Source organism: Gymnoscopelus braueri (genome assembly GCF_963280865.1).
Source record: "Gymnoscopelus braueri genome assembly, chromosome: 19".
Lineage (NCBI taxonomy): Eukaryota > Metazoa > Chordata > Actinopteri > Myctophiformes > Myctophidae > Gymnoscopelus > Gymnoscopelus braueri.
In genome coordinates, this window is record NC_137621.1 from 23,295,785 (window position 1) to 23,367,873 (window position 72,089).

Consider the following 72,089-nt stretch of genomic DNA (forward strand, 5'->3'; position numbering starts at 1 on the left):
ACAGATTGCATAAGGAAGCCATGCTGTTATTAGACCCTGTCTTAATTCTCTTTGATAACCAAAACCAAAACCAGTCCAAGATGGACCCACGGAGATTCCAACTCTAATATCTCAATACAGCAAATATATATTTTTTCCTATCAATGGATAGACTTAAAGCAATAACATATTTCAAATGTGTTTCAGATTGGGAAAGGGCATCTCTACTCTCAATAGTTGTAGAGTTTGCATTTGCGCTTGAGGGTGACAAAAAAAAAAAGAGGATAGGCCATGGACCATGACATAAACTTCCAATTTAGCAGATAAAACCATTTGACATTTTTCCCAAATTGGCCTCACGGTTGTGTCACGGAGTTAAACTGGCTATGACGGGAAGTTATCCAGTTAGCATTGGAGCCTGACGAGAGGGAGAGAGAGAGGGGGAGAGAGAACAAAGAACAAATGTATATCCTGACATTTCCAAATGTATATCCTGACATTTCCTGTCAATTACTTAAAGTTTCACCGGGTTCATGGCCTGAACACACACATTTCTACAATTGCAGCTGAGCAATTTCAGCAGATCCCACTAATGTGCCTGCCTTAATTAAGATGGCACATTAGTGGTTAACATGTGCTCATCTCTCGTGGAAGGAATGAAGAGAAAGCAGGGATGCGATTGGAGGAAGGATGGAGGGAGGAGGAGGGAAAGAGAAAATTGAGAAACCTTAATTTTGTCTATTTAACATGAGCTTGTTTCTCAGGGGGAGTATGGCTGTGTCAGAGGAATGTAAGGAGGAGAGTGCTGTTTAATTTGGAGAGGTGGCAGATTTGCTTGTAGCCTACAGGCAGTTATGGAACAGAATACTGAAGATTGTGAGACAAATGGAAATTAAATCAGAGAATATTGTGACGTCCGGCAATGTTTTTTGTCTATATTTGTGTTACTCGCTTTTGGTTTGCGTGTCGTAACGTCGACAGCCTACTACACGAGAGCCTTGCGCCCGTGTCTGTCGAGTTAAAACCGTGCCTGTGCCTCTGCCTGTCTGCAACGGAGCAGCGACGCAGCCACAGGGTTGCCAGGTTTCCAGGTATCGCGCGACTAACAAGCAATGCACACACACAATTCGTTTGGCTACTAGAGCCCCGTGCGCGGCTAGGGGGCTGGGCGCCCGTAGGGCGCCCGGACCTCTAGTAGTATACAATAAGGTTGGGTGGTCCTCACTTGCAGAGAAATGTGAGTTGCACTGGCATCTGTTTTTATGTGAAACAATAAGTAGAGATTGTCCAAATTACATCTGTCCATTATTGGAATGGACCTCTGGGCCATATCACACTTGATCTAATACTTATCTTTATCTCACACTTAAAGTGCTTACAGTTTGATTGAACTTGGTAGATCTGCCTTTGTCTTTTGTGTCCCTACCTCATGGAATACCCTGCCGTGAAATTAGACACTCTAGTCTCTAACAGGTCACCACAATATATCATTGTTTTTAGATTTTTGTGCTTAAATGGTTTTAATTGTACTGTATATCTAAGGATTTAATTATAATATTTTTGCTTTTTGTTATCAGCAGATTGATGTTATTGAATGCGTTGTATTTACTTGATGACACTGTAAATGAATTTAAAGGTATACAGGTAAATGAAACTGTTTGGTTAAAACAAAACGGTTTTTTTTAAAGGTTAAAGCACTATTCAGTTGAGAGTTTATGGCATATTAAGTATGTATGTGTAATTAATGTGCTAATTAACAAGCTCTTTAAGTAATATAAATGTAAATGAGGAAAGGAAGCTCATCACAGCTCGCACGCACGCACACACGCACGCACGCACGCACGCACGCACGCACATACATACACATACACATACACATACACATACACATACACACACATCACACACACCTTACACAGTATGCTGGAATGTGTCTCGTTTAAAGTGGAAATAAAACCCCTCCAGTGCCTAAAGGTTGGAGTGGATGCTTTCATCTCCCCCTCCATGGAACAGGGAGAACGTGAGGGAACTAGCGACGAGCCACAGCCTATAGCGTCACTCATGGTCCAGTGCTTTGGAACTGTTCACACTGAATGTACTTAACAAACAACAGTAGAGGTGGAGGCGGGAGGGTGCTGTGTGTTTTGGCTGGGGTTTGATGGCTGCAATGTGGTGTTTTTACACCACGTCTAATGTGTTGCATTGATTGACCTTTACCCATATTCCCAAAGGGTAGATAAGAAACGGTGTCGAGTTCATTTCATCAAGGGCATACTGTCTTAATCACGATGCCTACTTCAAGTGTGTGTGTGTGTGTGTGTGTGTGTGTGTGTGTGTGTGTGTGCGCGTGCGTGCGTGCGTGCGTGCGTGCGTGCGTGCGTGCGTGCGTGCGTGCGTGCGTGCGTGCGTGTGCGTGTGCGTGCGTGCGCGTTCGTTCATGCCAAATCATTTAATTGGCGGATTCAGATAATGCATTCTGCACACTAGAGTATGCATGTGTGTGTTTGCGAGAGTGTCTGTCTGTGAGTGTGTGAAATTTTCTATGTGAATGTAATTGACTTTGACATACACCAGGATGATAGACAAGTAGAGAACTGGATATGTGAGCAGTTACATCGTGAATGTCTGCATGCTGTATGTGTGTGTCTGTGTTCGCATGTGCAGGTTGCATGTGTGTGCCCTTGCAAGTGTGGGTGTTCTGAATGCAGATACCGTAGATAGACCTTTATTGATCACACAAGGGTACAGCTATGAATAAATATAGTGGTATATAATGGTAAGAGTAAACAGGTAGTAACGTACAGGGATTAGAAATAAGGTACCAAAAACCAAAAGGAGATATAGGGTCCTTGCTTGGCCCTCTTGGACAGCCCGGGATTTGTATGTTGTGTGAGCTACTAACAGGTATAAATAGAAATATAAGTGTACATAAAGGTATATAAGTTATAAATGTACGTGTATACTGTACTATGTATACGTATGTATGTGCTGGTATGTGCATCAATACAAACAGGATATCTTTAGTCCTATTGCTGTTATGGTCTGCCAACTCTGCCCCTCCCAATCCCAATTCCCCTAACTAGCTAATAGCCTTGGAAGAGCTGTCTGTAGGTTCATATTATGAACAACGAACTAAGTTAGTTGTCATCAATCGGTTTAGCATACTGTAATCTCTCAAGAACAGATTCTGCACTGCGTGAGAATCTGTCGTGAAGGCTCGTCGTAACATGTACACACTGGGCTACAAGTGGGCGTGCCTTCAGATCAGGAAGCAGGCCGCGCTTTACCCAATCAAATGTAGTGGGCGGGATTCACATGTCCGTCGATCTTTCCCCCTCGAAACAAACCGAAACTAATTTAACAATAGCGTCCGCGGAGCAGACAAAACCACGGAAATATATTCACATTTTAACTTACTCTTTCATCATAGAAACAAGTGGGCTTATAACCAAAACGATCCATGTTCTCTGGGAGAAGTGGTGTTAGTGTTCCGTGTAGAAATATTGTTAGTGGGAATGAAAACACAAGCGCACCAACCGGAAGTGACGCGGCATAGGCATACACAAACACCGGTCTCCTTGCGCTCTGGCTCTACGTTTTCTTCCCCCCAGAGCCAACAGACATAGAACAAACAGCAGAGGGCGCTGTTTTTCATTTTCAGTTGGCGATGGGTTCCCAGATTGAGCATACTGTAACTATAACTATGGAAGGGGTCTCGATGAGAGAAGTTTGCCACATCATTTACTCTTGTATGTTTTTTTTTCTGACTTCCTAATAACTACACGAAATTATAGCTAGCTAGCTACGCTATCAGCCTTTGGCCATACCATCTAGAACAGGGTTTACCTGTATGTATTGTATATATAGTATCTGTGTAATTATATCTCTTCAAAAGTAGGTTCTGCTACACGACAAGTGTTAAAATTGGGTTGTAATTGAAAATCTATATATCATAAGTTATTTTCAGAGCCTCATTGAACATTGTTCATGTGAAGCACTTCTGTAGTCGCCATATCAATTTGGTCAAATGAGGCGCAGACTGTCACCACACTAAGGCATTCACACAAGCCTGTATAGCTCAGCTTCACCACTGAACACTGCAGTGGGATTTGTGAGGCTTCATTCACAAACAACACATTGCTATAGATACTTCAAGAGTGGACAGGGAGGTCACGCCATTGCTATATGCGACTCTATGTCTTGTTGGTATGTGGAAAACTGTAATTATACCATAGTAACCAATATATTTTTCCCATCATGCATCATTCTTGTAACTTATAATACAGGTATGATTAAATGCAGGGATATCCGTCATGCATCTTTAATGCGTCTATTTCTCTACAATCTGGGAACCCGTTGTAAAAAAAAAAGGAAAAACAGCGCCCTCTGCTGTTTTTTTACCTTTGCTTTGACTCTGGGGGGGGGGGGGTGATTAAGTAGACCTATGCTGACTGGAAACTGGGGTTTTGGTCTGCCCTCAGCCCTCCACTTCCGGTGGTGCGCCTATGTTTTCATTCCCACTAACAATATTTCTCCACGGAACACTAACACCATTTCTCCCAAAGAACATGGATCGTATTGGTTATAATCCCACTTGTTTCTATGATGAAAGAGCAAGTTAAAATGTTACTAACTTTCCGTGGTTTTGTCGGCTCCGAGGACGCTATTGTTAAATGAGTTTCGGTTTGTTTCCAGTGGGAAGCGAGCGCACAGATGTAAATCCCGCCCACTACATTTGATTGGGTAAAGAGCGGCCTGCTTCCTGATCTGAAGGCACGCCCACTTGTAGGCTAACGCGCACACGTTCTGAACGGGGCTCCCAGATTCAGTAGCGCAGCTCTGAATCTGTTCTTGAGAGATTAATGTCTCTATGACTGTAGTTATAGTTATTGAGCCATGCACAGAGCTCACCTGTCCAGTACTACTCCGCACCATGGACAGCTTACAGTTCACATGGTTCAGAACCATGGACATAGCTCTCCTGTCCACTGTACTACTCATTAGCCATAGACAGCTCACAGTTCATGTGGTTCAGATTCAGAACCATGGACAGACCTCATCTGTCCACTGAACTACTCAATACCATGGACAGCTCACAGTTCATGTGGTTCAGAACCATGGACACGGCTCACCTGTCCAAGGCCGTTGGACGTTCTACTGGCCAGTCAGGTGCCATTGACGCCCGTCGCCCATGGGAGACAAAACTGGATCCGGAAGTTCGGTGAACATTGGAGTCAATGAGAGCTGGCTGGACCAGCTTGTGAACAAACTCTATGTCTGAACGATTTGGGACCTTTGTCAGTTAATCGTTGCAGGAATATAAAAGAAGACATATGACAGGTTGTTTTCTAATACCTTGTTTTTTGTTGTGCACACTGTATAATTGTATCGAGGCATCTAAACAGCTTCATATATCGTTTCTGGCTCTGCGGTATCGCATTATTGACTTGTCAGGCTTGTTGTATTGGTTGTCAGGCTGTCAATAATGGACATGGAAACTTACTTTGTGCTCTTTCGATACCTCAATAAACGTATACAGTGTACACATCGAAAAGCAACATAGCAGAAAACTATATGTGTATGTCTTCTTTTATTTTCCTGGGCAGAGTATTTAACAAAGGTCTCAGTCGTTCAGAAATAGTGTTTGTTCATAAGCTGGTCCACCTGGCTATTCCACGGCTGCAGTTTGCGTCCCAGGGCGACAAATCTGCCGGCTGTAATTGCTGGATAGCGAAAATGATGTAGATGACTATACCTTTTTATTTACCTTGCACCTGTCCAGCACTACTCGGTACCATGGACAGCTCACAGTTCATGTGGTTCAGAACCATGGACAGAGCTCATCTGTCCACTGTACTACTCAGTACCATGGACAGCTCACAGTTCATGTGGTTTAGGAAGCATGACTTTTTTTAATGGCACAGATAGCTCTGAGATTACTAATATATCAGAGGACATCTTCAATATTTATTTTCAGCAATTCGTTCAGCCCTTATTCTTCTGTTTTTCCCAAAGATGTTTGATGTTTTTCCCAAAGATCAGTTAGTATTCTGAGAGGCAGCTCATACTGTAATTGTGCTAGCGGTAAACAATGATAACAAGGCATTTTGTGCACTCTAATAAAGTACAGAAATTAACTTGGTGAGGGGAAAGAACATACTACTGTAATGTCAAGGAATCCCTTTCATATTTTTTAAATGATTTAGGAGTTGCCAGGGGAAAGGCATTCAGGTGGAAAATAAGGTATTGTACAATACATTAACAAATACATTATGTTCATACAGGATTTATTGTTTTGACAGGATGCATTTTTAATGTTTTTTTTCTTGTCTGATTTGTCCCTACACTAAAAGAAGTGTTCACATTTGTATCATAACTGATGGATATGGTGGCAACAATTAGGGAAATATGGCCCAGATTACAACCTTTTTAACCTAAATCCTAACCCTGAAACTTCCCATTGGGAAGTGAGAACCAGCTAAATTATATTAGTTGTGATTCTTAGTGATAGAGGAAGTGTCTTTCTACCCCACATATTCTTTCACTCAAATACATATGCACATGAGGCTTCCTACACTCAACCCAATTGTTGAGAGAGTGAGTGTTGATGGGTTTGAACCGGTACCACATCCTGTCACCCTGGGGAAGAGAAGCGGGCTTGTGGACCACCACCGTAGGAGGAAGGGGCTCTGCTCTCGAGAGAGGAGGAGGATCATGCGCCTATCGATATGAATATTGTGCCATAGCTGTTTCACTGCTGTTAAGCGCCCACTCTATCCTGTCATAGCATAAGGCAGGATGTGAACTTTGTACACGTTTAGAGATTTAGATATAGGCTGAACTTTCCAGTTTTATGTCATGTGATTTGTTGCTATGCAACATCTAAGTTTCTATATAGGTTGACTGTCATACCTTTTGGAGTGACATTTTCAAGTGTATAAATACTGCATGACTTCCCTTCAGCGAGTGGGTATTTGAGGAGAAGCCCGTTCCCGAGGTATTAAGCGTCCCCACACACAGCTGGCTGCGTTAGTTTTAGTTTTTTTGTGGTTGAAGCTTAGAGCAAGAGGTTTTAATGCTCCTTGGAATAAACGGCCAGGTTGTGAGCACATATTGATAGGTAAGATGTTTATTGTCACTGTAAGGAACATACAACATTTTGTTTAGTGCATCCACTTGAAACAAATGCTGAGCTCTGTTTGCTTATCTGGTTGGCATTAAAGGTTAATGGAAAGTAATGTGTATTTTGCTGTATTTGACGAAAAGCTATTATTATGGCTGAAATAAATAGGAAATTCTGCTTCTAATTTTACAGTTGCCCCAGATTACATTAACCTTATGAGACCATGTGAGGTATAGTGGCAGATGGTTCTTGATGGATTCTGTAAAGAATTCCGGCATTCATCCGTCCCTCTGCTGATGTGTGTTTTGCATGTCCTTGCGTAGAACAAATGGAGGCGAATGGAGGTGAACCAAGTCCATTTTTATCAGATTTGTGCCTTTTTCGCCTGGCTAACCTCCTACAGAGCCACACTGTATAAATGCACCTGGGGGTGCAAACCATGCTCACGCCAACATCTCTTTGATCACCACGTCTGGATTGTGACCTTGAATTTTGACCTTTTCTACCAAAAAATATAATCATCTCTTCGGCCATTCTGTTTATCATTCCTACCACAAATCAACCCATCCATTTTCCAAACCCATTGTTGCGGGCAAGCTAATACACACAATCAAACATGCAAGCACGTGCACGTGCACATTCACATTTGAAATATTTATTTATGTCCACAATAAACAGAAGTACAAGAAACACACACACACACACACACACACACACACACACACACACACACACACACACACACACACACACACACACACACACACACACACACACACACACACACACTTTCTCTCTCATGGATGCACATACAGAATACTGTACATCTCTTATTTAGTCTCAGATGTGCATGAACTCTCAAAAATGACACACAAACATGATGGATTGATGTTCACTAAAGAAGTAAAACAGGATTAAAAATACATCAAAGTTAAATACTTTCAACTTTCTTTGAACTAAGAATGTGTGTGATAATGAGTGAAATTCAGTGGGCAGGTAATCCAGAAACCGTTTCAGCATGACTTTTCAGAAAGCTGTGAAGCACTCAGCCTGTTTGCCTCCTCAGGGTCAGTAAATATGACAGAACCACTAGTGATGACATGCAAATTACAGTAGTATGCTGCAGAAATATTGAAAGGAAATTTCACTGTAGTACAGATTAAAGCTGCTCAAGTTTAATACATTCAATTAATGTGACTTCGAATAGAGTGAATATGACACTGCTCACAGCAGTAGTTTTTTTCTTTTTTTTTTAGATAGGACAACATTTTCTAAAGGTTTTCCAGCATATTTCTTTCTTATTTATTTTTAGATATTTTTATAGAAAGTTTTCAAAGACAAGGTCAAGACAACACGTCAGACAACAATTTACACATGAGATGAAAATAAAACAATAGAAATAAAATAAATATGTAAATGAGAATAAAACACGGGGTGGGGAGGGGGGGCTGGGGTGGTACAAGGAGACCTACTTCTGCTTTTTAGGTACGAATTCTTGTAAGTAAAAGAGAAATTATCGCATTAGTATTTAAGTTTTTCTTGCTTTAAATATGTCATAACACTCTCTACCCATTGGGTGCATGGCTTGTTGGATAACAATGTAGCAGTATTAACTTTTGTGCTAGTAATGAGGAGAAAGCTAGTGCATCAGCCTGAGCACCTGACAATGGGATTTCTGCAGGTTTGATTGATTGATTGATTGATTGAAATTTTTATTAGGCAAAAGAATGTAAAACAACACAGTTACATTTATAATGCTTTTGTCTAAAAGGTCCGGCCAAAAAAGTCCTTGCGGACTTGTTTCCGTTGGGGTCCTTGAGTTAATTTCATAGACATATATAGTAGCAACCAAACAGTTAAAAAATCAACATGAAAATACAGATAATACATAAACAAAATACCACTATGTGCTACCCCAAATATTGCAATTACTAGGTCTGGTTCAATTTCCCTATAAGTTAACCTCAGCTATCACAGCAAAATCATGTGTTAATGTATCCCATAAGGACCCATTTCCATTGATGTATTACTTTAAAAAATCTGCAGTTTCAAGATTTGTATTACCCCTTTCTCGCTCTCAATTGCAACCCTGAGTATGATATGATATTCATGTTTGATACAGTACATGGCTGTATAGACATGAAATATTAAAAACAAATAAAATGCTGGACAACACTTTACATTTAATAATAATAATGATACACTTTATTTGTATAGCACCTTTCATGACAGCTCAAAGAGCAAGAATACAATTACAGAAAAAAGTACAAATAATTTAACAATAAAACAAAAAAAGAAAAGCAAAAGCATAAGCATAAAACCACATTAAAATAATAGCAAAAAGGGCAGTGAATCGGGCAAAACGGTGAGGACATGAATAACAACACAGAGATTTAAAAATCAACTAAAAGCAAGAGTGAAGAAATAGGTCTTGACCTGTGCTTTAAAGCTACCCACAGAGGCTGCCTGTCTTAGGTGTAATGGGAGTTTATTCCACGCCGTCGGCCCTTAGAAGCAGAATGCTGCTTCACTGTGTTTTTAATGTCATTGTAGGCACTTCGAGCAGGTCAGCACTAGAAGACCTGAGGGGGCGGTTTGGAACATATCTAGGCAGGCAGTCATAGAGGTAGGAAGTGCCAGACCATTGAGAGCTTTATAAACAAGTAAAATACTTTTAAAAAATCAATCCTAAAAACAACCGGGAGCCAATGTAGTGAAGCTAAAACTTTTACTAAAAGCTGAAGAGTCTACAAAATAACTTCACAGATGGAGGATTTTAACAAAATACAATGCAATCTACTTGAACCATAGCATCCCTATTCTGGGGGCGCACATTCAGCAGAAATAGCAGATCTACAGCTTAGATTGGCTATTTTTGGCAAGGACCATGTTAGCTTCTACACCAGTAGAAGCTAAAACAAGGATAATTATCTTCTATTGACCTGAATAAAATAATATCTTACCTGTAATATGTCAGCCATTAATTATGAAATAGAGGCCTTATCACAAGGCAATACGCCAATTTTACAAATCGTAAAGTATTCTCTATGTTCTTTATGACCTCCCCTACTGTATAGCCTTATACCCTGTTATTTATAGTAATGATAGTAAGTATAACATTATGCAGTATCACCTTGCAAATGGGGTTAATTCACTAAAACTCACGTTGAAGTACCACAGAACTAGATTCTGTTCAAATGTTGGTATTATGCAGTAACTGGACTGTTCTGAGAGATATGGCTGTTTTGAGTTTTGAAAATGTTTTACGAAGTGAGCAGGTTGAGAGTGGGTGGATGAAATGTATACATTTTCAGTCCAACAAGAAATTATTGTTATAATGTCTCATCACAGTAGGTGTCTGTTTCTCTCTCTCAATTTGTAAGGTTACAGTTCATCTTCCCATAGTTTGTCTGACTAAAGCCAGGAGCTGAATTTTTCAATGCTTGTACAACTTGAGCATTTCAAACTGCCTTTTTTCCCCTCGCCTACACACTCACACTTACACTTACACACACAGCATTAGCAACTTTCCTACCTTTTTATTCGTCCTATTTGAAATACCTGTGAGACCATCCCAAGATGAAGAACTCTCCAGCATGAATAGTTAGTTTGACCGCAGAGCCATGGATAGTCAAGTTATAAGTTATAGTTACTCATTTTATTTTATTTTCCCACGCTATTGAACAACTTCTACACACAATATCTTCCGCTGCGGTCTGAAAACTCCCTTCAGACTCAAACTCACCCACAGCACTCCTTATTTATTTGTATCAGTACCTAGGATATTACTATTAGTTATGTCGTCCACATGTATGCTGTTTGCTTGTCCACAGATGCCAAGTTTGTTATATAGAGTGTTATTTAGACAGACGCTGGCACATCCTGCTATTCAGTTACTTTGTAGCACTGTTCTCTTGGCTTCTATTTACTTGACCGCTTACCCTGTTGTTGGTTGAGGGGGGTCATGCCTCCTACTCCAATAAGTTTCTCTGGATGAGCTTTGCTTATGCCTAATTGCTTGTAAGTGGCCCTTTGAAATACTATATATATATATACGGTCTTGTTATGTTCATAATAGTTTATTTGAAGCTGGCAGACATTTTTGTATAATGTTCCTAGGGAAGGCTTTAGGCTTCTCTTCATACTTTATGATTATGAGTACTGAAGCTTGACACATGACTGGCACATATTGTCAAAGGCAATAGAACATACTGTAGCAGCATTGCAGCACCGCAAAAAAAAGCTAAGTTAGTAACTTTGCCTTTTTCTAACTTTGCCTTTTTTTGTGTTTTTTAAATATTTTTTGACACAGAATTAAACGTTTTTACTGCAGCAGTGTGACAGCAGGTATACCCCCTTTCCTAAATTTTACAGATGTGAGGAACACACAGACATATACACCTGAGTGATTTCCTTCCCTTTTATTTTATGCATGGTTTTAATCCTATTGGGAATTTTGTCCTGGCCCCCTCCATCTGCCCCAGGGTAATTTTCCTTCCACTTGACTCACCTGTCCAATGCGATTGAGTCAGCATATCCACTCAGTCTCTCTCTCTCTCTCTCTCTCTCTCTCTCTCTCTCTCTCACACTCACACTCACACTCACACTCACACTCACACTCATACTCATACTCATACTCATACTCATACTCATACTCATACTCATACTCACAAGACTTGCATACCCATGGACATGCACACGGTCAAATGCAAACACATGGTTGATGGAGAGCAAATTGCGCCCTCCTCTTCTGTGTTTTGTGGTGTAAGTGATGGAATCGGAATCACATCACGTAATCCCAATGCCACAGCTGAAACCAAGAGCTCTACAAACTTGGCTCATCACGCAATCCTGGCAAGGGGACCTACTCTCATACACTGGCTAGGCTGGGGGATTTGAGAGTCCTTGTTAAGTTGAGCTTGAGCCAACGAGCCAGAGGGTTTCTCGATTGTGCCAACGCTGCAGATGTTAAGACAAGTTGTGTCTGACTCTGAGAGCAAACCAGTGGCGGACAGTAACAAAGTATATTTACTTGAGTACTGTAATTAAGTCCTTTTTTATCTTGAATATTTTAATATTCAAGATAATACAATTAATATTGTATTTCTGAAAACTTGACTTTTACGCCACTGCATTTCAAAGACAAATATTGTACTTTTGACTCCGCTGCATTTCTAGGAAGGGAAAAAGTAAGATGAATTAACCACTTAAGCCCTATGCCAAGTATAGTTTAGTGAAATTAGCAGATCTATAAGCTCACAACGATTCGCATTGTGATGCGTTGTGAGCTTGTAGATCTGCTATTTTCGCTATTATTAATATTTTTTGAAGAATTCTGGAAAATCTTAGAATGGGGGGGGGGGTTTACATTTTAACACAACAATGCATTGATATTAAAAAATAAAATGTACTTTTGAATACTTCATTACTATTCACTCATTCACTGCCACTGACGTAAAAATCGTAATTTTTTCCAATTACCAATTCTGCCACTGACGTAAAAAACGTGGTAATTGTTTTTATTTTATTTAATAAAAGATCTCACTGGTCTTCATCACTCGCAGTGACATATATCATTATAACACAGCCGGATACGGAAATAACGTCAATCCAAGATTTCCGTTTCCGTCTGCTCTCTGTTTAACTCTCCTTCTGAAACAGCCTTTTCTCTGCTTTTTTTTCTTCTCGCCGTGCTCATTCTGACGCACTGTTTACAAACTGCTACAACTGGAGAATGGAATGTCGCGGATTTAATATTTGTTCTCTGGGCCACTCACACACCTACCCTGTGTGTCTACAAGCAGTTGGACACTCAATCATAAGGGAAGTACATTTTCTGTGGCGAGCTGAAAAAGTAAGTGAACCGTCCAATTTTGACGATAAATGACGTGTTTACACTGGGCTGCATGAGAAGGACTCCGAGCCGATCGGAATGTTTGTTGTCTGGGCGACGTGCACTGATAGCCTTTGTGTTTACAAACGATTGGACTTGCGATCATAATGAATATCATTTTTGTGTGACCTGTTGAAAGTTGAAAATATGAAAATTGCTGGCAGTGGGCAAACACAGCCAGAAATAAATCTGACAGTGAATGAGTTAAAAGCAATTGCTCCAACTCAAGTACAAATTTGACAGAGTAACTTTCACTTGTAGTTGAGTAATATTGATTGATTGATTGATTGATTGATTGATTGATTGATTGATTGATTGATTGAATACTTTATTTGTCAGAAATGTAAACAGGACGTGGTACAGTCAGACATTAAGGCTAAAAGGATAACACAAAAAAGTCCTGGGGACAATTGTTTCCATTTTGGTCTATGTATTCAATTCATCAACAAAGCATAAAGAATTTACGTCATCAACAAATACAAAACACTATACGTACAGGGGGGGCCATAGCTGAGTGGTTAGTGAGCCCGCCTAGGGAACCAGCTGGCCCTGGTTGCCCCAGGTTCGATTCCAGGCTATCCCAGCATATGTGCCGATGATATGAAATTTGTCCCTGAGCAAGACTCTTAACCCAAATTGCTCACAGGTTCTCATTGGAAACAAGACCGCAAGGACTTTCATGAACGACCTGTTAAAAGGAATTATCCTTATCCTTTACAAAGTAGAAAAAGTTAAAACTGCGGCACCGCCTCTCAATGGGCTTTTACATTTACCTCCCCTGGTGGTCTCCTGATATATTTGACTCACAAATTGGGGTTGGTACTTTGTCCAACACCGGAGCTTGGAAGCTGTGAGGAGGATATTCTCAAGAGATCAAAATGATATATGAAACATTACACCTTCATTAAATGAAGACAAGTACAGCAAAATCATTTCGATTAATCTGAGATGGCTAATTGAAAATCCAGTTTACAATCAGTCAGGACGGATATCAATCATGCAACCAAATGGTTGTAATTTTGACTAGTTTGTGCGCTGGAGCTCCTAAAAATGGTGTAATAGAGTGTTGTTCACCTCATCACTGCATACTTAATTGCATTGAGGTGATGTTGTTGTGACTGTATTACTGTATTACTGTCTTAGACCATTCAAGCATAATGGGAAACTCTCATAGTTATATTGACCCTTCACCTCATCCTGTGTGTGTGTGTGTGTGTGTGTGTGTGTGTGTGTGTGTGTGCGTGTGCGTGTGCGTGTGTGTGTGTGTGTGTGTGTGTGTGTGTGTGTGTGTGTGTGTGTGTGTGTGTTTCCCATTCAAGCATAATGGGAAACTCTCAAGAGTTATTATTTTGAGTTATGGATGACTAGGCACCCTAATGGGCCTCCTTTTATTGACCCTTCACCTCATCCTGTGTGTGTGTGTGCGCGTGCGTATGATTGTGTCTGTGTGCGTGCACGCTCATGTGCGTGTGAGTTGTGGTTAACAGATGTTTGGGGTCCCTCATCCCACGTGCTCCCCAGCATAATCCACTGCTGCCGGTGCTTTGTGCCTCTCCAAACACAGAAATTAACTTGGAGATGTGATTATTCTGGATGCATTTTAATCGCTTTCAGCCGAGCCCATTTGGATGTCATGAGTTGCAATGGTGTGTCACAGTAAATGAGCCATATGACTTGTGTTTTGCAAATGAGACATGTTTGTAATGAGCTTGGTGCATATACTGGAAAACCCTACCTGCTAAACATTCAGGATCCTGCACCTGCTGGCACTCTAGGCAGGCAAAGTAAACGATGAACACGTTCTAAATAGGTCAGTTCCCAAGTTTGACGTGCTGCAGAAAATCAGCCACACACTAAATTTTCATTTTGTTATAGGAAATATGTATTATGCAGGTCTTAGCATAAACCTTTTGTCCAGAATTCACAATCAATCCCATCCCTTTATCAAAATGTAAAATGTAGCATATGAAGTTACAGTATAAGTGACATGATATACTGTAGTGCTTTTTAAATGGAATTTACATGGTATTATGAAAGGTAGTAACATAATGAAAAACGACATAGGCCTAAAGTTTAGGCCTATGTTGTTTTTAGGCCCTAAACAGTAATATAATGGTACTTCTCATAGAACTGCAAGGGTAATGAAAAATAAAAGTAATTGTCTTTACAGTACTTATTATTTTCACGAGGGTTGGCAGAGACACATATGGATAGAAAGGTAAGTAGACAGACAGACAGACAGATAGATAGACAGACGTACATACAGTACCTACGTACATATACAGTTTTCACACTTTTCTACCTGCCAAACTAAAACCTGCCTGTTCCTTGGCCCCTATAGGGAGAGCTTTTAGGAGCTGACAATTTTTGTCGCAAAGCTACTCCCTCTGATAGCCTGAATGCCTCGCTGTACTGTGTTGTTGCATCTATATACAGTATATACACCAGGTCCCTTGGCTCTGTCTACTCTGCTCACAAGCTCTCCAATAATTGTGTTCTCCTTCCTGCCCTCTGCCATACAGGTTGAAAAACGTGTTGCTGCGTGCCTGGCTGACATCTCACAGTGGATGTCATCCCAAACCTCAGGCTCAACACAGACAGGACTGAGCTCCTCTTCTTCCATGGAAAGTTTTGCCTCTGCCATGCAGGATCTTTCCATGTCCATCGACAACATGCACCCTGTCCGTGGTGGATCAACTTCCAAAACTGATAAAAACCTGGGAGTGGTCCTAGACAGCCAGTTGTCCTTTAAGCCACTCGATCCTGTATCACGTTCCGTCTCACTCTGTCTCTGTCTTTCTGTCTCTTTGTTTCACTGCCTCTGTCTCTCTGGCCATTCATTTCCTCATCAACCTATCCTGTATATTGATGGGTTTCTTGTTTGCAAATATTACTGGTTGTGTGTGCATTCAAAGGGAAAAAACGCTCTGACTGAAATACGCACATGATTAGACTCTAATCAGCTGTGTGTGATTAGAGTCAGCTAGAGCAGTGAGCTTCAGTGTGGGATCACGTGACCTCAAGTACAAGTCTGTCTCAAACTAGAAAGATGTGTTCCAGATATGCTGCATTCTGCCCTCTTAGTTGTGCAGAAACCCCTCTATTTGTCAGTTACGTTAGTCTTTGTGTGTATATATTCTGTTTTCCTAGTTCCTTCGCCAGATCCTAAAATGTCCAATACTTGTGTTTTGTTTTGGCTCCTTAGCCTTCTAATATATATTTCCTGTGCTTTCCTTCTGCTTTTTAGCTTTTTACCTATCACTGGACCTTTGATTTTCACCTTGCTCCTCTGGAATTGTTGCATGTGTGGACTGCTTTCCCAATTATTATTAAAACATGTTTTACCTCTGCCTGTCTCACGTGCTTGCATCCCTTTGGTTTGGTTGCCAATAAATTAATTGTATTTGAATCTGCCTGCTGATTACCTGTGATTGTAGATATTGTGTCACACTTCGTTGTTTTTCTTTGGCATCTATTTATTTGACCATTTACCTTGTCGTGGGTTCAGGCCATTTACTCTGATCTGATTTACTCTTTGTAAATCACTCTGGATAAGAGTGTCTGGTAAATGTAAATCACTCTGGATAAGAGTGTCTGGTAAACTGTCTGTCTGTCTGTCTGTCTGTACACAAACATAGTTTTCTACTTGAAACCTACCAAAATAACACCTGCTTGTTCCTTGGCCTTTAGGGGGACCTTTTAGGAGCAGTGGAGTACTAATCTCTCAAGAACAGATTCTGCTCTGTGTTGGAATCTGTCGTGAAGGTTCGTCATAACGTGTACACACTGGGCTACAAGTGGGCGTGCCTTCAGATCAGGAAGCAGGCCGCGCTTTACCCAATCAAATGTAGTGGGCGGGATTTAAGTGTCCGCCGATCCTTCCCCACTCGAAACCAACCAAAACTAATTTAACTTATAGCGTCCGCGGAGCAGACAAAACCACAAAAAGATATTCACATTTTAACTTGCTCTTTTATCATAGAAACAAGTGGGCTTATAACCAAAACGATCCATGTTCTCTGGGAGAAGTGGTGTTAGTGTTCCGTGTAGAAATATTGTTAGTGGGAATGAAAACATAGTCGCACCACCGGAAGTGAAACGCTGAAGGCAGACCAAAACCCCGGTTTCCTTGCGCACGGGTGCTCCGTCGTCATTGTCCCAGAGCCAAGTGAGATAGTACAAACAGCAGAGGGCGCTGTTTTTCCTTCTCATTTGGCTATGGGTTCCCAGATTGGTGGAGCACAGACACACAATTTTCACTCTCGCAAAGCTACTTCCTCTGATAACCTGAACCCCTTGCTCAAAGCAAGCCCCCTGCAGTGGAGGAAAAAGCTTAGCCGTTTAATTTAGAGTGCCAGCAGGACACAGCTCGAGAACAGTACAGTTATATAATTGTTGTTCCCCAGCACCATTAAAAAGGATCCTTCCCTCTGCATGTTTTCGAAGTTTTAATAAAAGTTGAAGGAATTACTATGGCTATGGCTATCACTTAGGAGATTTTCTAAATTATTTAAAAGTTTACTTTTTGAAGATTCAAGGATCTTATCTAACAGCTACAGAATAGTTGTAAGCTCTAACTTGAAAAGTACATCTCTGCTCTGGGACGGTTGCTAAGTAACTGATGGCCAACAGATGTTAAGATCTCTTTGCTTGTTTTGTTCAATGCTGGATTATGCCCCTCGATCAAGTATACAGTTAGTTTATCTACAAGTTGTCGACAATGCTTTCAGGAATACAATGCAGATATGGAACTCTGGAAACAACAGTTGATAGGCAAATCTGTGAAAAAGATAACCTATATACAGTATATACTTATTTCATGTTAGCCCTGCCCTGCTAGAGTTGAGCCAAAGGTTCATGTCATGCCATTCTTAAAGCTGATGTTCGAAAAAAAAAGAAATGTAGGCTACATTTTATATTCACATACTGTAGGCTCACCTATGGATCATGTGATATCATATGCCTTTGAACTGAAAGAATTCACTGATCCCATTAGTGGTCTGGACACCCCCCATGGCTTGTGGGTGCTACTAGGCACTTGTTTTGCTTGCTTATTCCGCATGACTTGCCCCTGTTACACATTATTCTTTTGGTCCCTCTGTGTTTAAGGTCCCCACGGTTATTAATGATATTATAAAATATATATAAGTGAAATCAATTCCCCAACCTAATTAACGTTGGCCAAATATTAAATACAAGATATGGTTGATATTAACCATCCACTCATGAATAAAAACGACGAATAAATAGAGCACACTCTTCAAAATCTCATAATCAATGGGGATTCCAAGCTAATATAAACGACAGCCTTTCTCTTCCTGGAAGGTTGCCATGTTCTTATAGCAGCCATCATTCTTAGGTTAATAAAAGTCTAATTGTTTGAAATTACCAACCTGCCTACCAATTATGTCACTGGTAGGCACTAGGCAGGTTTCTGAACTGTCCACAGCTCCCCCCACAGACTGAGTGGACAGAAATAAATGGTGGCATATTATATTGAGCATCGGGGACCAATTACAGTATATGAAGATAGGTTGAAAATGGATGGAGGAAGTGGTCCTTTAATTTACAGCCTAGAAACTTTTGAAACATCACTTTAATGTTTCAGTCACTATAGGCCTATACAGCCCCTTCTTTTCATGAGTTTAAACCTCCAAAAACACTTTAGCACTTTGAACCAATGACTCTCATTCATGCTTTTAAATCTTTATACAGCTTAAATAAGTAGTTCACCCAAAAAATTACTTATTTTCTATCAATTACACACCCCATGAAGCATTTAATTCATGGAGATTTTTTTGTTTTTTGTCGCATTCCTGGGCTAATAATTTGATTACCGGTGGAAAGATGCTAATGTATCCGGTAGAAGACTCAAAGGAGTCTCTTTGAGTCTCCTAATGGAAATACACCCGGTCATCAAATTATTGGAATGCGTCAAAAACAAACAAGACATGACTCAGTCATGTATACCAGCATGCGGGACGCTACGCAGCGCTCAAGTACTTTACTTTGAATACCGCCGAGTTGGCCTGGGGCGACTGTGTTTTGGGGTGAGCGTTTTGGTATTCGATTTTATGTTATAGCGCAAACCTCAAATCAACGGTGAGAACATTACAAAGGACTTTGATTTAAACTCATATAGCGACAAGCAGCACACTAGCTACTTGTGTGTAGTTAATAAAGGGGCAAAGCATGGATTTACAAGACTCTCAATCCCATCAAGCTTGTCGGAAAAGTGCGCTGTGGAGACTCTCCATGACACTCAGCTGGCTGTGTGTCCTGGATCGGAACATGGATCGGTGACGTGATAGCCGATGTCTGTGAATTAATAAGTCATATCGTTCGGTGCAACTCGTGTGTGTGTGTGTGTGTGTGTGTGTGTGTGTGTGTGTGTGTGTGTGTGTGCAACTCGTGTGTGTGTGTGTTGTGTCTGTCTGCTGCTGCTGCTCTCTGTTCGTTCATGTCCAGTGTTGCAATGCTGAATTGGAACGTGGTTGCACTCTATTTTAATGACGTGACACGCACGTCGCTTAACACCTAGACTACAGGTCACACAATGGACAATTGATATGCATCTAGGCTCATTCCTATGTTAATGCACCTGGTGTGAGTCGGGAGCCTTTGTAAACTTTGTTGAGGTGTGAATTTAAAGTCGTTTTAAATCTATGCGTGTGCCTGCGCGTGCTCCTGGTCAAATAGGTTCCTGCACGGCGTGCAAGGCCGTCCCATGAGCATTGCAACCCTGTTCATGTCTGGCACTACAGAGCAGTACGCCGCTGTTTATAGGCTGATGCAGTTTGGGCTGTTTTCTATGTATTTATTTTCCATAGGATCCCTCCCTAGCCATTTGAAATGTCTCGATGTCTCTCCACACACGGCAGGCGTAGAGCAGTTTGCCGTGGGAGTACGGGATGTCTCGATGTGTCTCCCCACGCCTGGGACCGCCGTTCAGAGTATGGGAGTATGTCTCTCCCCTTTGGCTTAAAGGGCAGCCATTGGCTTAAAGGACAGCCAATGATCGAAAACATGTCGAGAATATGTCGAGAAATGACTAGTGCTCAGTCTCTTTGTAGACCCGCATTGCATACTGGTAAAAAATCTGGGGTGTGTAATTGATAGAAAATAAGTAATTTTTTGTGTGAACTATTCCTTTAACTGCTTAAGCCATACATGGGCAACTGGCGACCTGGGGGCCACATGTGGTCCCCACCTTCACTTAATGCGGCCCGCAGGTTAATATCGGAATACTGATATATTATTGATTTCAGCTGTTACAATTCCAAACATGCAAACATGACCCTATATGTCTATATTAGTAGCTTAATGACTAGTATTACAATTCTATTGTCTTTTTTATGACAAGTTTAATGACGTTCAAAAAGTTAACATAAGTATAACTAAATGCATTTGAAATTAAATAAAAATGTTACTTTTCAGGATTCCAATTCAAAAATAGCAAAAGAAAAATATCAGGATTCCAATTCAAAAATAGCAGATCAACAAGCTCAAAACACATCACAGTGTGATGCGTTTTGAGCTAGCAGATCAGCTTTTTTTGGCTACTTTTGTGTTACATAGAATGGTGAAGTACGACATTCATTTACGAAAAAAGTTAAAATATGGAGATAAGAGTTGTCTGCCCGACAGTATATGCAATGTGGTCCTCTGCTCTGGAGTGAATGTGGAAATATAGTGTCCCTCTCCATCATCAAAGTTGCCCGCAGCCCACCCCTGGCTTAAGCCCTATGTTGCTTCAAACTCAAATAGCGAAAATATAGCTGATCTACAAGCTCACAACTATAATTGCAGTGTGACATGTTGTGAGCTTGTATACTGTATCTTCTAGAATATTTTCCAATATTATTTTATTAAAAGAAAATTCCGTTTTTTATTTTTTTGGCCAAAAAATAAGGTTACGGGGTTAATGTGGTTAAGGAGCAAAATTCCTGCCTAAATTTCAGAAACTTGCAGTGGTGGAAAAAGTAGTACTCACATTTTTAACTTAAGTAAAAGTATCAATACGGCAATGTGGGTAGGGGAAATACTCTGTTACTTGAAAAAAGTCCGGAATTAAAAATGTACTTGAGTAAAAGTAAAAAAGTATTAGTATCAAAATGTAGAAAGTAGTCATTAATGTCCCATTTCACAAGTTTTTGAAATTTTCAAATGTATGAAATTTATACATCTTTTGAAAATTTGCACACATTGTGAGCTTGTAGTGCTATTTTCAAATGGCCGAAATGTATGTAGGGCTGAAGTGGGTAATGTATGTTGTGGGTATAAAAAAGTAACTATACCGGTAGTAGGCTAACTCAAGTTTTCAAATAGCCTAATTGTAATGGAGTAAAAGTATAATATTTGCCTCTGAGATATAGTAGAAGTAAAAGTACTGACATTTTTAAATACTCCAGTAAAGTAAAAGTACCTCAAATGTGTAGTGTACGTAAGTACAGTATTTGAGTACATGTCATGTACTTAGTTACTTTCCACCACTGCAAAGGGAAGCCCCCGTTTTCCCCGGGGAAGCACAATGCGCTGCGTATAGCAGGTGCACGACCGGGAGCCTGTGGTAACACGTTTTATACATCATTTGTGGGTTAACTCTTTGAAGGGGGGGGGAAAGCACGTTGGGTTTAGTTATAAAAGTGTTCATCACCTGGATTCGACGAGTTATTATCACCACTGGTTTGGGCGTTTGTGGGAATTGACATTGGACACTTGCGTCATGTGCGTGCGTGGGACTGAGGCGAAAATACCGTTTTAAAAGCGCGTATGAGCGAGGTTTGCTAATAGACCAGTGATTTTCAACCCTTTTCATATCAAGGTCCATTATTTATTCGGCATTTGAGCCAGTATGGAGTATGGACCACCATTTGATGAGATTCAGCCTCTCAGACCCAAAACTATAGTATTTTGTTGTCGTTGGATGAGATTTTGTCCACGAATCCATGCTGCTGTATTGATGTTGGTACCATAGGAGAGACAACAGGCAAACGTTCATTTTACGCTCTCAAGAGTTAAAGATCTAATAAGGGTCCATTTGGTTACCGACTCTCCATCATTTAGCTGGGGACCACCTGGAACCCCCTCAAGGACCACTGGTGGTCCCCGGACCATTGGTTGTGAACCACTGCTTATAGACTGTAGACACGTTCTGCAGTAGGCTACCTTCCAACCCATTGGTGTCTGTCTATAGAGGACCAGCAAGGGACTTTTTAGTTTATAGCTTTATGTAGCGTCCCGCGCGTAAAGGATGTAACTTTACCAGATTCATCACACAGCTGTAGCAGGGGGAAATGATTCTGAATCAGCAACGAAAGGAAAACATGGTAAGTTTTATACATGTTTGAACTTGACACCGCCAATATTTTTGGAACAGTAGCCTTGTTACGCACGAGTCTACTCTCTCCGAAGGGGCATACGAACAAATGATAGCCTATTGGAAGGCAACCAGGGATCATATAGGATGATTGCTACATATTAGATGATGAACAGAAAAGTATTTATCCTGAAGTGCTAAGTGGCGTTAATGCATAGGCTAAATGACAAAAAAAGGAAAAGAAAAGAAAAGAAAGGAAAAGAAAAAAAAAACACGCACGAAACAAAAAAATCTAAAACAAACATAACTCAAACAGATCACTTTGCCTCGTGAAATAGCCAATGGAAACTTACATGTATTTTCATTGCAGATGTGTTAATTAGGAAGAAGATGGGACGGGTGGGTGGATGGTCAGTGCGCTGGGTCTGCGCGCGTGGATCGCACCCACCCACCCTGGGGTTATGGATGGGCTTTTACCCGAACTCGCAACACATAATGAAGTTAAACATGATTAATGAAGAAGAACAACAAAGAATCGAAGAGCTTATATATAAGCTCTTCGATTCTTTGTGTTTTTCTATGTAGTGTTCTTTTTATTTTATTTTTGACCGTTGTTGAAAATGTGTGTAATTTACGTCCTCAGCTCGCTAAGGACAAACGTGCAGTCCATCTAGACAAAGCGCAACCCTTTCAAAGAAAGCCACACAAAATCGTATTGGTCATCACCTCTGTGTGTGTGTGTGTGTGTGTGTGTGTGTGTGTGTGTGTGTGTGTGTGTGTGTGTGTGTGTGTGTGTGTGTGTGTGTGTGTGCGCGCACACGCGTGTGTTCGCGTGCGTGTGTGTGTGACCTGGCTCTATGTTTATTCGCTATCAAATACCACTTAACCAGCTTTAAGATGAATTCAGGTGTGCCACATCGGGGTTGAAGAACCTCTTCAACCCCTTTTTTTTTTAAATGAATTTGTGACAACTGTGTTGTGATTTTATGCAGTTCCCTTTAAGGGCCACTCATAGCCTACTATACTGAACTTATCCAATATGGATGGGGCTTCTGTAGTGTCACCCTATCCCTGGACCACTGACTGACCATCTGATTCTGATGTTGTGTAATGCCTGATTTATACTACTTCGTACTACAACGATATCACCTCTAGAAAATAGCCGATCTACAAGCTCACAATGTGTAGCACCATGAAACTGGTTTGCCAAAAATAGCCAATCTACAAGTAGATCGACTATTTTCGTCTGAGAGATTTGGTCAGTTGTAAGTTGTAAGTCGTAAGTCAGTTCCATTTGACTATGAATAGAGGGTTTAAGTGGTTAAATAGAGGTGGTTATGAATACATTCTGTGCTGTGTGGACATATTGTAATAGGCTGAACAGTGTGCGGAAATTGTTTGTTTTGTAGACAGGATTTAAAGTCATTTTAAGTGAGGACTGGCGTGATTGAATGTAATTTATCACTCACTCACTATCAGTCATTGCATATATTGCATATTTGGTGCTGTAGTTCCGAACATTGGATACCACCCATTCAGTCGCTCCGAGCATGTGAGTATCTATCTTAAATATCTTACTGAGCTCTCCACTTGCCAGTAGAGGTAGTAAGGTGAAATGCCGCTTATGGGTTCCATTTTTACACTCCCTCAGTGTTAAATCGACACTGAATTTTGCGTAAAGCCCAAAGAAAGAAGAATGAGGCAACGAATGTTCAACTGGATATTGGCCTGTCAGGACTCAGGATAGGGGTGCATCGAACCCCTGACTGTCCATTTTAAGCATAGGGAAAGGCAGAAAGTTCCTTGTGGTTTTTAAATTCACCTCAGGCCTTATTTTATTTGGTGCTTCAGTGGTGTCAAGTGGTGCACTTTGTGCTTTAAGTTATAATATTGATGTGGGACATACCCAGCAAACATAGAAGACTTCCAGTGACAGTCATTGTTCTATCTCTTGTGAGAATATTTTAGAGAATTGCAGCCTGCTTCCATTTTTTTAGCTGTAGCTCTCTCCATCCTCTCTCTCTCTCTCTCTCTCTCTCTCTCTCTCTCTCTCTCTCTCTCTCTCTCTCTCTCTCTCTCTCTCTCTCTCTCTCTCTCTCTCTCTCGCGCACGCACACACGCACGCATGGACGCACACACGCACACAGGGCTGATCATCAGGGTGTGAATGAGGGCTGAGCATTGCATGGGAAAGCCATTAAGAATAAAGACACCCTCATTTATATCGCAGTGACCCACTGTAATGATTCTGAAATTAGAAGATTTAGGAACAATGGCACATGGGAGACCTGCTACCAATACTCTTCTCCTTCAACCAACAATAGAAGTCTCATTAGGCAAAATATGAAATCTTCACTTAATAATTAATGTGGGGACAGCTTAATTAATGCCTGTGATTTAGAGAGTACACTCACGCTGTGCGCAAAGACTACCACTGATCTGCAATTATGTAGTTTTATCTAGTATTATATGAGGCACATAAGGGGATACCTTTTCAGTAGATGTATCTCTCGCCCGCTGTCCCTACCTCTGTTCTTTCCCTCTCGCTCTCTCTCTTTCTCCAACACCCCTATCTCTGTAGGAGGCATGTTATGTGTTTCACATACAGAATACACCCCAGGGATGGTTCCTCCCCTCTAGTTTACACTCTACAGGACATGCTCGCCTCTGGGCAGCTACATTACTGGGATCAGTCAGGGGCAACTGAAATGATTTGGCCGAGAGAGTAGAGCTGTGGAATGAGGAATGAAAGCAGGGGAGATGGAGGGTAACCCCCCTCCCCATTAATATCAGTAGAACCAATTGTCTTCAGTGCACACATGCACATAGTAGCCTATACTCTAATCACACTCACATGAGCAGTGCAAAGCAATTGTTAATTATCCTGCTGGTCCAAGCTAACCCTAGCCTTAACTGCGACTAATCCTAACCATAACTGCAACTAATCCCAATGCTAACTTTAACTGCAACTAATCCTTACCCTAATTTTAAAGCTGCACTATGTATCTTTCTTGTTTTAACCTGGATTTGAACACAGTCTCCTGCGCAAGTGCTGAAATCTTTACAACTGCGCTATATAGAGCCTGCCAGCTTGCTCTGAGGAGAAATTTTATTTTGACCTTCAGGTCCAATTTCGTGTCAAACCGGATACAGGATTGTGTCAAAGGTCATGTCCAACCTAGACACAGGATCCTAATGTTTCAATAGAAGAGCAGGGAGACCAAATACAACCAACCCAATTGTATTAGTTATTAAATTGTATTGTATTGCATTGTATTGTATTGTGTCATACATATTGGACAAACTAGAATTTCTTAATTGCTGGCCTAACTCTAAAATATCTAAATACATCCCTATCAAAATATTTCACAAGATCTCTCCCTCTCCGTCTCTCTCTCTCTCTCTCTCTCTCTCTCTCTCTCTCTCTCTCTCTCTCTCTCTCTCTCTCTCTCTCTCTCTTCTTGCCATCTCTCTCTCACATGCACGCAAACACGGAAATACGCACATACTGTACGCACGCACGCACGCACGCACACACACACACGCACGGGCACCATATGTATCTATTATGTTCACTGTAAAAAAAAAGAAGCCCCTATAGAACTCTCATCCCTCCTCATTTGTATTCACAGGCCATGTCATAGATAGGAATAGCTCACCCCAAACAGCATAATACGTATTTATTTGATTCTGCCATGCATAGCAGGAGTTGATATGACTCAAGAACTTGAAGTAATTTATAAACAAACAAGCAACTGTACACATACACAAACATTCACACATATGGACACACAGACACTCACACACACATTACGTGCAGGCACACATACACAGCCTCATTCAAGCAACAAGCTCCCCATTTCATGGTTCTTTGCTTCTTCACAAAATCCTCTCAGCACCTGCAGCTTTTCTTTATAACACCAGAATTAAACCGAACCATAAGATTGACACCACATCAGTGGTAATCCCATTGGACTTTAATCCTGGATTATTCACAAGGGATTGGAGTCAGTTAGACGTTGGCACAGTTTCTTGGTCACAAAATATTACGCCTCACCAATCTCTCTCCCTTTTTCAGTCTGAATTACCTTTTCTATCTGTGCATCTAATGCTCCAAAAAGTTAATTCTGCAAACAACATTTTGACTGTCACCCGGTAAGGTATGTAATCTCTGAAGATCACATATTTGTTGTTTGCTGAATACACTTTTGGGAGCATTAGAAGCACAAGCAGTGTGATGTGTTTTTCCCCCCCCGTTTTCGATCATTGTTTTAGCTACAACTCAACCACTTTCTGCCGAAACCTTTTTAGGGTCGTCCATATGTCTGTATACTCCTTCATGCCTTTTCCTATCGTCACCATTTGTTTTGGGAGAGAGCAGTGCATACAATCTACTAGATTATATTGCCGACACCCTTCCCCTTTTCCCTCCCCTCCTCTCTTTATCTCATCCCATCTTATGTCTTCCTGTCTCAGATCTTGTTCAGTGTATCCCTGGATCTCTGTGTAATCTGTGTCTTGGCTGCCAATGCAATTAGAGCTGCTTCCTAAGAAATGGGCTCTCCAGATGGTAACCTGGTAATCACAAACAATGATGATGTCAATCACTATGAAAATGATACCATAAGGTTGTGTTCAGCACTCCTGTATTTCCTTATTATGTTCTGATGGTAGCATTATGATAACAGCAGTTATCAGACCATTAGCTGTTATAGAGTGCTTGTTGAAAGGTGACTGCTGCCATGACTTTACTAAAAGTCATGGCGTCACATCCTATATTAAAATTGTCTAATGAGAGGGCCAGCCGGCGCGCCGGTAGGCAGGAAGAGGTGAGCTTGGAGGGGTGGGGAAAAATAGGATTCATACTAGAGTCTGAACGATTACCAATGTTTTGACCAATATTTTGTAAGTAAGTGCAAAATCTTGAAATCAAATTGAAACAGAATACTTTCACCTATAATTACGTGCCTAAACTAGGGATGGCAGGTTTAAAGTATGATAAAAATTGGGGCACATTGCCTGCATAATTGACGATACTGATGTCGTCAAAAAGGTCAAATAATGGCCGATAAACCAGCCAAACTGATATATCAGTCTCACTCTCTGCAGAACGTATCCCACTGTCTACCATTCACTTGTCTTGCAGTGTAAGGCAGATGGTACTATAGAGACTGTTTATTTGGCCTGGGTGTTAAATTGAAACTTATATGAATCTTTGTTGGCCTTTTCATGTTCCAATAATAATTTTAAGGTCAGGGTGAGGTTTGTGTTGCATATTAACCACTTTAACCATGGTGTCCCTACTATATCTTGGGCATGTCTTTATAGGTGAAAATAAAAGGCATTTTAGCTTTTTCGGCTTGAGTTAAAGTGTTGAACTCTTTAAAGACAATGGCTTAACCCATTAAGACCTGAGGCGATTCTTTACAAAAATCTAAATCCTAACAGTTTTTTGAAGAAAATATAAAAAAAAAAAGAATCACGATTTTTTCAAAAATAGCAGATCTACAAGCTCGTAGCGCGGCACTCGGTGCCGCGCTATGAGCTTGTATATCTGCTATTTTTGAATAGCCAAAGGCATCTAAAGTGACACAGAAGCGTTCCAGGTATCAATGGGCTAGCACCACATTTTGTGAAACTGTTATGTCTTTTTCTTTTCCTTTTCTTTTGTAGTCCTCATTTTCTTCACACTCTCCTGGGCTAAATCCCATGAGGGGAAAAGAGTTTCCACCTGGGAATCAATCTACACCATCTCTCTCTTGTGAGACTGTATGTGTACTTATTAAAGCTGCTGAGCCCTTGATTTGTTTAGTTTAGAAACTGTAGTGGGAGCTTTCACTACTATAGTTGGACATTGTACATGCATACACATTTGGTGTCATACATCATAGATATGTTATAGACGACTGATGTCATAGATGACTGACGTCATAGGCTGGTCACATCAAGTCTGAGATTGGAGCTACACCATTCCTTAGGACATGATGGAATCAACCAGGATGACACCACAGTGACCACACACACCTCTTGATCTGTTCCACAGAGTTAATAAAACAGTGATAAGACAACATACCCTACACTCTCCCAGATAGCACCTTGTCAACAGACCCTTCCCAGTGCTGATAACAAGGTGGTGAGGTGATGGTAGTCTCTACTAGAAAATGAAGCAAAGCACCTCACCGTGTGTATCTGACACAGATACATTTGCTTGGTCCTGTTGTATACTTCACTACAGGTTAGCAGTGCTGTCTGTAGTACATGTCATGAGCATACTGAGTTAATTGACACACAGATCAATTTGGCCTCTCCTCGAAAACCAGAGCTGTGTCTGCAGCACCTAACAACCTGACAACACTTCCACTTTAGGCTCTGTCGAATTGAAAGACCCAAAGAAAAAGGCCAAAAATTGTACCAGCTTATCTTCAACCCAACTCTCAAGTTTCTGTTCTTTCCCCCCCCCCCTTGGATTCCCGACACTCTCACTTCCCAGCTAGGGACCTCACATGTGTGACTCATACAAAGAGATACAGAGATACTGATCAAATCCTTCCTGTTTATCGTCATCCGCTGACATTAATTATTCCAATTGCGGTGCTTTCTCCTTCACAAGTATCTATGAATGAATTATCTATGTTGGAATCAACAAGGGTCCAAGGCGCGTTGTGAAATTTAATTTACCCCTTTTCCCTCATATCAGGGTGCTCATTGATCCCTAGAAATGTACATGTGAACATCTGATGCAAGCTTTGCTGACAAGCAGAATGGTTGGTGTCAGCAAAGCTCCAGTTGCAGGAAATATTCTGTTACATTCACTATGGATGGAAGTAGGTCCCCCTTTATGCTCTTTCTCTGTCTCTGTCTCTCTCTTTGACTGTCTCTCACCTTCACTTAATGGGCACGTGCAACATGCGCATGTGCTCACACACACAAACACATGCACGCACCCACGCACCCACGCATGCACATGCACACGAATGCCGGAACAGGACATAATGGTCACATCAGCATATCCACTCTCAATGGAGGGCCTCTCAGATGCCCTAGATTTATGTTGAACTTGTGCCAATTTCCGAAGGCCTCATACATACCATATGGTACCTCCTAGTAGATAGATATGGTTTCTGAAGGGTGGATAATTGTAGGTCTATTTCAGAGAAGATACTTTCACTGTTTTCCTTCCATCAACCTCTCCAGGCATCTGTCTCTCTTCTCTCTCACTCGTTTGGTAAAAGTGTGTGCGTGCGCGCGAGCGTGTAAGAGAATTTGATAAAGAAAGGAGAATGACTGAAGAGGAGAGCAAAAGATAGGTCCACTGAATGGAGAGAAAGAGAGAGATGATTGTTCAGAGTGATACAAATGAATAAATAGCAAACAAGTATAGATAAGATACACATTATAACAAATGTAACATTTTGTACTCTCAGTTAAATCAACAAGGATTTGTTGATTATACACTCAGACCATCAGTTTTGCTAAGACGTTTCCTCTATCGCATACAGATCTTTTCTGTATGCGATAGTCCAGAGGCCTGTCTTGTGACGTTAACAATATAGTCCTTTGTTTCTGCGCCATCTGTAAAACTCCTTCGCTAGCTTTCACTGCACTCCGTACATCAGCACAGGATCTGTCAACATGATGCCTCTGCTGCAGTGAGGAATAACCTGGAATTGTACGTACACTTACTGTAGCCTTAGCCTATATACTTGTATTTGGTGTGAGCGTGTACCTGAGTGTGTCTGTCTGCCTGCTTGCATGTGTGATGGTGCATATGAACGCTTGTGTAAACCATATGGCCACATACAAGGCTATGGTCTCCATACAACGTCAGACATTTTCTCAATAAGTCCGATTTGATAATGAAACCATTCTGATGGACATTGGTGTGAAGTATTTCAATCTCATATATTTCATACCATTGGCTATGGAAAATACTAATTCCCAATTGGCCGAAGGGTGTTCACTGTTCATTATTCTGATAACCACACACACCTTTGATGTATTGGCCCTTCATTGTATTAAACTGTTATTTAAGCTAAATTTAGCTTCAAGCTATCATAGTATAAAGTATAAACCACAGGAATTTAACGTTAAATCTCTTGAAGGAATATTAAAAGATGTGACTATTGTCAGCTGAGTACTCGTTTCTAGGTCTTTAAACCATCTTCTCCCACTTCTTGGAATAGTTAGGTCATGTTTAACTATTCATCATCATGGTTGTGATAGTGCCATATGTGATAGTGTTTTTATTTAAAAAGCATTGCCCCAGTATATGAATAAACATTAGTTTATATTTTAAATTAATAGTTGGTAAGTGGCCATGGTATTTAGTGGCATCTGCAGAGGCAATTACACTCTGTGCATCATGCATTATTTATCGATAACCTTACAGCTCATTGTTTAATATCCCTTACATATTAATTCATTCCAAGATTATATTGAGTACATTCCTATATTGTGACTAAAAAGTCTTCTTCTACTCTCCAATGAATGCCTTGGCTGTAGTTTATACTTAACTTGTAATGTTTGGCACTACTGGTGCATGCTGCCAAGTGCCAAACTTGCCAAGCTGCTGCGGTGAATGTCAACATTACTACAAGTACCATTGATTCCCACTGCCTCTTATTGAATCAATAATGAGTCTTCTGTGTATTCATTGTATCAAACACAATACTGCCCAACTGTTTCTGTCTCAAGCCAAATCAAACAACAGCATCCTGGTCTGCCTATTATAAAGATAAGGGAAGTTATGATGAGACAATTTGCAAGGTGTTGCTCACACGAGCATTGCAAACTTTGATGTGCAATAATATTGCATCAGTTTCAATAGATCCCCTGGCTCCAGTTAATGTATCTTTCTATCTGTTTATCTATTCATTTGTCACTCCATCAATCCTTATACCTCTCCTTCAATTAATGTTCACGTAAACACATTACATCCACTCCACTGACTCTCACCTACTGGCTTTACACGCTTGGATGAAAAATGAACATAATTCCACAGAGGAGTATTGCTTCTTAGCTCAATCAATTAGCCTGTCTATCTATGTCCCATGGGGCCATAATGGGCTCTAGACCTGCTAGTTCAGAAGGTATTAGTGATGTAAGTGGAATATACTGCACAGGCAGGAACATGACTTACCTCAAGCATGAAGGGAATTGAAAGGAATAAAACTGTGACTTACAAGTCCTACCTTCCCTATTTTATTTGATTCCATTTACTTCAGTCACAGACTTTGTCATTGATTAATAATAATAATAATGTCATTATCGTCCCCTCAGGGATGTTCATCTCCACAGTCCAGAAAAACGTATAACCATATAGTACAGAACAACATAACAAATAACAACACCAAGACAATACATGAAGTCCCCAGTGTACACAAAAAACGTCCCATCAGCGAGGCAGTTTGTTTAATGCCACAATGGCTTACATCGAAGTGACGATGTAAGGGATGATCAGTGTCACTTGCCATTGTAAGTGCCATTGATTGTAGTTTCTAGATCTTGTGTTTCTATGTGTTTTGTTCCCTGGTCTAGTATTCTTGGTTCTATGTGTCTGTTTCTGATTTGTAATCACCCCTCATGTGTATATCTCTGCTGTCCGGCAGCAACCAGCTAACTCCAAAACGCTCATTTTTCAGGAAATGAAAAAACGAAATATAAACTTTTCAGGAAATGAAGAAAACCTTATATTTTTTAAACAAAGCAATACTGCCTCATCAAAGTTAGTATAGTGTAGTGACTTTATATATGGTCAGATACTTGCATGTGTCATTATATTATCACCATTTTACCCAAATCCAGCTCAATTAGCGCCATTGTGGTATATGGTTATGTTTGTTGTTCATGTTTCATTGAGAGGCAACGAAGTTGCCGCCTTGTATCATGTCATCGTTCGTGCCAGTCCACTGTTACGGCTGCTGTGGTGTTGTTTTTTATTAAGCTGCACTAAAATGAATTTCACCCACTTTTTTACTTTGTAAACCTGTGATGTGACAATAAAACTGATTCTGATTCTGAAGTGGAGTTAGGAGTTTTGTCGGTCATTGATAAGAACAGCTGACAATAGCTCCAGTCGCTGCGGAGGGAGAGGTTCCAAAAGGGGCTAAACTGTCAATGGATCTCCAAGCTCACAATGCACAACGTGTGAATTAATGCCCTGATGCTTCATGACACTTATTATAGGCCTACAATAATAAACAGGACTTTAAATATTACAATAACTAATGCAAAGAGGGTTTCACAGAGTTGGAGTTTCAGTAGAACTAGCAAGAGAAATGCTATGAACAAATTTTTTGTCACATTGATCTCCTCAGAAAAGACTTCATAGATTTTAGAAATAGAATTACTTGTTTTCATAAATTAGCGTCAGTGCTAAGCTTGATAAACAGATACACTGCATAGTTTTAACAGACTACGGGGGGAAAACCCAGCCTCGTTAGTTTGTTTATCTGCTGCGACGCACCAGCTCTGCCTCTGTCCTCTCTGTGTGTGCTGAGGCAGAGCACGGCACGACGGCAGGAGGCAGCAGAAGGGAGAGGAGGGGGGTGGAGTTGGTTGGTTTGACGGACAGTTTGAGGATCCAATGGAGTTGGGAGGTTTTGTCAGAAGCGCTTTTTAATACTTTTCATTGGTTATTATTTTTTTTTTTTACACAGACGTAAAGGGTGTTCAATAGCGTTGATTTATGGAAAAAAAAATACCTGAAAATGGAGTTAGCTGGTTCCCGCCGGACTGCGACGATATAAGTCTTGTTCCCCAGTCAGTCCTTGTTGAGTAATTGTATCCTGTCACGTTTTCGTTTGTCATGTTCTTGTTCACCTGTGTCCACCTTGCCTGCATGGCTGTCCTGCATTTGGGTTCTCAGCACACCAGCACGTGACATGTATTGTATTGAAGGTTGGACTTGTACCTGTATTTTTGCTTTAAAGGGATTCTAGGCAAGTTCAGAGATCAAAAAAGAAAAAAACTGTTGTCAAACACGGCCCCTCCACTCACGTTTCCCCGACCACCAGGGGGTGACGCAGGGGGGACTTCTGAACGGGCCATGCCGAAAATAGGTTGCTTTATTCGGATACAATGCGTGTCACTGCCCGCCCCTGCCGGTTCTCTGAATTTTTATTTTTAATTAGGCTCTGTCATGATAAATTGACCACATATATGAAGTTAAGCAGAAAACAATGGCGGCTCGTTCCATTTTTGTCGGCTGCACTCGGTTCCATTCGGTTTCACTCGAACAGTTCACACGGACACGGACGAGCACGGACGCGCACATGCGTGCGTTTCATTTACGTCCCGGATACCCGGATGTCAAAACATAAATAGTAGGGAAAATACGGATTTCAGAAAGAGGACTGTGTTTCAATGCAGGAAAACACCCCAGCATCATTATGGCTGATAGAGGGGGAAAAATGCAAAATATATATATATATATAAATATTTTTTAAATTTAGGCTTAATGTTGCCTAGAATCCCTTTAACCTAGCCTGGGATCCAGCCTGCTTCGCTACGTTCGGCGGACTTTTTTTTCTCTCTTCGCTTCTCAGTCTGGAAATCCTCCCATTGGGAGGTTTTGCAGAACTACACTGGAACTACATATGTTACGTTGGGCAACGTCGTTGCTGATTGGATGTTGTTCAAACGAATGACGAATCACAACGATCACACTGTTTTTTTGGTCCCGCCCCGCACCACAGACCAATCAGAAGCCCCAGGTTCGATTCGAAGCTTTTGGCATGTCCCGCCTCCCTTGGAGATAGGAGGCTTTCCAGACTGAGAAGCGAAGAGAGAAAAAAAAGTCCGCCGAACGTAGCGAAGCAGGCTGGATCCCAGGCTACCTTTAACCTGCTCTGGCTGAAATACTAATTTATTTGCAAATAATTTATTATTTTTTTCTTGCTGCTTGCAATCAATACCAGATTGAAGAGGCTGGCCATCAATGAGTTCCAGAGATAAGACAATTGTAGGAAACTATTTGAACATTTTATATTTAACAAACTGTGACATGCTTTTCTATGTGCTTAAATTAGTTGTCTTGATGTGATAAACCCTGTTAAATTTTGTCTGAGCGGGTTATAACTGAGGTTATAACAATAGTTATTTTAGAACTTGCTGGTAGCCTTTCTTGGCTGCTGCTTGCTGTGTCCTGGGCAAACAAAGGATGTGCACCTTTTTCACAACCCAGAAAAAAAAGCTCCCCTGCACCTTGTATTTTCATAGACCTACAGTAAGGATCCCTCGACCAGAAAGAAGTAAGGATGCCAGGCTCCCCAAGCCTCAGTGTAATTCAAACAGTAGTTCTAAGTAACTATTTGCAAATACTATAGGATTTAGGTCTGGTCCTCCCTGGTTGACATACTGTAGAGACAAATAAATTAGGTCCTCAGGGCAGGAATAAAATGGAACAGAAAACCTACTGTAGGATAGACAGTACAGCATAGTAATTTCATGATGACCCAGTCAGGTGGAATGGGAGTTTTGACAATTGAGATCTTGTAGGTTGGATTGAGTTAAGCATTGCTAGGCTAAGCTGCCATACAGTATAGTATTCAAATTGTGATTTCAAAGCCAGATGTAGAGCCTAATCTATTTCAAGCAAACAGACAGCACACAACCTCATTTGGCCAAGGCCTGTTCTTCATTGCAGAATTTTCTTCCTCATATCCAGTCATTATGTCTCACATTAACCCATTGTAAACCAGAGCCTTTAGAAGAGAAATTGTGTTCTTAATTTGATTGATGTACAAAAGAGAAGCCATTTAACTGTCCATCATATTCACTTCATGGAAAATGAGATGCAGCAAAAACAATATTACAGTGCAGTATTCCTACTGTACCATAGAGCTTGAATTGACATGAATTCATGAATTCTTTGATCTTCCTTAATCCCACAATCAGCATTCATCAGCCAACAAAGTGCAACATGCACATTAACGGGGGTAACATGCACATACTGTACATGCACTCACACACATGGATACAGACTCCCCATTCAGGATGTACTGTAGGTACTGTTAGTAAGCAGCAAAACAAGAACAGCATGTTTATCATACTGTTATGTCTGTCGCTAGGGGAACTGGTATTTAAATAAAAGGAGAGATCAAGTTGTTGCAAACGAAAATATTTATTGAATAAAAGATAAAACATTTAGGCAATTAGACTCCGTTAATATTTAACATAAGATTAGCTTTTAATAGGGAGAACCCCCCGGAGTCTAGACGCTGGTGGTGGTATTGCAGATGAACCTCCGTCCTTCTCAACTCTAGACAATTGAGACAAGGTGGAGTCGATGGAGGTGGGTTGCTCGTTGCTTGCTGAAAAGAGGGGTCAGAGGCAGAGGCAGTTAAAGGCGGAGTCCAATCGCCTGATTAGCTGACTGCAGATTGGCTAGAAGTGCTCACGCTTCAAGCTGAATGACAGGATGTTTGTGATGCATCCCCAGCAATAATGATGAAAGTGTGAGAGAGAGAGATCTTCCTTATTGAACTTATGCTTAAAGCTACATTTGGGCTAAGTTTTTGATTGTGATTTTGCTTTGTATAGTACCATGGATTACTAATTAATTAAATATTTACATAAACTACAGATTTTTTAAAGATGAGAAAACCTCAGTGTGCACATTCCCAGGACTTTTCAGTCTCTCTTCTATGCATTCACCTGATTGGAGTACTGAATTGTCTGGACTGTTTAACAGAGTGGAAACAAATTTTCTCCATTTTGCTGTAAATAATGTATAAACATGCACATCCACTTCAGTGTTTGACTTAGTGGCAATCAATACAAAGTCATGCGTCACAACCAGACATCCAAGAAACCTCTCCCGTTGACAACTCCAAGACTCATAAATGTTGTATTTATTTTGGTTGTATTCTGATTGAATTTGAGAAGTTTAACTCTGACAGACGAATATGGTTGGCATGCAAAGTTACTGCAAAGCTTCTCAGTTGACAAAGATAAAATATGTGCTCATACTCCTTTGGGGTGCCATCACTCCGGAAGCTAAAGGAAAGAACTCCAGTTCTTTTCTGTCAGAATACATATCTCAATCAAGGACAGCATTTTACAACGATGAATATATTTATCTGATTAATGTTCTACAATACAAAGGCATTTCCATTAACAATTACATTTAATTTCCCCTGTCAATTCAAATCAAGGCAGAAAAGTAGCTTTGCAGATTCATACTTAATGGATAGAAATGCTGGGAACAGTAGTGTGGAATCTCACCGACTCTACCGAATACGATAGAGTCATTCTGAGCAGCAGCGCACACATTAACTCTGGGCCCTGTAAATCCTGCTTCAGTGAACTGCTGATATTGGTTCTTGCTGTTGGTGAGGGCCTTAAGAGTCCCTTTTCGACCCAATTAAATTGCTAAGGAATCTCTGAGACTCTGAAGTCATGCTCTGTCCTTGCTACTGTCCGATCACAAGCTTTATTCAATTTGCCAAAGTTACTGAGAAGAGCAGAGATCAGAAAGTTATCCCCCCTACTGCCACCACCACTAAATGCTCTATAAGTCTAAATGGTAGGATGTGTAGAAAATGCCTCTTTATCTCTCTGTTGAGTTTTTCTCTTGCCACTTCTCTTCTCTTTCTCTCTTTCTCGCCTCGCTCTCAATCTCAATCCATCCTTCCACCTCTTTATCTTACTATCCTCCTTCTCTCTTTTTGCTCTCTCTCTTCCTCACTTCGGGAAAATGGCTTTCTCAGTTGTACTTGAGTCAGCAGTTTACTGTTCTTGTCTTACGGAGGCTGAGTATTAGTGTATTTGAAATTAATTTAGTAATACCTAATTTATACTCCACATCGCATGATAGTGTTTCTTGATGCAACACGTTATATAGCTTATTTATTTTTGGCAAGTGACACCGTCGTGCAATGAAGTATAAATTGAGCAACAGTGGTCGAAGGGCCTGCTGCAACAAGGCTTTGTCTTGTGGTGAGGCACGTTCTCATCCCATTGAATGGGGCTGTTAACACCGTTATCATCCCATAGCAGTAGATCCCTACTGGCCTACCAGGAGGCTCTGGTAGGCCGTTATCAGCCTTAACGCATGTGCTGTCACATGACCTGTCCAAGTCCCGGAAAAGACGCACTGTGATTGGCCGTTTGCCTTAGCTCGCTCGGCGGTGCCTCTCGTGGCTCAAGTCCGCTTCTGACGGCGCGCCTCCGTCTTGATTCGATCCCAGGAGGTTGGTGCTGAAGGTCTAATGATTAGCGAGGCACACCGCTGAGGAATGGGGTTTTGTGCTGTATTTCAATGTGACTCCACAGCGCTGTGACAGCACATGCGGTAACATTGAATCACCCATAGAATGGCTGATAACAGCCTACCAGAGCCTCCTGGTAGGCCAGTGGGGACCTACTGGGACCATAGCTATGGGACGATAAGGGTGATTACAGCCCCATTCAATGGGATGATTTCTAGGTAGTTCTAGGTACAGCATAGGGTGCAGCAGCCAGCCAGCCAGCCAGCCTGCAGCCAGAGTGGATTGCTTTACTCAAGTAAAAGTACTATTTCAATGTACTTTTATTACTTTCTGTACCTACAGTACAGTAGTAGTAACCATTTTCCACTTCTGCTGTTAAGGTTTGTTACCTGATTCACTTTTCCAATATCCCACAAAATAACTAAGATAGATGATCTGAATCAAAATCTCTACACGTATTTGTCTGTAAAATGCCATTTACTTAAATACATTATGGGTTTATTCCGTATTTGGTTTTTCCTGTCTCAAAGCTATCTAAAATCTTTCAATAAAAACGCACTGTCCTATCTGCTCCAGGCACCAAGTCCAACACCCCCAACTTCCTCCTCTGCGTTTCTGATGACACCTCTGCTGAGAATGAAGCAAGCATTGGCCATAAATCATAGATAATGCTTAGAGTAAATCAAGATATATTTTGACTGCAATATATATGCCAGCTCACCTGTGTAGCTTCGAATGAAACAGACCAGGCTGTTTTCATACATCTTTCAATATGCCTGTTTGCTATCATACATGACGCACAATAATGCCCACACTCTCCTTAAAGGGACACATCACAATTGTCAACATCATATCTATTTGTTGTAGGGCCAGGCATACCACTGAGCAATCCTCTGCGAGTCTCTGAAAAGTTTACTTCAGTGATGATGATGTCACTGGGGTCAAATAAATCGATGGTTGGCAGACAACAGCGGGGGCCATCATGCCAGGAATTCTCTTTCGACGCAGATACACTGTGCCGACTGGTAGGCTGATCATTTGCATCAATTAGCATTATTGTGTGGGCGTGCACAAGAAAAATATCCAGCCCATGGCCTCTTTGAGCACAAGTGAACTTTTAGGGAAATCAGAATTGTGCTGGATTGTAGTCTATTAAAAAATCAATGACTATATTAAACATGAAACACTGTGTGTGTGTGTGTGTGTGTGTGTGTGTGTGTGTGTGTGTGTGTGTGTGTGTGTGTGTGTGTGTGTGTGTGTGTGTGTGTCTGTGTGTGTCTGTGTCTGTGTGTGTGTGTGTGTGTGTGCGTGCGTGTGCGTACATTACTTACAGTATCCCCTGTATCCCTTCTTGTCGTTAATGTTTTGGTAGAGGCATGTATGGCATGTTATTTAGACATACTCATAGGCACAGTACTGCTTATCCACAAAAGTTAAGAATGTTATTTAGATGCTGACAAATGCTACAGTACGGGTATCACACACACACGCTCATAAACATAAACAGCTCCAACACACACACACACACACACATACGCGACCCGTCGTGAATCCACAGCGAACACACACACACACACACACACACACGGCCGGACCCGTCGCACCTGGATTAGAACATTGCACGTGTGAATCTGCATGCTTGTGGCATGAAGATGATATCCAAAGTGCCCTCCCTCTCATGAAACGCAGTGTGTGTGGACACGGGCCGTAAATGAAAGTCCTTTATAAGTTTGCAGCGTTGTCTGTCTAACAGTGTCCGTGCGCAGTTTGTAGTTTGATCATTCATCCCATAGCTTGGGGTGCTATAACCATGGCGACGGCTCCCGTAGCCCAAACTCCGAATCTCCGGTGTTGACATAAAGGCGCTAATAAACAGCTTACATTTTAAGAAAGTTGAAAACGGGCGACATTATTTGGTGCATATGCTAATGGCCAATGGGCGTGTGTAAATTCAGATCAATTGCTCCAGCCATTGAGGAGAACCGGGCAGGACAGACAGATTCTGAACAGACAGATCCTGTCCACAGAGGTTTCCTTAATCATATGTAGGATGTATTAATAGGTTATTTCATTAATCCACTCACTCCAAGTACATTTTGTAACATTGCCCTGCAAACCTGTCTTTGATCTAAGTAGCCTGAGGGTAAGGAACGTGTTGCTCCTTTTATTTTTACTGGCTATACTGTAAAGCAGGGGTAACCAACAGGTTGATCGCTATCTACGGGTCGATCGTCAAAGCTGTCACAGTAGATCACAAAAAAACTAAAAAAATATATTTTTTTACAAGCGACCCTCTCTGGGCTGGCTATATATTTTGTTCAAGCTGTGTTAATAACTATAGGCTACGCTTGGTTGGTAAAGTCCAGATGACAAGAATATATATATTTATGCAGTACAAACTTTTTTTTATGTGTTTTATAAATAAAGCACTTTTAAACTGAAGATGATGGCCAATGTTGATGATAATTGAAAAACTAAATAATAATAATAATTTAGTATCGTATCGATATCGTGAGCCCAATATTGTGTATCGTATTGTGAAATTAGTGTATCGTGACACCCCTATAACAAACCCTCACAGACAAAATTATCCCTAACAATTGATGACAGATAATCTGTCATCACAACTGTCAAAAGTATCCTTTTGACAGATATGTACAAATGTATGGTCATGTGTCATGCTTTTTGCCAAATTTCAATAAAAACAAAATCAAACAGAATACTGTACCTAAACATGAATATTAATTGATGAGGAAGTCAATTTTGTGTATTGAAGATTATATATCTGTAATAGAAATTTATTTCATGCCCCTGTGTGTTTTAATTTCTTAAAAAGTAACCTAAAAATTTATTATTAAAAATTGTCCTAATATTTCGGCATTGTTATGCTTATTTAAAAAAATATATATGTTTTTATGTTTATTCATATTTAGACTATATATTTTGTGTGGATGTATGCAAATAGATTGAGCCTGTCAGAAATTGCATTGTCTTACTCATGGTGTTTTTTGGAACATCTTGTGGTGGTAGATCTCGGCTTACACATTGGAATAAAAAGTGGTTGGTTGGTTACCATTGCTGTAAGGGTCCTGAACCATCTGTATAAACAGGCCTGGTCTGCCCATGCCAGAGGGGGTTTGTGCTGTCATGGAGCTGACTGTCTTGGAGGGCGTGGTTTTGAAAGGTGAAATATAGCTTTAGGGTACGGTCACACCTAACTTTGATTCTGCCTATGTGGCCGTCTTTTTGCAATGGTATTCAATGGGAACGGAGCATTTTGTTGCCATTAAGCGGATTTCCGTATGAAAATGCTCCGTTCCCATTGAGAACCATTGCAAAATGACGGCCACATATAGGCAGACTGTAGCCTAAAAGAGGAGTTTGGTAGTGCAGAAGAGGAACTGGATGGAGAACGACAGAGGCGAACTCTGGCGCCTTTTCCCTGATGTTTTCTTTTTTTTATTTATTATTCCTTCTGGGGCTGTGGAGACAGGACAGAGAAGATAAAGTGTTTGTTTTTGTTGCTGTTGGACTTCACAATAAACGTTGGTCTTACAGTTTCACCTAGAATGGAACATTGTTTGGCAGTGGCAGCAGTTGTGTGTGGAATAGTTGCTTCATTGGGATGCACAGTTGTATATTGTGCGTTTCTGTGCACTGTGGTGCATATTATTACCATGGCAGCTATTCTTTTTGTTTTCCTTATTTTAATTGTTTTGTTGTAATGCTCATGGTAGAAACTTTGTTTGTGTTTGTTTATGTACTAAAACAGTGACTTTGGGAGCTGTTTTATTGAACAATGGAAGTCAATTAGACACTATTTTTCTGCCTATGTGGCCGTCTTTTTGCAATGGTATTCAATGGGAACGGAGCATTTTGTTGCCATTAAGCGGATTTCCGTATGAAAATGCTCCGTTCCCATTGAGAACCATTGCAAAATGACGGCCACATATAGGCAGACTGTAGCCTAAAAGAGGAGTTTGGTAGTGCAGAAGAGGAACTGGATGGAGAACGACAGAGGCGAACTCTGGCGCCTTTTCCCTGATGTTTTCTTTTTTTTATTTATTATTCCTTCTGGGGCTGTGGAGACAGGACAGAGAAGATAAAGTGTTTGTTTTTGTTGCTGTTGGACTTCACAATAAACGTTGGTCTTACAGTTTCACCTAGAATGGAACATTGTTTGGCAGTGGCAGCAGTTGTGTGTGGAATAGTTGCTTCATTGGGATGCACAGTTGTATATTGTGCGTTTCTGTGCACTGTGGTGCATATTATTACCATGGCAGCTATTCTTTTTGTTTTCCTTATTTTAATTGTTTTGTTGTAATGCTCATGGTAGAAACTTTGTTTGTGTTTGTTTATGTACTAAAACAGTGACTTTGGGAGCTGTTTTATTGAACAATGGAAGTCAATTAGACACTATTTTTGCGATCAACTGTGTAACGGCCACTTGGACTAGTTACATCATGACATGGTAACTACACAACTCAAACCTCTACCAAAGTGTCCTATTGCTTTAACTTACTGTGTGACTGTGATCAGACAAAACAGAAATACTGTAAGATCAAATAAAACAACATAAATAATATTTTTTTCCCTATTTTATTCTTGCCAGTCTATGTGAGAAATGAGAATTGCCAGGGCACACTTCAGGGGAAATTGATGACTAGGGAATCAGTGTTCAGCAACAGAAGGCTGTTTAAGTGAGAAAGGACACTCGTGTAGAACTGCAGCTTCTCTAATTAAACAAACACCAACTCACTGTGACAAACACCACTGCTCATTTCTGAGTGGTTTTGTTCTTTAACATTCCATAAGCACTTCTATGCTTATTGATGTGTGAAAACATGACATGCTCCTGTGGAAATAAACATTTCCATTTTAAATAGCCCTGGTTCAGTAACTTAATCTCATAGAATTCTTTAATCCACAATCACACCCATTGATTGACGTCACAAACTCCTTACCCTTTGTAACACTTGAATAACAAGAGCTTAAGGCTTATGATGAGCACATATTCCATTGCTCAACACAATAAAGATCGGTGGGTCATTTTCATTATACCTTAGCATCTGTTTCTTGTTGGCAGCATACGTTCTGCTCATTGTGCTACAGTATTGCACTTCGATTGCACTTTAAAATATCAAATGTTCATTGTTCATCAAGCTGTTGTTAATAACTATAGGCTACGCTTGGTTGGTAAAGTCCAGATGACAAGAATATGCCATTTTATTTGGCCTGATGGTGGTACTATAATAAACGTCATGGCAGCACTCAATTAGTGTTCATCTTCTGGAGAGCATGAAGGGAGTATGAAGGGACACAGGCAATCCAGCCAATAGCTTAGAGATATCCTGTTTGGGGCCGAAGTGTCGGACTGACTGACTAATATTGCCATCCTTAGGTGAAAGTTTATTTGGTACAGTTGCACATAAATAATGTGTCCTATTGCTCCGTTACAGCTAATTTCCAGTTGGCTGTGATGGAAATGGCAGCTTTTAGACTCATTGGCCCTATCTTCCACCCAGTGCTCACACCGACTTTGCGCGTGGGGCTTGTGGTCTGGCGCGATCAAGCTATTTTCCCCATAGACTTTGCACTTCAAGTAAAGACCTGCTTGGAGCTGATCTTATCGCTGGCACAGTCACAGGGAAGGTGATTCGTTGTTATTAAGGGAGCGGAGTGCATTGTTTGGATTAAGCTGCCGGCATGGGTTCATAATGTGCACACATTGATTGCAGTCAAATTCCATTCGATCTGAACAAAACTCACGTTCAACAATTAAGGTGGCATTTCAAGTACTTGATTCTTCATTAATTGTAGGAATTAAATGAAATATTTCCTGCTGCTATGCGTGTTAGAGGAGCGGTGATGGAAAGAAACGGAGCGTATGCGTCATTTAGTTGCGTGCAGCGTCTGGCGCGAATGCATATGTAACCGTCTTTGGAGGTGGACCAGAGAGCATGCAGCGAAGAAAGAGAGATATAGGCTTGAGAAATGTTCACACATTTGATTTCAGTAAGCAGTTTATTTCAGCTGATAAATATTCTCAAATGGCCTACCTCTTGTCATGTAAGAATGTTGTGAATCATAGCCTCTTCAATATCCAATTGGAACTCCGAAAGCCATATGAAGTTTAATAAACAACCTAACTGAGACTGAGAATATGAATATTAAGTTAACATATCACAACATCTGTGATGTCTGTTGGAGATGAGGAGACATTAGCTATGATGATTCTGAGCTCAGCAACACTGCCACTGCGTGTTTGGACACTTCTCGTTTCCATGTGATGTTTCGGCGAGCACAGAAAAAGCTTTTGTTTTGTCTCCGTCACCTATTGAAATTGATTGAACATTTTATTAGGCAAAATAATGTAAAACAACACAGTTACATTTATAATACTTTTGTCTAAAAGGTCCGACCAAAAAAGTCCTTGCGGACTTGTTTCCGTTGGGGTCCTTGAATTAATTTCATAGACATATATAGTAGCAACCAAACAGTTCAAAAATCAACATAAAAATACAGAGAGAAAAAATACCACTATGTACAAAAAAAAGGCATGAAAAATACAAAATATGTATATACAAAAAAGGGGAGGGGGGGGGGTCGTCTGTCTACAGGGAAACTGGTACTAGCTCCTCTTTTGGCCTCCAGAAAGATGAGTTTTTAGGGCTGTTTTGAATGGGCCCAGCGAACTGCATTTTTTGAGGGATGGGCTTAGACTATTCCATACCTTGGTGGCTGTGCTGTAGAAGGAGAATTTGCCCATGTTTGTTTTATGGGTGTGTGGTACCAGATTGTTGTTTACGCTCCCTCTAGTTTCGTGACTGTGGGTGTCACTAACTTTTTCGAGGTATTTATACAGATATGCGGGTATGGGGGGCATTTCGGGCAAATCTGCATTTACAATTTTGAAGACCAGTCCCATTTTTAGTTGTTTAAAAATGGGACTGTCTAAATAGGACTGCGACTGCGACTCACTCAATGGGCGCAGCTCATTCTTAAAGGTGATGGCAGCCGACAATCTGATTGGCTTGATTAATTAATTAAATACCCAAAACGCACCCATAACTAATTCAGGGAGTGTTGCGCCCACCACATAAATGCTTCCTGTAGATAGTAAAATGGGTATGGACACACCCCCAAGGTAGAGCACTGCATTGGGAGCGGGATCCCGTGGTACCCGCAGGACCCAACGCTTGCGGGCGCGGGCGGTATTTAAATACCCGGGCGGTCAGAAATGAACTAATTGCGGGAGCAGGCGGGAATGGTCAGAAATCCAACGGGAGCGGGCAGGAGCGGGATAAGAAAATACTCCCGCGCAGGGCTCTCCCCCAAGGCGCAAGTTAAGACCATGCGACAGGGCGCAAAGTTCCTCCGTTAAAATGGGGCCCTTAGTTTTGTCTTGTATAGCTTTACATTAGAGTGCATTCTAAATTAACAATAGTTTTAATGGTAATATTTTAATTGGCCTGGTTCAGTTAATCTCATATACAGTGGTTCTTTAATCCACGTGCTATTCATTGATGAAATAAAAATGAAACTCTTTAGTATTGCATTGTTTGGTGGAGTCATTTTAGTTTTACCCTTCCCTCAGGATTTCAATATTAATCTTAAAGGCAATAACTGAACATGACGTTGTGAGGTGTGTAGGCGTTAAGTGTTTCTTTTATGGTTTAATGATTCATTTTACAGGGATGGCGTTGAGTTCACACTAACTGTTTATGCTTGCTTGTGTTTACCTATTGTGTGGGATGTCCACTGTAGGAGGCTGTGTGTGTGTGTGTGTGTGTGTGTGTGTGTGTGTGTGTGTGTGTGTGTGTGTGTGTGTGTGTGTGTGTGTGTGTGTGTGTGTGTGTGTGTGTGTGTGTGTGTGTGTGCGTGCGTGCGTGCGTGCGTGCGTGCGTGCGTGCGTGCGTGCGCGCGCGTGCGTGCGCTGTTACATTACTTGTGTAAAACTCACACTTTGCTTTCTTTTCTGTCCTGTCTTGCCTAGGGCGTCGCTGAAGAGGCTGGTTCGAGATTTTACCTGCTAGACCAAATCCTGCCAATATTTTAACCCCCCTGGACACTGCAGCTGAATCATACACTAACACATGAAGTTTTGAGAGAAGACAAACACCATTGTTTTTTTCCCGCTGATCATCTGGCATACGGAACGCTTTGGGTTGCTAGACCTCGACCTGCGAGACCTCGAACACTGCATAACATCATTTCAGTAGCCTAAACTGGCAAACCATGTAAGGGCTCTAACGATTTTAAGGGTCTCTCACAATGTTTGCTGCTGTGATCCATGCTACTGTCTTGTGCTAAAGTAGCTTCTTGGATCCCTCACGAGCCCCAAGCTCAATTTAGAACAGCTTGCGTTGACTTAGAGAGATAGTCAGAGAGTGAACAAGCCCACCTGTGTATCTTCAGTCCTCATCTCCATGTGGATTGCAGCTGTCCTGAGTTATTGGAAAGGAGGGGACTATTATAGCAGCTGATAGATAGGAAGGTGTCCTTGCTGGCAGGCTGCCGGTTGGTGATGAGATAAGAGCGTTGGACGGAGAGAAAAGCAGTGGCTTTCTGTCGAGCTGAATACAAATTAGAGTCCAGCATCAACCGCTTAAGCAGGACCACCGGGCTAAATCAATAGTAGTGCACTAAAATGGGCCAATGAGACGGCTTCAATTACAGCGTCATTAGCTCTGCACTGAAATCCCGAAATTAGGCATTTGCTAATTGCATTAGAGTACAAAGAGCAGAAAATGAAGAAAAACGTTATCCCTGGGACTGAAATTAACGTTAATAGAAGACCTTGTGCATAGAACCACGTGAAAACCACCAATTAATACAGCCATCCTCACTGCCATGCAGGAATAGACTGTGAGTCTGACTTAGTCCATGTACAGAGGTGGTGACAATGAGGCTTGTCTAAAACGTGCACACTGGAGGGCTGAAGGGGCAGAGGCAAGATGGAGCTGGATAACAGTTCCCTGGAGTTGTACACCACCAACACCACAGAGATTCCTGAAACCATTACGCCTGCACCCTGGGACGAGACCACATTACTGGGCCTTCAGATCTCCCTATCTGCCTTACTGGCCATTGTCACCCTGGCAACAGTCTTGTCCAATGCCTTTGTCATAGCTACCATCTTCCTCACCAGGAAACTCCACACCCCTGCCAATTTCCTAATTGGTTCGCTGGCTGTTACTGACTTGCTGGTATCGATCCTAGTTATGCCAATAAGTATTGTCTACACTGTAAGCAAGACCTGGTCGCTGGGGCAGATAGTTTGTGACATATGGCTATCATCTGACATCACCTTCTGTACGGCTTCCATCTTGCACCTTTGTGTGATTGCGCTGGACCGCTACTGGGCCATTACAGATGCACTGGAATACTCCAAACGCCGCACGATGCGCCGGGCAGCAATCATGGTTGGTGTTGTGTGGGTGATCTCTATATCGATTTCTATGCCTCCACTCTTCTGGCGGCAAGCCAAGGCCCATGAGGAACTAGCAGAGTGTATGGTGAACACAGATCAGATTTTTTACACGCTGTACTCCACCTTGGGCGCCTTCTATGTCCCCACAGTCCTGCTCATCATCCTCTATGGGCGGATCTACGTGGCTGCCCGCTCGCGCATCTTCAAGACTCCAGCATCCTCCGGGAAACGCTTCACCACAGCACAGCTTATCCAGACCTCTGCCGGCTCCTCTCTGTGTTCTCTCACTTCTGCCTCCAACCAGGAAGCGCACCTACACCCTGGCATGGGGAGCGGGCCAGGAGGTGGCGGAGGAGGCGGCGGAGGCGGCTCGCCTCTTTTCATGAACAGTGTGAAAGTGAAGCTGGCAGACAGCATGGTGGAAAGGAAACGCCTGTGTGCAGCAAGGGAAAGGAAAGCAACCAAGACACTGGGCATCATCCTGGGGGCATTCATTGTTTGCTGGCTGCCATTCTTTGTGGGTACATTGGTAACGGCCATCTGCCACGATTGCTGGTTTGACCCACTTCTTTTTGATGCCTTCACCTGGCTGGGATACCTGAACTCCCTCATCAATCCTGTCATCTACACTGCATTCAACGATGAGTTCAAACAAGCCTTCCAAAAGCTCATGAAGTTCAAAAAGTGCTATTGAAAACTTTGCAATCAGACTGGTATTGATTGAACTGGCATCTTTCAGAGAAGTTTGTGCAATTTTAAGATGAACTGAGTGATAAAGATGGAGCACAAAAGACGAAGAATGTATATATAAATAGAGAGATATCTATGTCATGTGTCCATGAAAACATTTATATAGGCTAATATATTAAGAAATCATGACAGATGTATGGGCTTACATATTGGTATTGCTGTAAAATGAAATGTTCAAGATGTATGCACATCGTCAAAGGTCTTTGAAATGTATTCTTTCTCCACATTGGACCTTCGTGAATCAACTCATGAGGAAACTGTTCCATAGATATATCCTCCTTAGAAAATGATGCATGTATTTCTGAAGGAGAAAAAAAAGACACAGAGAGTCTGTCATTGCCCCAAGGACTACTGAACTCACCTTGCAAATAAAAGAAAGGGATTTTAAGTCTATGTCATGCTAAAAGGAGACAGCTGTTATGTTATGGAGAAAGCCTTTTCTAACATCTGAGGACTGCTGCATCAAAATGGGAAGAGGAAACTCTATGGATGATTGGATTTAATCCTGTGGGAATGAAAAGCCATGAAATGTATGTTGTCACAAATACTGTGTCTCATGTACCACAGCTTCCATATACTGTTTCTGTAGTTAAGTATTTAGACTATACAGTATAAAGATTAAATTAAATTACCAGTCTTACTGTACAAGTGTGTGTGTGTGTGTGTGTGTGTGTGTGTGTGTGTGTGTGTGTGTGTGTGTGTGTGTGTGTGTGTGTGTGTGTGTGTGTGTGTGTGTGTGTGTGTGTGTGTGTGTGTGTGTGTGTGTGTGTGCGCGCGCGTACTGTGTGTGCGTGCGTGCGATTTTAGTGGCTGTCAAACTGAAATTAACCACTTGAACCCCAGCATCCATGTTCTGAGGGGAACATTTGCCAAAAATGGCAGATCTATAAGTTCACAACGTACGTGACAAGCTTGTAGATCGGCTCTTTTTGGCATACAGAGATTTAGTGTACAGCGCCAACTCAGGTCCAGAGTCTAGAGGGTTTAAGTGGTTAAGTAGGACTGTGACAAAGCATCTGCGGTTCATACACTAGTATGTCCTGTTTCTGCATTTGAGAAATGCAAAAACAAACTCCACACTCTGAATATCAAGTGATCCAAATTACCATAGCAACAATACTGAATTTAAGAGGAGTAGAGTACAGTAGGTGTTACCAATTGGAAGGATTTAGTGGGTATGTTTACTTTTTTGTGACTCGACAGAATCAGAATCAGTTCATTGGCCAAGTATGTATACAAGGAATTTTACTTGGTGCATTGCTGTGAGACACAGAAAATGTATATACAGTGACATACAGTAAGAGAAAAAGTAAGATATAAAACGGTAAAAGTAAGTCTTAAAGTGAAAATAACTATATAAGGAATATAGGGCCCAAACAAGTGTGAAAGGATGAGTAGTGTGTACAGTATTGGAAACATACTGTATGCAGTATGCTGTTAAGAGCTGTTATTAGCACTGCAATGCATTTTAAACCATTTTAAATGTTTTTGTTAATGTGAGTGTTATACACTCAGGTATTTATGTTGTGTTGCTAAATGTTGTTGAGCACACATTGTGCTATGTGGTCCTGCACTTTAAAGCTGAGCTCTTAACATTTTGTTGTACCTCGGTATAATGACAATAAACTCTGATTCTGATTCTGATGAGACAAATCATATAGTATACTGAATGATCATTTACACAGACAGACAGACAGACAGACAGACAGACAGACAGACAGACACTCAGTATTTTTCATATGAAAACATAAAACATGCAGTTGTAGGTCTACACAAAACATAATCTGGTGACATTGAAAATTACACTGAGCAGAAGAAGTGTTTTAATTCTTTCATTGACAAGTTACTCCTCAGACAGATCAATAAAAAAGGGGCCATCACCGTAAGCTTCCAGTGCATAATTTTGAAAAGATATATACACTGAAAGGGGGGAGTAGGACACGTTAAAGCAAGCCGAAAGAAGAAAAATGCATATCTACAATTGAACATTGAGGATATGCATTGAACATTTTTAGCATTCCATGGATTTCGTCCGGTATATTTTCAGAAATGTAAAGCTTCTCACAGGCAGGAATCTGCTACTAAAATGTCAACACCGGAAAATTATGTAAAACCATGTTTTGCTATGGTATATGGATGAAAATAAGAGAATATGAGTGGTAAAATACTTTTAAAATCAAACAAGGTGACATCATCCTCTTGTTTAATTCTTGTGCATTGGCACATTACACAGGAGTAATTATATCATTTTAAAAGCTGTGGCAACAGCACAACTTAGTTAATTGTTTTTATGGACCATGACTCACGAGTCAATGGTTATCACTGATGGGACAGAATGGATGGATGGATACAAAATATAGAGAAGAAATACATGACCAAACAGGGCCCATTCCCATTACATCACATCTGACCTCCACTTGTTGGAAAAAGCAAAGAGCGACCTGAGAGGCCTCATTGGTGGGGAGTGGGAAATATGTGGGCTGAATTGCTACTGAAGTACTGTACAGTACAACAGACGGATGTCATAATCTACTTGAAGCATCAAATACTTATGTTTCTTATACAATCACAACAGGAAATATAATTAGAAAATAGAAAAATGCCACCCACTAATCCTTGATTTACATTTTTTAGTTTTCAACAGAGCCAAAACAGTAGATTGGGGGATTTTAGTGATATTTGGATTCCCTAAAATAATCACCCTTAGTCATGATATGACTAAGGTATGACTAAGGTACATTATGTATTGGTGGGTGTATGTTGGCACATGGGCAATTCAGTCTCCAGCTTAACCCATGGATTCTGAAAGTACCATTGAAATCGACTGCTCAGAGTCAGAACTCACACATGTTCACCAAATCAAGGGCCCTTAACTGCTTACTGACAGGACACTGGTATATATGGCGTTGGAACAACAGATGTTCAGGAGGCGGCGAAACACAACTTACTCCGCCCACTCACCAATCTACCTGGTGCTATTTATACCTTGTCAGAACTACCCAGAAGCCCCTTATTCGCTTTCGTACATCCGTACTCAAGCTCATAACGTTTTCAGCTCGGGGGGTATCGGTCCATGAGTGCCGTGCTGACTACGCCATCGGCCGTCCACGTGTACTGTGCTGACTACGCTAACGACCTCCTCCCCAAAGACTCCAGGGTCGGCGACCCTCCCCGGAACCCTCTTCCCCTCCCTCCATTACATTTTATTCATTCAATAAAACTTTAAACTTTCCATAAAGGTGTGTTTCTTCGCCTAGTGAAGAGCCAATGAAGTTTGTTGTGCAGTTGTAAGGTGAGTACCTTTTACAATTACTTAACCTGGCGTCCCTATTTTGACCATGTTATTATACTGTACGCGAAAATTGTCCAAAATGAATAATATAATATAATAGTGAAAATTGCAGATCTACAAGCTCTCAATGTGTTATATCGTACAGTATATACAGATATTATATATGGCTTAAGTGGTTAACTTTTCCTTATCGGTTGTAGATTTTCAGCATTGGTTTGGTTATACATGTTTGTATGTGTGGGTGTTACTGGAGGCATACTGTCCCCATGTACACTTATGGATGTGCATGTACAGTATATCTGATGGTGGTTGCATGGCTACTAGACACTTTTGTGTTCTGCATTTCACTGCAAACTGGGCTCAAACTGTAAAGTACCTTTGCTGGTGCCCCGCCATCTGCCATCAGACCTCTGGAGCTTGTTCAGAAAGCTGCAGCTCGTCTGGTGTTCAACCGCCCCAAGTTCTCCCACACAACTATCCTTCTCCGTTCTCTACACTGGCTGCTCGCAGCTGCTCGCATCCAGTTTAAGACCCTGGTGCTAGCCTATAGGGCAGTGAAAGGAACAGCTCCTTCTTACCTCCAGGCTATGGTCAAGGCTTACAACCCCTGCCCGACCACTTCGGTCTGGCACCTCGGGGCGACTGGTTGCCTCGTCGCTCGGTGGTCCTTCTGGCCGATCTACACGGTCACAGCTTTTTTCTGTTCTGGCCCCACAGTGGTGGAATGAACTCCCCACTGATGTCAGGACAACAGAGTCACTGCCCATCTTTCGCCGCAGGCTGAAAACCCACCTCTTCAGGAAACACTATCCTTCCTCTTTGCCTTGCCTACTTGTTGTCAATTGTATGAGCTCTTGTCTCATTGGATCTCGTTTATTCGATACACTTATTTGTTTTAGCTCTTGCTCATTTGATTTTCCTATTTGTCTCATCTGTTTAAGAAAGTAGGTAGCTGATATATTGCACTTTTACCATAGCGCTAGGTATACTCTTAGTTGCTTGTTTTAGAAGAGAATGCACTTAAGACTTCTGGTGATTAGTAGTTTCCTTGCCTACCTATGTTGAATGCACTTATTGTAAGTCGCTTTGGATAAAAGCGTCTGCTAAATGACTGTAATGTAATGTACCTTTACTCAAGCCCTTGCCTCTCTCCATGAATGCATGTGAGACAGTGTCCACTTCTGGAGAGACGACACAGCAATGTAATGGACTTCCATCTGGTCATGCCATTAATTCTTCATGAGACTCTTTCAAAGTGCCTCCAATATAGCCTATATTATACAGTGTATTTCTATGATAGCATATAAGCTTGTGTTCTCTCTGATGCATCTCTTTCTTTCTCTTTCTCTCTCTCTCTCTCTCTCTCTCTCTCTCTCTCTCTCTCTCTCTCTCTCTCTTCTTTCTTTCTTTCCTCATGGGTTTATCATGACTGCCAGTGGTATATCCAATGCAATCAGTGGGATTACTAGTGCAATCACGCAGGACCTCACACCCTTCAACTAAACAAATGGAGTGAGGGAGATAGCCTCTTACTATGATAAAATATTAACATGCAATTTAGTCTGTTTACATTACCAGATGGACCCTTGGCACACTGTAAATCTACAATGTGACTTGCACAGAGCTCAATGGGAATACTATAAGACAATCCTTTTACAACCTAAGATATCGATTTGAGCTAAATAATCAATTACTACCCAGTTTTACCGTGACCTTGGCTGTGGCAAATTCATTATAGGGCCTATGCGGTGGAACACAAAATAAGTGCTTTCTCTGAATTCTGAGATGGTTAACAACATGTTAGATAAATAAAACAATTAATCAGGACATTGCTTTATAATTATCGAAATGAACTAACTAGATATTGATTTCTGCCTTTGGGAGCCACCTTATTGCACAAATTAATTACTACCAGACTGTACCCATGTGCCGGTTCATTTAATCAACTTCATACTCAACACTGCATGCATGTCTGTGGATCCTTAGCAATACAGCCTCCAAGTGTGAAGTCGATCAGATGAGAAGTTTGCGAGATATGCATGGCCGCTTGGAGCAGGCCTTGCCGCTTCTAGAGAAACACTGATTAGATGGACTTCACAATCGACAATGCACTTCCATGGATCCTCAGAAATACACATGTCAAGTGTGAAGTTGATCAGATAAGCAGTTCATGAGATACGACTTGACATTCAACACCGCACTAGGATCCTCAACAATAGACCTGTCAAGTCTGAAGAGATGTTGATAAGATGAGTGTTTTGGATCTGGAGAAGCGCTGATCCGATCGTCTTCACACTTCCTCCTACTACACACTACGCTCCCAAGGATGTGCCGAGCCCAGTATGAAGTTGATGGGAAAAATGTTTTGCGAGATATGCAAAGGACAGACACACAGGCATACATACAGTACTACAACGTGCAACCCAGATTTGGCTCTAACAAGGGGTTAAATTTGTTCTCCTGCTATGCCACAAAAATATGGAACGCCCTACCAACAGTCGTAAAGGAGTGTGAATCCCTATACTCTCCTTCAAAACCGTTCTAAAAGAGGACTTAAAGGTGGCTGCAATTCAAAACTGGCCCCTGTAAAAGTCAAAGCCTGCCCCCCCCTCAAACTGTTTACTGTACTTTTTTTTTTTTTTTTCAAACCTTTTATATGATGTTTTGCAAATAGTGTATATTTGTCTGTCATAAATGTTTCGATGAATTGAGTACAAAGGACCCCAATGGAAACAAGCCATAGGCTTTTTAGGGTTTAAAATCCTCTTAGCAGACCTCGCATTGAACTGTACTTTCCTGTGCTTCGATCTGGTTTCCTCCCACACAAAAAGATAAGCATGTATATATGCCTGCCAGTATACCCTTGACCATGGTACTGGCAATACAACTGGAATTGGTCCGCGAGCTCTGCACAGTGGTTGCTCACTGCTCATAAGAAAGGACGGCCGTGTAGTTCTGTCACTCTGGATCAGATGGGACATGAGATGGTTTCAGACGTTCGTCTGACAGCAAAACCAAAAGGTTATGATTGCTCTTAACCACTCATGGGGTGACAAATGTCACTGCTTGACTGGTGTAGAGAGCCAAACAGACAGAATGTGTTTGAAATAGGAAGGAATAGGGTGATGTTATGGGGAAAGAGAATGACATCTACTATAAATCACTCAGGGGTCGGGTTGTTGTCCGCCAAGCTGTTCAACCAAGCAAGGTCAGAGGGTAATGGAGTCTGTAATACAATTCAAACCATTTTATCCTTTGTGACAAGTAAGATATTGAGGACATTAATTAGGTGTTTGTCCATTCATACATTCCCACAGTATCTCCTTTGTACTATTAATACATTTGTTGCATGTAGTGCACCTATCATAATACATGATGATTTATGTTTGAATGATGTATTCTGTGTACAAGCTAGAAAAGATATTGCTTGTGTCATGCAGAGCTAGATGGGGCTGAGGAACAGCAACTCATTCTGGTCTCCTCGATAGCTTAATAGCTTTTTTATCTATTTTAGCATTGTAAGCATTAGCTGTAAACCTGAGGTATACTGTAGGTTTTTTATTATTATTATTATTATTATTATTATTGCTACAACAATGAGGAAGAATAACAAAACAGTTGTACTCTTATGTACCTGTACACAATATGTAACAAATAGAAACCTTTAACCGTAAGCCCTACCTACATTATACTTAGTCATACGACCAATAGCAAAAATAGGGGCATAAGGGGCAACCTGATAACAGAGTGGTTAGGTGTTACGTTCCACGTAGTTTGGTTTTGTTGTCTGGGATTCCTGTGTATTCCTTCCCTTGTCTGTCTCTCCTTCCCTCTGTCACTCACTACAGGTCTCATCAGCTGTCAATTCCACCTCAGCTCATTCTCTCACCAACATCTCACCTGTTTGCATCCACACTATCAGAGCTAACTTTGGCAACTCATAACTGTTCTACATGTAACTTGCTTTGTGTATGCTGCTGCCTTGGGACAGGAAAGACAGAGGCCTCTATACATAGCCATCACGTAGGTAGAACATTGTTAAGCACACTAGGTAAGGGGTGTTTGCCACCTATGTATTTTTGCACTGGTAGAGTAGTTAGGTAGGCAGGCTTTTGTTTTCACTATACTACTGAGTTAGTTAGTTAGTCTGTCTTTTGTTTCCCTAGCTGCTTTGTTTGTTGTTTTGCATTTAGAAATGTAATTATTGTAAATATTCTGCTTAAAGAGTAAAAGCACGTTGCACCTTTTACTCAAACCTGGTGTGGTCTCCTCTTATTTGCACCTTATATGCTCAACAACCTGGTAAACATTCATTGTGTTACAAACTCCACCCTAGACCCAAAAGGGTTTTGTAACATTAGGGCACGTACCACTAATGCCTAACAGGGAGTCCCCGGTTTGACTCCTGTGCTGGTTGGACCATTTACCGCTGCATGTCCCTCCCCTACTCTCTCACACCTTTCCTGTCTCTCTACATTGACCTACTGTATCAAAATAAAGCAGAAATGGCAAAAAAAAAGTTAAACGAAACTAAACACGAAACTAAAATGAATAAATGGACAATTTACAAACTCAACTATTCACGATCTGACACGCTGTGAGCTTGTAGATCTATTTCTGAAAATTCAGACATGTAGAAATTTAAAAAAAATTATAAATGTTTTGAAAAGCCCAAAATAGATATTCCAGGTTCAAAGTGGATAAAATCCACACAGTATGTTGCCCTCAGCCCTCTTAATTATTGTGCTGTGGCCAACTCCCTCTACCCCCTCTCTAATATCTCACTCACTCCATGACAAATCCTACTGACGTGACCCTATAATGAGCTGCATTGGTTAGATATAAGCTCTGTGGCCCTGTGCCATGCATTTTGCACACCCATATAATAGGTTGGATTTCATAAATGGGCCTAAACTGTATTTGAACCAATAGATCTTAGTATGCTAGAAGCCCATATCATCAAGGGCCCCAAGGAGTCCAACATCATGTCTGCCAGGTTCTGTCAGCATCCATACATACATGTCCTGGTCATGGTGTCAACGTTGCTTCTCGCTCTTCTTCATCAATGGACAGACTATCTGCCTATTAACTACATGAATCCTAGCGTCCCTATTCTGGGCAAGTCATTGTTGGAAAATGGAAAATAGTCAAACATCTGGCAAAAATAGATTGGTAAAAACAAACAAACATTCTGCAAAAATAGGCTATCTGATCTAGTTTAGCTACTAGCGTATAACGAAGTACCATAGGGTTTAAGTGGTTAAGTATGCAGAGAGGCAGGCCAAGAGAGAAAAGAATATTCAGTTCTCCATAAAATATGTCCATAATATGTAGCCCCTGCTAATCACAAAGGATGTGTTAAATCCTAATTAGCCAAGCGTTTTAGAAAGCACTTTTTATCTCATTCTCCACATGAAAGCATGCAGTGTATGATAAAACTGCCAATCATCTCCCTCTTTGTCAACCTCTGGTGTGAGAAAAAATATGCTGCAGAGAGCAAAAGGCACAAATAAATTATAGTCTGTCCCAAACATTTTAAGATTTTTGAAAATCTTCGCCTATAATGACATGGGATGGAGAGTTAATGTGTTTGAAATCAGACAATCATCCCCCCAACCACATACATATGCAATGACTTTGACTGTGCACTGCACACATCACATACATGCATGCACGTGTACTGTAGCTTATAGGTTTTAACTAAACACACACACATGCACGCACGCACGCATGCGCGCGCGTGCGCACACACACACACACACACACACACACACACACACACACACACACACACACACACACACACACACACATTTACTCTTGTGCACATAAGCCAATGCAGTCGGGAATACATGCATTAATGATTGAAGGAAACCCATAAATATTTCACATTTTATGTCTCTAAGGCATTCCATCGAAATCCATTAACACATAGGCTACTGTACTGTCCAAGCACAAAGATAATGGCATGGGATGGTAATGGAATGTAAACATGGGTTCATTTTCCTCCCCTGACAATACCTTTCAATATAAATGAATTTGCTGATGCTGTATATCCACTATAACACCTAATTCAATTAATTTTAGTCCATATTAAAGAAAATAAATATGTGAATATAATAAGGTGTCATATACAGTGTATAAAAGTCATTGGGTGCTAATCAAAGCCACTCACCAAGGAAGGTGAACTAATCAGTAACACCCCACAAGATGTGCTACACATATTAGCAGGTATGAGCAGGTTGAGATGCTTCTCAACTGTCACAATATTAAAAAATGTTCAATCACAAATGAATTAATTCAAACTTGTATAATAATAATATTATTGATAATAATGATAACAATAATAATAATAATATGATGATGAGACCGATACGCCCATACAATATAGGCATATGGAGATCCGGTTGTCCAGAACCGTAGAGAGCAAGAGATAGAGGTGAGAGAGAGTGACTACTTCATCCACGCGATGATGTCAGACCGAGCTCAATCAGCGAGAGAGGGCAATCCTGGGTGCCAAACCTCAACAAGGTGAGCCAGAGAGAGAGAGGGAGAGAGAGGGGGAGCGGGGGGAGCTTATTTCATCCATGCAATAACCCGGCCAATGCTGGGTACCGAAACCTGAACACAGTGTCAACGCACTAACCCTGGTAATGCCAGGCAAGCTGATAACACAGCGCAAAGTGCCACGTTTTCTACTCGTTACTATAACTACTTTACAAAGTGGAATTTGTTAATACATTTTTCATTTATTCATTGGATGTATGATCATATTTATTTACTGATATACAGTAGTTGTTGGTATTCATTTACATCACCCTTTTACCCCTTTTTATAATAAAATATTTCATCACAAAAAATAATAATCTGCTTTAATAATTAAATAAATATGTGCTTCAAAGTCATTCTTTTTATATAAAGCTCAAAATACAAATACATTGATAATGCTTTTGTTTACAAGATGACTTTGTTCTTTCTTATCCCACCTCAGCCAAGGATTAATATTTCATGCATGGAGCAACACAGCATAAAAGAACAAGACTAAGGGCCCTATTTTGTGGAAACAGGCGAGCCGGTGTGAAGCACATAGTCAACAGCGTGGCAGGTGGAGCATGGCCACAGACGTTCGGTATTTTCTGGACTGGGGAACAGCAGAGTACCTGCGGTGGTGAAGTGGCGAGGTAGGATGGCTAGTCTGAATATATTATCAGTGAGTGTGTTGCAGGTGGATTTAATCATTCATGACCAATCAAATGATAGCTTTTACCTTAAATGGTACATAATATAGCAATGTTGTACTGGTAACTTCCACATTGTCACGTGAAAAGCCTTGGAAACATAATTTCTTCCAAAATTAAACAGACCTTATGTCGAACATGCAGAGTCAACAATGAATCTAGCATCTCAAAGAGGTCAGATCCCCATGAGCAGATGATGTAAAACTAGATGGATACTGTTGCTGGAAAAAGATTTCAGAATATTTAAGTACCGGCTATTCCCAAAGGAATAGCTATTCCCAAAGCAATATCACCCCCAGTCCCCCACACACCCACGCACACACACACACACACGCACGCACGCACGCACGCACACACACACACACACACACACACACACACACACACACACACACACACACACACACACACACTTAATGGATTCTTACCAAAGTGAAACAGACAAGCATAACATAAGTTGAAGTGTGCCGAAAATAGCAATGGATGAGTGTGTGCCTCGCTATAAGCTGGTAGACCTGGTTCGAGCAGGCATGCAGCGGACGGTGTGATACATGGTTCTTCTTGTTGACATGAAAATTGCAGTGCACTGCTGATTTGCAAATGACACACCACTGACTGCACCTCTCCTCCCACACCGGTGCATGGCGATTCCCCAAAATACCAAACACATGCACGGTGGGGAAAGCATGCCACTTTGCCTCCGGAAAATGTAAATTCATCCGTTGGCTGCAGCAGCCTCATACCAACCTGCCTGCCCCAAAATAAGACCCTTACAGCTAGCAGCTCCTCGAGTTTGTGCTGCTCTTTGCACCCAACCAGACCAAAGTGGTTTGAACTGGCCGACAATGCCATTCTTAGATCTTTCTTTACAAATGAGGTGGGGGGGGGGGTGAGTAGCCAATTTTAGTCGGTATGCCAATTCATTTCATCAATCAATCGTAATCATCGCCCCCCCCCCCTAGTTTTGTTACCTCCGACTGACTCTGAGATGTCAACACCGCCTCGCATGTGGTCCAAGCTAACCTAACACAGCCGAGCACTCCCTACCCCTGTTTCAGCCAATCAGAAGCTGCGTCTGGCCCCGTTCATCCTAGGAACACAATTATCGCCACCTGGCAGTGAGCAGCCTCCCTCCACTAGGAGGCGCTTCAGTCCTACTCCTCCCGCCCCAACACTCCCTGCTGACAGGTGCCGCCCCTGGCCCGTAGGAGTACGTGCAGAGACAAAGATCACCAAAGAGCCCGAACACGGGCCAATTGTGTTTCTATAGATGCTCGACAAAGCCCGATGCACCGCCGTGGATTGGGTACAAGTACTGTACCACTTATCTTGTGTGCAAAGTTGACGTTTTACCTTGATGGTGGTGCTAGAGGCAACATGGGGTCACTCAAATGGAATATCGTATTCGTATCACCTCTGTGCCTGCATGCACCAGTGCTTTTGTCCCAGCTTCTGCCTGCTAAGCGAAATAAACGCAAGGAAGGATACCTAATTCAATCGCATGGAGTGACAGCTACACTTACTGTAAGACGAAGGGTATGGTGGGAAGAGAATAGTGGTGTATTAGGGTATTAACCCTGTGACATGTTGGATAATGTAACAATATTACAGAAGAAATCTGATCTGCTGAGTCTTAAAAAAAAAGAATGAAAAAAAGCAATATAATGAACTGAAAGTTAGCGATGCAAAAAAGATTGATTGAAATAATTTGAAAGAGAGCAGGGCAGGCATGCATAGTAGAAGGCAGGCTGGGTGGTGATTAATACATTTCTATGTAAAGGGCATACATACAACATGTCCTGTAGTCTACTATCCACAAGCAGTAGTCAGTGTCCTTTCCACAGACCCAGCCAACAAAGTTGGCATGGAAGAGGGTTCAAAGTTGAATGCATACATACCGTCTACAGATTCCAGATACACAGTATACATGCAAATAGTGGTGAAGACATGTTCCGGATCAACTTACCTATCCTTTTAAGATTCAGATTCAAGAGGTTCTTTTGTTAGTTTTTTCCTCACACTGTAGAAAAATGTTGGTGTGGCTTGTTTCCATACCTATTCTTGCACCCTTTGTCTTGAATTCTTGAATTTCCCACAGTGTTTTTTAATACAGAAGACAGTATTAGTGCATTTTTTAACCAGCAGGAAGACTTGATCCTCAATTCTCCCTTCTCTTTCTGTTATTTACTGTACATCAAGCCAAACAAACAACTATAACTCAGAAAATACAACAAATAGCTAGTATAAAACAAGGAATTATAATAAAAATCTAAAAATCAAAAGCCCTGTTATTTTCCAGTAACATAAAACAGCAACAACAACAAAGTATAACCATTATTTTAAAAAGGGCATAATAAACATAGTCATAAGATAGATGTCTTTTGAAGAGTCATAGTCGTGGAATGTATAAATTAGTTAATGTTGTGTCTTCCAATTATCCACCATAATACTGGCACTCTATGTTCTCTTTATGCTTTTGTCTTTATTTGCAATTAGTATTCAAGTGGAACTGACCAGCACAGTTTCTCCTGGCTGTCGGACATTATCTGCACAATGCACAACACTCTATAAAGTCACACTCACTGGCCTATCGCCACAATTGACCAACCCTGGCCTCTACCTTGATATTAATCACCTTCACATTTGTAGAACCAGCCTATGCTATTGCAATAACAACTTTATACTTGTGCAGTTTACTAAGTACACTACAGTTAAAAACAATAGATGCTTACTATAGTCTTGATAAAATATCTACTCCAAATAGGGAGTTGGTGGCAGGTATAAGTATAGTATAATAAAACAAAGTAAAACTTCCAGAACAATATTTACCTAGTCTAGGCATAATAAAGATATCCTGCAAAGACGGTTGGTGATGACGGGTACAATCTGGATAGAAATAATGGTTCTTGCCGTCCTGCATTGGTCAGTCTCTCTGTAGCCTGAGTTCTTGCTTTCACAGCCAGTGTTCAACATTCCGATTCCTCTCCACAATCTGGGAACCCATCGTCAAATAAAAAGGAAAAACAGTGCCCCCAGCGTTTTTCACTTTCAATAGCAGAGCGTCTGAATCTGTTCTTGAGAGATTAGTTATGGGATAAAGTACAGTGAGCCAAAATAAATCCTAACAGGGTGATGAAGGATCGACACAAAGTGGTTATGATTTAAACATGATTTTATTATCTTACAAGCTCACTCAGATCCTCCAGCTAAATGTTTCGCGTAAAGTACTTTGATATTTGTCACTCTGAGGCTGTGGAACAAACGGCCTCTCTTGGTTGGCACTTTTAAATCCAGCCAATGTACTGCATGGGGCATTGGGGCTACTGTGTTTTTGAGACTACCTCAAGGTTGGATTTGTTTATTTTATTTCAAAATGTAATTAAAGAATAAACCACTAGAGATGCATTATCTTGCTTGCAACCTAAGGGGGTGCTCAGCTAAATCTATAAATAACTAGAAAAAGTGCTCCTCGGAGCACAGGTCTCCGCCAGGTCAGGTAGGCTATTGTGGCCTCCTGGTGGCGCTATAAAAGGCAGATGTGAAAAATGCAGGGCAAAGGTTTTTCCTTGACCTCTAGGGAGTGTGCATACAAAGTTTTACACAGATCGGTGCAGTTATAGGTAAAAACACGAATCGGCCTGTTATAGCGCCACCATGAGGCTGATTTGAAAAATGGTATTTCTTCCTCGGCCTAATGGGAATGTGCGTGCAAAGTTTCACGGAAATTGCATGCTGTGTTCATGATTTGAGGCATTTTTTTCAAAACGGAGCACTCCTGCAAACTTTGGAAGAAATTTTTAGCCAATCAGGATGGAATACGAAAAATCTGAAAGACACGTTTTGTTTAATGACTATAGAGATACTGTGTACCGATTTGCGTGATTTTTGGACAAAATCTGTAGGAATACTGTCAAAAAATATGTTTTGCACAAATCGGCCTCCTGGTGGCACTATAAAAGGCCCATGAGAAAAAATTGGGGCAGAGGTTCTGAATTGGCATCCAGGGAGTGTGTGTGCACAGTTTCGCTGCGATCAAGACAACGGTGCCGGAGATTAGCTGGTCACAGACCGACGGACGGACTCACGGACACACGGACGGACGGACGGACACACGGACGGACGGACGGACACACGGACGGACACACGGACGGACGGACAGGGGGAAAAACATACTCTCTTGCCATGCCTTTCGGCCTGGCAGAGACAACTAGAAAGGCGCACGCCGCAGAGCTCCGCCAGGCTGGGTTGTCTACCTATAGGGCTGTGTAAGTGGTGGGGACCTGAGGAAGGGTCTGACACTGATGTCAGATCAGATGTCAGATGTACTATGCGGCCCTCACACCTATGTTGCACCGCCGACCCGACCGATCGCATTTGACTATATGCATTTCCATGTGCATTTGACGTGCTCCAGAGAGGGTGAGGCAGTGCAGGTAACCAGGGAGACCTCCACCCACCCAATGTTCAGCTTATTCCTACATTAACATCCATCTTTATTCTACCTCCTCTCTGCTAGCCTGCATGGAGCTTGCGTCTTTGGCATTTGTATTCACAATGGTACATTGGAGAGTTGCATCAGGTTGTTATTAAGAATATGAATGTGCTGCCTCAATTGCTGCTAGGCTCTGGGGAAATGTCAGAGAATGAACACTTGGGGCACAGTGAAGTAATGTAAATATAATTACATATTTAGCACTGCCACTCTCCTTTAGCTCCCTGCAAAGATCTCTACTGAATAGAAACTGAGGTTTGAAAAAGTATCTCTGACACTAGAAAACACACAGAGTTCTCTGAGTAAGTTATGAAATTGTTCATTATGGGTTTGAATATCCACTGGGATAACCTGTCAAAAATCATGTCAAAGCCTGTCTGACAAAAAGGAAAAACAAATTTAAGAAATATACAGTAAGCCTGTTGTTAATTATTTTAAATTAACTAATTGATTTGATTTTTTTCATCACAGACTTCCTATATCAGTTGCAATCAAACGCAATTGACCTCCAACCCACAAGTCAAATTATCCCAGAATATGGCACTATATGCACTGTATTGTTACATGGAAGAAACTGGGATCGGCTTGCCATCCCTTATTTACCCAGTCTCTGGTACTCTGACCTAGAATAAAAAGCTATAATAACCTTCCAGGCTTATTTGCAGCCACTTTTGTGCTATTATCCGTTAGAAATGGTCCCCTAAAAGCAGCAGATCGGTATGGACCAATGTAGACATTGAACAAGCATTCTCTTAGAGCTTTGAGAGCTTTTTGCCCTTATTTTCCCACTTCCCCTCCAAAACAATCTCTGATATGAACCTTTCGCCCTTAATATGATATACTTCGTTTACACACTCTGGAAAAGCTTCATGCTGTTTGATAAAAAGCAGATCTACAAGCTCACAAAGCGTTGCAATGCGACAGATTGTGAGCTCGTAGATCAGCTATTTTTGGCTAAGAAAACTGAAATAATAAAGGGAAAGATGATCACGAGATAAAAATATGTAATATTCTCTCAGTACAAAACTACATTTGTTAGCATGGCTGGGTGCCCTCTCTCATAAGGGTTAGACGAGGGCAGAATTGAAAGACCTTTATACCCTCATGCCAATTCTTCCTGCATGCTTGATAAGTTATTCTAATTATGTGATATTTTATTATTCAGATAATTGGGAGAAAGCTTTGTATTTAGCAGGTGAGGGAGATGGATAGTTGAACCCTACAAACCTATCTCAAGTAATTATATAAGGGGCCAAAAGTTAAAAAACACAAGCAAAGAAAGCACTAAAGAAAGAAAGTATTCACAACCCTCTGAAAGTAAGCCTGAATTATGATCCTTTCACAATTATTGAAATGCAGTTGATGAGAATATAAGGTATATAAAAGGTAAGGCAATGGCTTACCATACCACCTTATTTTGTAAACAGACATATTTTAATTATCATTCTTTTCACCCTCCACATCTACAAATGTGTATCAATCTCTAATGCAGTGTCTATCAACCTTTTTTGTGCCAAGGCACACCTGGCATAGCCAAAAAATCCCAGGGCACACCTAGATATACGGTATATATATATTATATAATTATATATATATATATATATATATACGGTATATATATATATACGGTATATATATATACGCTATATACACACACTAGGGGTGTGCCGACTAATTTCACGAAACGATACGATACGATATTGGGCACACAACTTCAATACGATTTCGATACGATACGATACACACTTTTTTATCATGAAAATATATGGGGGTGAAAAAAAGGAAATGCAAACAAATATTTCTGTTTTTGCATTATTCAGACATGCAAACTTGTAGCTTTTCAGCTTCCACTAGCTGTTTTGAATCCAAATAGGGCAATAGTGTGACACCTGACCCGGAAAAAAAACAGCATTTTGTCACCCTTTTCACCTCGGGGCTGTTTGCATGCCTGATTATTATTATTGTTTAAAAAAAGAAATAATTTTTCTTTTTTTTTATTTTTTCAAAATGATATTTTTTCAAACCTTCTTCAAACGGCGCGGCACACCTCAGCAGTAGCCCCGGCCCAAAATTGGGACGTTTGCCAGGGTTGATATACACTGCTCTAATGGACCATTTCAAAGAGTCAGGAGTAGTCAAGAGAGTAAGAAACCCTCAAATGTGATTCAAATGCATTTGGTGAAAACTGGAATAAAGTGCAATCAGAGAGATTGTACAGTATATTGTCTCACATGTCCAAGTATATATGTAATTGTTTTTTATGTAGGACACACCAAAACAAGCCGCAAGGACATTCTCTCATAAATAACACGCGATTAGATTGCAGAATGTGAATGAGTGATCAAACAAACACTTCAAAGAGGTACATACAGTAAAAGTAATCATTCCTTAATGAGGATAGAGAGGTTATTATTATGTAAATGCTTCAGAGGTAGCAATTATTTACATAGACTACCTCAAAGGGAAACATTCTTTGTACTGTACAATGTTATATCCCGCGTTAAATGAGACTGATTATTATACTGCCGTTCTTTTCTATTAAATGTAGAACAGAAATATGGTTAATGTGTCTGATTGTCTTGAAATGCATTATATTGTGATGGATGTATCCTATATACTATTGTCTTGAAATGTAGTTGTTCATTTGTTTATTTGTGCTGTACAGGGTGCTTTTTGAGTGCCTAGGGTGGTGTGCAGTTTTCTCATTGCGATCCATTATTGCCACCCACCTGTTCACTCATCAATCAGGATAGGGTGACACCCCCAGCCAAGTCTACAGAATGTTTGGTATGCAAATCAACTTACAGAGACGTGAATTGTACTTGAGATTGATAATCAATTTTTTATTTTTGGTCGAAGTTATGTATTGCAAGTTAATGCATTTTAAGGTGTTCCTTAATATTATATAATATCTCATATAATGTCCTTTCCATGTTTATTAGCCTATTATTTGGTGGTGGGGTTAAACTTTGTAAACTTCTTATTCTCATAAAACATGAGAGCATTACGCTCAGCTGATCCATCGTGCAATCGAGGGACTCGCTTCCAGACAGAACAGATGTACAAGTTGTCAAGGCGATGCAACCGACCAGATCTGCATTTTTTGACGAGAGACGGAGTTGAACTTCTTCAGCGCGGCAACGTCGGTTTCATGTTAGGTGAAGTCAGTTTGAAGTTGGATATTTCCTGTTGCCTTTTATTGTGTGAAATGAAGCGTGGAACAATGCAAATGAACTTCTTGGGAACAGAGATTTATACAGGGAATTGCAGTCAATTATTTTGCTCAAACAAATGACGCACGTCTTTCACTTTATTTACACGTTATTTACGACCAGCTTAGTAAATCAGGCCCATCATCTCTATAGTCATGTGATCAAGACGGATCTGTCTTCCATCATATTCCATCCTGATTGGCTAAGATTGGCATCTAAAGTTTGCAGGAGCAGTTCGCTTTGAATAAAATGCCTCAAATCATGAGCCGTCCGATTGCTGTGAAAGGCCGAGGACGAAATGCCACCCTTTTCACATTGGCCTGTTATTGCACCACCAGGAGGCCGATTTTTGCAAAACAAATTGTTTTACTCGTACACATTTTGTCCAAACATCACGCAAATAGGTACACATTATCATATGTCTATAATCATGACTGAATTCAGAACATTGCTGCCCCACATAACCTACCTGACCTAACGAGGAGCACTTTTTCTAGTAATTGTTCTTTAGTGCAGTTAGTTACTCCTCTGACGGACCCTCCAAAAACCCTTCTACCAGGCCAAGATTAACGCTCAGGCTCACAGGGCTTCAGCCCGGGATATGAAGCTCTGGGGCCGTCAAAAAATCCCTGGCAGGGCCATTCAACTAGAAGTTTTCTCCCCTCCCGTGCCTGCCTTGGCACCTGACAGTCAAGACTCTCACCCGCTGGTCTAAGCAGTATGTAGGCCTATAAATTATCACATCATACTGACTCTCCACAGCATACTAATAAGTGAGAATTATACACAAAACATGTCAATGTGTAATGAGGCTTCAATACTGTAACATGACGTGTTTGGAGACGGCAGTTGTGCGCATTTTGGAGATGTGTGCTACAGCAGTTTTAAAAAGGTATGCGCGCATCTACTAGAAGTTTCTCTTTGCGGACTTCTCATTTCAAAAACCTAGAAAGAGGAGCTTCTGAGTGACAGAATCAATAGATTATCATTTGTTAGCATGGCACATTTAAAGTCTGGAATGGTTTTGAGAGGCAATGGCAAGGTGCAACTAAAAGTGTTTATTTCCCCAAAAAGAAAATACAAAAGATAGCTAAAAATAAAGATTATTGGCACTTGGCATTGTGGTATCGAGCTCTTTACTAGCCAGGCCCTATAAACACCCGAGTCAGATACACTGTTAGCCTTTTATGCTCTACTTAAGTTAAGGTATACAAACCTGGATACCACCATGTCAAGGGAAGTGCTTTAGAACATTCAACAAAATGCATATGACACCTTTAACCTACAATCATAATTATACATTTTCATTTACTTTTTTATTTTTTTTAATTTTTTTATCCCACGATTTTGTAACCCTTTTTTTCACCCGGTGCCAATTTTCTAAGTGATCCTGGGCGCTACACTCCCCCCACCAGCCTAGGGAGGCCAGGGCCGAGCTCATGCCTCCTACAATGCATGAGAGCCAACTGACCTTCTTGTCACCTGACAGGGGGGAGTTTAACCGGTTGGACGTAGCACATGGAAGGAAGACGTTATTCCAACCAGTTCCCTTCCCCTCCATCAGGCGCCCCGGCTGTCATGGGGGAGGCGATATAGCGACCAGGATTACTACATGTTTTTGTGAGGGTATTAACTACCCTAGGAGACACGGGGAGAACATGCAAACTCCACACAGAGTAGGCCCTTTCGCCAACCCCACCTAGGGTATGGGCGCTAATGACGCGGAGGAGAAGACACGCCCCCAGCGCCCACAGCGCCCACAGCGTCCCTGGCAGGAATCCAACCCAGGATAGGTATGAGATGTGAGGGCTGCGTAGCTGCCCGAGCCTCTAGTAGAATATAAATGCACAGAGGATATGTAACGGAGGGCTGCCTCATTGCTGCCTCTATTATGTTCCTGCATTGTATTTCTGTCAATTTTCCCAGGGTATTGCTATACGACTGGCATTTAGAAATGAATTGGTCCAAAAGGGTTATTACAATATTTTCTAAATGAAATAGATTTAGGTATACATGCAACGATAAAAATACATATAATAAAATTATAGTCACATGTCAAGTTTGGAGAAAAACATGGGTTATATTTTAGGTGATGTAGCCTGGGGCCTAACCTCGATTGCCCTTTTATAATATTTGATATTATTTTCTTGCTGGTGGAGAAAAGGTCATGAAAATAGCAGTCTCTATATAGCTGTGACCTTCTGAACCTCAATTAGAACATAACTGGAGGGTTAAGCCTTTGCCAAAAGGAGCTCAACAGTCTCCAGGGAAACAATATTATAATTCGTATACACATCTGTTGATGTAGTAGGAGCAGGTGGGGATTAGGAAAAAAGGTAATTATCCATCTTGGCTGCCATAACAGGAAAGTGAATGCTTATACCTGCATAATACCTTCACATACACTCTGGAACACACCACCTTGTTTGTAGAATATGAATGAACCTACACAAACACATATGTATGTGTATAGGTATGGACACAGTCCTATACCTATACACAAACAAACAGATTGATGCATATTGGCCTATACATGCATACAGACATTAGTATGCATGCACAGCTATGCATAGCCACACACATACGTGTCTTTAAAGGACTGGAATGTTTAGCCAACTGGCTAACAACTCACTGATTGGATTCTGTTCATTTCAGTTCGGTATGCAAATCAACTTACAGAGACGTGAATTGTACTTGAGATTGATAATAACATTTTTATTTTTGGTCGAAGTTATGTATTGAGAGTTAATGCATTTTAAAGTTCGGATTGATTTAAAAAGGCTTGCCAAGAAACAGTCCCTGGAGAAGAGATCGATTTAAAAGTGAAATTATGTTTAGCCAAGTCCGACTCAACGCAAGTTAAAGACCTACAGTAGCACCATGACGCAAAGTTGTGCCGTTAAAATAGGGCCCTCAGAGTAATGGGGGTCAGTGGCCTAATGCATACCGAAAAAACTTTGAAGACCAGTGGAATAGACAATGCTTTTATTGACACTGGTATAGGCTAGTCCTTTTAGGTGTGTGAGGTGAAGAAGCAAAGGTGGAAAAGAGTGAGAGGAGGTCCGTGTATAGGGTGAGGGAAAGGCAGATCGCTAAACAAAAGATGAACATACTGTATTAGAGGTTACACACACGCACACGCACACACACACATACACATACACATACACATACACATACACATACACACTGTTCTGAGATTGTCATCCTCCATCTTCTCTTGCCCAGCGGTCTGATGTCGTCGGTTTCAGTCAGTGATCTGTCTCGTTTAATGCAGAGGAAATGTGGTTCAACTCAGCATACATAGTAATGGGGGTCAGTGGCCTAATGCATACCGAAAAAACTTTGAAGACCAGTGGAATAGACAATGCTTTTATTGACACTGGTATAGGCTAGTCCTTTTAGGTGTGTGAGGTGAAGAAGCAAAGGTGGAAAAGAGTGAGAGGAGGTCCGTGTATAGGGTGAGGGAAAGGCAGATCGCTAAACAAAAGATGAACATACTGTATTAGAGGTTACACACACGCACACGCACACACACACATACACATACACATACACATACACACTGTTCTGAGATTGTCATCCTCCATCTTCTCTTGCCCAGCGGTCTGATGTCGTCGGTTTCAGTCAGTGATCTGTCTCGTTTAATGCAGAGGAAATGTGGTTCAACTCAGCATACATAGTAATGGGGGTCAGTGGCCTAATGCATACCGAAAAAACTTTGAAGACCAGTGGAATAGACAATGCTTTTATTGACACTGGTATAGGCTAGTCCTTTTAGGTGTGTGAGGTGAAGAAGCAAAGGTGGAAAAGAGTGAGAGGAGGTCCGTGTATAGGGTGAGGGAAAGGCAGATCGCTAAACAAAAGATGAACATACTGTATTAGAGGTTACACACACGCACACGCACACACACACATACACATACACATACACATACACACTGTTCTGAGATTGTCATCCTCCATCTTCTCTTGCCCAGCGGTCTGATGTCGTCGGTTTCAGTCAGTGATCTGTCTCGTTTAATGCAGAGGAAATGTGGTTCAACTCAGCATACATAGTAATGGGGGTCAGTGGCCTAATGCATACCGAAAAAACTTTGAAGACCAGTGGAATAGACAATGCTTTTATTGACACTGGTATAGGCTAGTCCTTTTAGGTGTGTGAGGTGAAGAAGCAAAGGTGGAAAAGAGTGAGAGGAGGTCCGTGTATAGGGTGAGGGAAAGGCAGATCGCTAAACAAAAGATGAACATACTGTATTAGAGGTTACACACACGCACACGCACACACACACATACACATACACATACACATACACATACACATACACATACACATACACATACACATACACATACACATACACATACACATACACATACACATACACATACACATACACACTGTTCTGAGATTGTCATCCTCCATCTTCTCTTGCCCAGCGGTCTGATGTCGTCAGTTTCAGTCAGTGATCTGTCTCGTTTAATGCAGAGGAAATGTGGTTCAACTCAGCATACTGTAGTAGATGATGAAATAAAGCAGAGCCACAGTTTCTATTTAATGAACCATTGAAAGGCTGAGTTACTTTAAGCAGTATTTTCTTTAACACATCATTTGTCTAAGTTTACATCAGAAGTTGCATCAGGAGAGAAATGAAATGGCATCTTAAATCACCGTAAACCACTTTGTCCTTCCCTCCAGGACATATACGGCAAGCAGTGCGTAGCTGAAGCTGATCGCATCATCAAAGACACTCACCGCACCCTTAACAGTTTAAATGGACAGGCTGTCCATCAGGCTGCTGAGCCATGTCGCCATGTCAGTCTTGGCTATACACAGGCTGTCACACTGGCAATAGCACTTCATATACCGTAGGGGTAGGGTACTATATGACTAGTATAGGGTACTCTCTATTGCCTTTGCACTGGCACTATGACTTTATGTATACTGTATTTCACTCTGAATATATAGGCCTATGATTGTGAATATACTAAATTCTGCTGCTAAGTGATGTCTCTTACTTGTACTCTGCCTAATTGTATTTTATTCTGAGTACAAACCTTTGATTTTATTGTTTTTTTTATTTGAAAATGTATTGAAACTGCAATATGTGGAAGTTTGTACGGAGTTTCACCTCTTTTCTCTAGTATACCTGAAAACGACTAACTGCTGCTCGAGCACCTGCTAGATTGGTTAGAAAGTGACCTTTTTTATATCTTAACCACATGAACCCTACTACCCTAGCATCGCTATCCTAGACATGTCATAGGTGAATATTCTGCAAACATGGATGAAGATTTAATTGAAAATTTGGTGAACATTCAGCTAAATCAGCCGATCTACAGTAACTGTACAAGTTCGCAATGCATCGCAGCGTGACTTGTTGTGAGCTTGTACATTGTCTACTTTCACTATTTGATGTACAAAAAAGTATATATTCTAGGGTTTAAAGAGGTTTAATGAGGTTGATAGAACTTCATTAAGCCCCCTGGTGGTGTTTTTATGGTGTTTTATGTCTTCTCTGACTATTTTGAGTTTCTTCCTGGAGGCTGAAACCTTGAGGGTCAAACGTGTAGAAAAAAATAGAAAAAACCCTCATTATCATAACACAACAGGTGTGGGCATGAGGAGGTGCTAAGGTGAGAACCAGGTATACTTAATGAACTGGAGGCCTGTCCACATAAAACATAATTTTAACACTTTCGGTACACTTTTTTGAAAAGAATCTTCCTCCTAGTATAACCATAATAGGGGCGAAAAAAATCACTGAAAATCACGGCACCCCGTCTTTAAGTCCTTATAATGGGAAGCTGGACCGGTAGTGGGTGCCTGCGAGACAAGCCAGTTGAAGAATGAAGAAGTTCTATAGATAATGTATGAACATGGCTGTGATAGGAACTGGATGAGAGAGAGAGAGAGAGAGAGAGAGAGAGAGAGAGAGAGAGAGAGAGAGAGAGAGAGAGAGAGAGAGAGAGAGAGAGAGAGAGAGAGATCCTATCTGGACGAGCCCCAAGGTCTCCACCTGGATTTTAACTTCCAGTCACACATAGTTTAATTTTCTTCTTGTTGAGTTGCATCATGCTGTGATGCCCTGAGGAAGACCGTTTGCAGAGGAAGAGAGATACAGAAACAGTATGTAAATCAGAAA

General features: G+C 41.1%; 1 protein-coding gene across 1 annotated transcript; it reads left to right on the plus strand.

The window, feature by feature from the left end:
• Positions 1-46,483: 46,483 nt before the first annotated feature.
• On the plus strand, positions 46,484-47,653 carry htr1d (5-hydroxytryptamine (serotonin) receptor 1D, G protein-coupled; the record flags this gene model as incomplete). Its single annotated transcript, XM_080413907.1, has 1 exon — positions 46,484-47,653. The coding sequence occupies one exon, from the start codon at positions 46,484-46,486 to the stop codon at positions 47,651-47,653; it is 1,170 nt and encodes a 389-aa protein (XP_080270033.1).
• Between the last annotated feature and the right edge of the window lie 24,436 nt (positions 47,654-72,089).